General features: G+C 40.3%; 2 protein-coding genes and 1 long non-coding RNA gene across 3 annotated transcripts; 1 reads left to right on the plus strand and 2 right to left on the minus strand.

Annotated features, from left to right (window-relative positions):
- Positions 1-22981: 22981 nt before the first annotated feature.
- LOC109031768 (uncharacterized) lies at positions 22982-59759 on the minus strand. Its single transcript, XM_019043509.2, has 2 exons — positions 59540-59759; positions 22982-26958 (listed from the first exon to the last, which is right to left on the minus strand). Exon 2 carries the CDS (start codon positions 26953-26955, stop codon positions 26518-26520), a length of 438 nt encoding a protein of 145 aa, XP_018899054.2. The 5' UTR covers positions 26956-26958; positions 59540-59759; the 3' UTR covers positions 22982-26517.
- LOC140224399 (uncharacterized) lies at positions 27869-31388 on the minus strand. Its single transcript, XR_011899665.1, has 2 exons — positions 29212-31388; positions 27869-29055 (listed from the first exon to the last, which is right to left on the minus strand). It is a non-coding gene; the product is annotated as an uncharacterized lncRNA (long non-coding RNA).
- LOC109031767 (uncharacterized) lies at positions 36491-54529 on the plus strand. The gene is made up of 3 exons (XM_019043507.2): positions 36491-38084; positions 51829-52193; positions 53312-54529. The coding sequence occupies exons 1-3, from the start codon at positions 38045-38047 to the stop codon at positions 54317-54319; spliced, it is 1413 nt and encodes a 470-aa protein (XP_018899052.2). The 5' UTR covers positions 36491-38044; the 3' UTR covers positions 54320-54529.
- Positions 59760-60948: the final 1189 nt, after the last annotated feature.

Genomic DNA, 60948 nt, shown 5'->3' on the forward strand with positions numbered 1-60948 from the left:
ACGGTTAGGTAAGTAGAGTCTCGTGTCATTGAAACTTGGCCACCCTTACGAAAAATTGAATCCAGGAACTTCTGGTACAACGACCAACTGTACTAAAAATACGTGAAAAAATTCCTAAAAAATCAGGGATACTCCTGATTTGCACAATGTCGTTAATGGTTGGTAGGTAATTTAAAAGACATCGTGAAACTTGAAGGAACAAAGCTAAACATTTTGGAGTGCAATTCTGTGCCGGAGTCTATACATAGCGCCCAAAAACCCCGAGTGATATGAATGCGGAGCGGAATCCATTCTTCTTACGGAGTGACTTACACTATTACGGAGCGGAATCTACTTTTTTGGCGGGGTGTTACACGTTTTTATGGAAGTGCTAATTTCACTTCGCATTCATATCACTCGCGGTTTTTTAGCGCAATATAAACTCCAGCATCGAATTTCACTCCTCGATTTTCATAACAGTGGAAGAAGTGGCAAAAACTTATCGTTGAACTGTTGCGCAGCGATCGCATTGCTAAAGTTAAGGGGTCTGCGAGGGGACGAGAGGGAGGGCGGGTGCGTTGGCTGATATCCTTTGAAGAGTCAGCTTTTACGAACGGCCAAACGAAGAAAGCAGACTGTTGAGCTCATCTGAACGTCCATTAAATACATACCCACTTCTCAGCCAAATATTTATTTTTCCGTATTCCTTGTAAATACAAAACAGGAGAGTTTTCGGTGAGCGCAATCCCAACTCCGTTTGTTAATCCAAATATTGAAAAACTTTGTTTTGACAAGCCTCCGCTCGGGAGGCGGTCAACAAGCTCCACCCGTTGCCAAATTTAGGGTAGGAACCCTAATGATTCGCGAAAAAATCAGGTAAAGTGAGTAAGTTGGAAGTCTGGCAGCGACGCGGAGGGCGGCGTTAGATCATGGGTCCTCGGGGTCCCTGTGAACCTGGCTCCTTCCTCCATTCTTGCATGACAATCCTCCAGATTCGAGCTGAGTGAGATTATCCCCAATCACTTGACAAAATCTACGCTCATGCAGCAGCGCTAAAATCTTCATCCAGATTCATACTCAGAGAATGCCACGGTTTAGAATCCAGTTCGGTATCCGAAGTCAGATGAAGCGCCAAAGGTGGAGGAGGTTCACTCAAAATTTTCTTTCTGTAAGTTTGTCTCACTTATTAAGAAAGCGAGTGCTCATAAATAACGTAACGCACTTTTTCGGCATTTTTATATCCCCTTCCCTTCCTTTTGGCGTTTTTGTGACGTAGTCGCCTTTCCTTTAGCACATAAGAACAAAATGGCGTAAGGTTCTTTCCGAAATCTTGAACCCTCTTGAATTCCCTCCCTCCCTTGAGCGTCACGTCATTTATGAATGACCCCTAAGTTTAGGCACTTTTCCATCAAGCAGTTAGTAAGCCAACAACCATAATTTGTCAAGTTATACGATACCTATACGTTTTAAGTCTTCTTTTTTTCTGTAAAAAATGATAATAATAAAAATAAAATATAATAAAAAAATTATAAAATAATAAATAATAAAAAATATAAAAAAATAATAAAGATCTCTTCTTTCCTCTTCGAAGAGTGAACTCATTCCAATTTGATACCCTCTCTCTTCCTTGCTGACGATTTTAAATCGAGATATCAACACTTGAATCGATCGCATTCTTGCTCTTAAGCGCACTTTTTTAATCAGCTTAACGATTGTGTAGACTGATAGAAAGCTGTGAAATGTGACATGGGCACCCTTTTAAGAAGCGAACGGAACTTTTCGTGCTTAACTTTCAAACATCAGATAGGAGGAATGTCCATAAATTACACGAGACACTCCCGACAAAAGATATCGATTGTGAAAGTCGAAAACACGTATCTCGATTGCTGCATTTCAAAATCTCCGCTACCTTTTATTTTTTTGGAGGAAATCTGATGCACATATTTTTTTTTTTTTTTTTGGAATTTTCACAGAATATTCTACCCACGCTATGAAGAGAAATTAATAAAAACTAGGGTGTACACCCCCCGGGCTGCTACGCGGCCCACCTCCTAGAAATGTGTTTACAAAGAGCTGAACAGCCGCTCTGAGAACAATGTTAATACATACTCAATGACAAATGGATGCTAATATTTAGCATGGTGCAATAAAAATCCAAATAAATCGCATGCATAAAGGTAGAAACATAACCCTGATTTCATCCTTTTTTCACGGTGATAAAAATGCGTTCAAAAATCCGATGTTCGATACACATGTTACCCTATCTCTAGTATGCTGGGTGCTCGGAGCTAACAAGCCAAAATCATCTCGAGCGAAAAAAAAGGGGTGAATGAGGAGCCTCAACTACCACCTCATTAAGGTTGATATTGGTTTTTTTACAACTCATCCCTGCGATAGTCACCAACAAAAGCAGGACCAGACAATAAAAAAGGAAAAGGTAAACAGCAATAAAGCGAATACAAAGGGTTGCGCGAGGCAAAAGGACGGAAGAAATTTGGCAAAATAAACTCTTTAAAGAGAAGGCTATGAGTGCGCGTGCGCACCCTTCCATTGCGTCGATGGGAAATTAGGAAGAGTTTACACACTTATAATAGACAATCGGATAGTTTTTTATAGGCTTTGTTGAAAGGGTTCCGGCGGAAAGGGTTTCCGAGGGGGAATCTTCACTTGATGAGTTTATTTTGGGGTCGCGTGAAAAGGATTAGCTTTCCCACTCATTACAGATTGGATTAATAAAAAAAAACTGACTCGCGCTCCTTAGCGACGAGCGACGGGTTCATGAGCAGGTAAGAAAGTATAAAAGGGGTTAGGTGTTATGAGTATGGGTTGAGGTCCAGGGGAAGGGATACTGGCACGCGCCGCATTACCTGCGCTCCCAGTCGAGGAAAAGGGTAACCGCAACCACAACCGCGCCTCCGTACCTCTATTAACTCCCAGTTAGCCTTTTTTATTATACTAATTCATCAGTTTAAATAGGCATCCTCCTTACTAAACCAGATAATCGGCCCCGACACTTAGCATGTAAATATCAGTTAACAGTTTTCACTTCCTCGCATCCCGTTTAGGTACCCTTCAATTTTTCGGGAGTCCTCTTTTATACCCTCATTTTATCGATATTTTCATTCACAAATCATGAGTTTAATGCTTAAAAAGGTTCTTCTAATGTCTATTCTTTGACTTTTCACGCTTTACCCTTACTTTTGATTGCATTCCACAAACCGCAAATCAAAGTTTACCACGGGTTTTGCGGAAATGATGAGATTTAAATCGATGACCACAGTATGCAAAACCACGTATCTTCGTTGCGGTGTCTCACAATTTCCGCTCCTGTTTTATTTTTTCGAAGATTAACGAATCGACTTTACGGCTTGAAATTTGCACAAATATTCTGCTAATAGAGAAGAAAAATTAACCTAGTTTTTCATGAAATCGCATTGGCTAGTTTTCCATAGAAAAAATAAAGTATGACAGGATATCTGCAGCGTCGCAAAAAAAGGTGCATATCGCCAAATGTCACTAAAAGATTAATAAAACTCTTTAAAAAGAATCCTGCGTGAAATTGTGATCACTTTCGTCTGACTGCGAGATTGTCAGAATCTCACGAACGGAAATGAACATTATAAATATTCATATTTTGAAGGTTACCGGATTAAGTGGACGATTTTCGTTCTTCGGTTGGGCATCAGGCATCACACGAAACATTTTAAGGAGTGGGAAATTACTTCGGGAAAAAACCCTCGAAAATAAACCATTTTGTTTCCCCGATTTTCTTTTCATACAACCCATTGGATTCTGTGCTCAGTTTTTCAACCCTCTCCGAAAGAGTAGAAACTTTGGTGGAAAGCTGCCTGCACACCCCGGCTCCAGAAGTTTCTCAGAAGAAGAGCGAGGCTTAAGGGAATTGAAAGTTTATCTTTTTGGGCTCCTCGCGCGTAATTAGGGATCGATGGTGAGAAATAAAATGAAAGATTAATGATGGGAAGCAGCCTGCCGGGGTGCAAATGAAGAAAACTCGGCCCTAGCCCGCGACCGAGGAAGCTAGAGAGAGCGAAAGTGCTCGGGAGACAGTCAGTGAGAGTGAGGGGGAGTGCCAGGGAACGGGGGGGTGGTACGGAGAGGGATGGAGACGTGAGAAGGGGAAGAACGAGGGGGATGAGATTCACCGAGGGGTCGCACTTTGATGCCATCGAACTTTACGGCGGGCCAATGCGCGAAAGGGTTGAGGTCTTGACGAGGGAGGGGAAACGAGTTCGAAGGGGGTAGCGCGTCGCACAACTTCTTTTTCACCTGTCCCTACTACGTCGGCCTCTTTTTCAGCTATGGCTCAGTCTCGTGCTTTCGCAAGGCATCATTTACAGTATGGTTCCTCGGCAGTTCCTCCTTTGTTGGGTTTTCATGAACTTGAGGTGAATCCAGGGCTCGTAGAGCTCTGCAAATCGCCACTTTATTCAGGTATAGCCAATTGAACTACACTTGGCAGTTAGGAACTACAATATCCATCTCAATTTAGAAACGACAGATGTAGTTTTTCTATGCAAGTAAGTGTTTTTACAGATGGGCTATAAATTGTACTTCCTAATTGCAAAATGTAGTAATTGTTGATGTTTTTTCGAGTGTCTTGAAACATTGAGCGCGAGAGCAGCGAGCGTTGGATTCATGGCTCAAGAATATTCAATCCAATTTTCAAATGCACTGTCCTAAAAATAAAGACAACGAACGGTGGAATATATGACATCAATCGTTTTTTGGTGAATCAAGTTCTTTACCCCACACTCCTCCTCCCCCTCCTCCTCCCCCTTTTTGGGGGATATTCCTCGTTGATCAAATACTCTCGAAAAATGTGTCCACCTTTGGAAGGTATGATTTTTTGCAAGAGCTCGAACAAATTACGTCATTAGTCATCAAAAAGCGGGATTTTGAATCTATTTCACCTTAACAAGATGTATTGTGATGAAATAAAGGAGATGAAAAAACATTGAAGATGTTTAATTTCAATGGAACATTTTATCCGCCCGAGCAAGGAACACTCATTGATTGGGCACTGGGCACTCGCCTCACTACGCGCTGGTCTCTCATTCAGTCGAGTTCGCCTTCAATAACCGTGATGACAATATGAGCGGCTTGGAAGCACGAATAGTTGCTTCAAGTAGTTTTGTCCAATTTATCCATATACTATCCGATAGCTTTATCCAAATCTCATCGGTAAAATGCGGTCTGAACTATACTGCCAAAAAAGTCGGAGAAGTTGCATGAGAAAGTCATTTGTGTTGTAACCGACGTGTACATAGTCAATATTGCATAAAATGTTTTGGTTTTCGAGTTTTAACCGTTAGACATGACGAAAAAGAATACCTATGATTAGCGTGAATAACTATGAAAATCATGGTAGAGGAGGAGGATAATATTTCACCGAGACCATCATAAACGTGCTCACCAAATGACGGTTATAGTGCACTTACGTTCTATTCTGTCCTCTCAGGAAAAAACGAACGTCCAGTTTGTGATGATGCTCTTTCATTGGACAATTTTTTTTTTGACAAGGGTGATGGTTTTCTTTCTTCTTTTTTTCTTTTTTTTTTGGGATTCGTAAATAAGATGAGGTCTAAGGCACGCGACAGGGTGTAATCTAAATTTTGATACCTTCAAGCGGAAACCGGCGAAAAAATGACCGAGTGTAACGGAACAAAGATGAGGAAAAAAATCGTTCGAAGAACATGGTAAAACTTGAGATGAACCGTTATGCACGAATCATAATATCGGATTATTGTCTCGGCACAAGTCTGCATACAATTAAAATAACAAAGGTCGAAAATGGAAATCTAGAGTACTGATCCTTAACAAGTATGTCCGATAAAGAAAAATACGTGTGTTTTCACCTGGGCATGGCACGTCCCTTGCAATAATGACGTCCTGAGAGGAAGGGGAGGGTAGTTGTTACAAATTTCGGTTGTTAACGATTAGAAAATAGTTCGATCAAAGGACTTCGTTATCCCGCAATGCAATGGTTCAGACCTTTATTCTCTCATTTTTTTGCGCGAAATGAAACTCGACGAAGGGGAAAAATGCATAAAAATCGTATGCAAATCAACGTGCCGAAGGAAGCGCGTGTCTAATTTGCTCATGCATCGCAAATATTCTCTCCCTTTTTTAAAACATGCATTTCTGTATGCACCTCAATTTCGTTCCGAAACTGGTCACTTTCTTAATGCCACCCTTGAAACTATTCCTTGACAGGGCGTGAGTGTGTTTATTCCTTTCAAAAAACGGCCCCTCGCCATGCCCTTGGCATCGCTGTGAGAGGGGTAAAAACACAAAATCGAGCACTTATCCGGCGAGAAAAAAAAGAAAAGGTTTTTTTGAATACGAGAGCAAAATTAGAATAGGATCTGCCGGACACACTCCATTTTATTCAGAGCAGCACCTAACAATAGAGGAGGTCCTGTTTTGGATACGAGGAAGCAGTTTATTTCCAAAATTCTTGAAGTGAGGCGTTCTCGCGTGAACCCAGGGGCCACCGAACTCCAACGACGTTTCTCTCCCCGCGCCCGGGCTATTATTTATTTGCTTATTCATTCAAATTTACATACAGAACAAGAAGACTGAGTATTTACGATGTTGTAGAAAAAAGTAACCTTTGTCTCAGTGTGTTGTAAAGCTCGAAAGAATAAGGTATTGAATGCACCAGAAACTAGTGATCGGAGCTTGACAATGAACATCTACGGACGCTGGGGGGAGACGAAAGAGTTGAGTCGAATCATGAATCATTTCCAAAGCATCGTCAGGATTGGATGAGAGGAATGACCACCACACCACCGACTTCAATAAAAAATGGATCGAATGGGGGCCTCTACCAGGGTCAGAAAGAGAACAATTTTTTTTGCGTCTCAAAAAAAGAAAATCGAAACGATTTGGACCTTGGGAAAGAATTGAAACCCGTCCATACCGCTTAAACTAAAATTACTCAAACCCATCGACTGTCAATAAAAAAAATAAATAAATAAAAAAAAATTAATAAATACATAACTTTTTGAGCAATAATGTAAATTGAAGGCTGGAATGGGCTCAGGCGATGTAATAACATCGTTTCAAAATAGACCGCAAGAAAAGTTGTTTAAATGTGTCAATATAAATTTTCCGGGGTTCAATCCTAGGAGCTTCATTTGATGAGGCGAATCAGTCAAGACAAAAATATTGAGATCAACTTGCATAGGTAACAAGAAAAAATGGTTCCTCGAATTTACTGAGATGGTTTTCAGATAGAACCATAGAACCAAACTAAAGGCACTCAACACCACAGGAATTAAGTCCCATACTGATAAAAAATTACGCTGTAAGAGGTATTATTCCGTCAACTTTCAACTTCCAAGTAATGCAAAAATTGTTTGCTAAAACCGCTTAAAATTTTATCTTGAAGGAGCTATTTTATTAAAATTATCCGGCGGAAGCCTGCCGAAAACCCCTTTACTCTGGGGGGTGTGACTCGACATCAGCAAATCCCCCCCTCCCCCCGCACCGACTCTCTCTTGATCCGCCACTGTACATACAAGGTACACATTTTTGCCCACCGATATTTCTATGACATTTCGAAAAAAAGATGAACGATTCTGGTTTTAATCAACTCGTAAAACCGTGGTTCGTTGAAACATTGCTCAATTTCAAACTGCAATTCAGTGCTCCGATTTTCCGGAACTAGTTCCGAATTTCTGAACTTTTGAGATTTTCTTGAATTTTTCCCGGAACTTTTGAAATTTCCGTACTTTCTGGAACTTTCTCGGAACTTTTGACGGTCATCAGTGTTCGAAACTCACATGCGCCAACGCGCCAAATGCGCCTAAGAAATCGGTCATGGCGACTAAAAAAAGAAGACTCTGCGCCAACGTGGCCCCTAAATTGCCCCTCCCCCCTCCAAAAAAAATTCTAATTTTTCTGTTTCGTGATTTTTCAATATTTCCCCCAAGTTACAGTTACTAGTTCTGCAACTAAAACATCTTGCGTCCAACTTTACACTAAATGCGCCGTAATATATAGGCAAAGAGTCAATTTGGCCCCAAAAATTGAGCTTGATGCACCACATGGCTCCTGAAATCCAAAGGTGAGTTTGGAACACTGACGGTCATGGAGTGGGAGAAATCGGAACAAAAAAAGTTCCGAATCCCGGAACTTTTGAGGGACATGGAATGGGAGCTCTGCGGCAATTGGACCGAGGTCAGGGAAGCAAATTCGTGGGCGTACAAACATCTCGATCCGGATGGTAAAATCAGATATTGGAGGATACACGATCGAATTTGGGAAAAAGGAGCGAGGCGAAGGAGGTGGAGGTGGAGAAAATGAGCGAGCGGACAATGAGGAGGATAAATTCTTGCATGGCCGCGACGATATCCATCTTGTGATCTTGGGTGCTTCCTTTCTCTTCTCGGGATTTGTCAAGTTCAATCCCTAATTCTTCCTCGATAATGGATTCGTGGATCGGCAGCTCGGCACAACGCAACGGTCAGAACAGTTTTCTTGCGTCATCTAAACACAAAAAGAAATAACCCAATACCCTTCAGCCTTCACCTTCCTCATACCCTTCACCTTCCGACTCCAAGAGACGACCCTTTGCCCCCACACAATGAGTCTCAATGCCAAGGGTTCGCGCTCCCAACTTTGCATCTAATTCAGCCTCCGCTTCGAGGCCAATAGATCCATCGTCTAGAATACTCGCTCGTCTATGCTCCCGTGCTAAGGAAAAACGCCGTATGAGCCTTCAGACGTTGCCAAATCTCCCTCGGTATATCACGAATTTGCGGGAAAATTTATGTATATTTTCTTGCGAATTTTTTGGATGGTTTCGCTCATAATTTAATCTGAAGTGCCTGAAAAGTTCAAGGAAAATATTCGTCAAGTTCTTCAAAAATAAATATTTCCTGAGAGGCAATTTGGCAACATTTGGATACTCATACGGCGGTTTTCCGTAACACAGCAGTATGTGTGAGCGAAGGAAGATGTTCGTTGCAAAACTCTGTTAATCGATCGTTTTCCATAGGTTTAAATCAGATCAATCGATATATCGCAACGCACGCCACGCCACTGCCACTCACATTTGATTCATCACTTCCAAAGATAGTTAATGCACTTTTCTAAGTACATACTTACATCAAAACTATTACTCTCGATGAATAAATAATGAATTGATAATAGGGTAAAAAAAAATTAAAAAAATGCCGGAAGTCATCCTTACCTCTATTTCTAAAACAAACTATAAATGAGTCAGATTTGCAACATCTTGAATTGAGTAAAACGTTTCCCTAGTTTCACACTCTTACGTTTCCTGCACCTTCTTTCTTTTTGCGATTTTCTACGAGGAAAGGTTTCGACCCGGAAAGGTAAAAGTAAACCTCTATTCATTTAACTTTGGAGAATTGGCTGTCCTTTTTTTCGCAGCATTAAACGAGTTAATAAAATGCAAGGATAAAAATGAGCCGGAGAAGAAGAGAGAGAAAGAAAAACAATGCGTCCTCCAGGAAATCTGAATTCTGGGGAGGGTATGTCGGATTTCGATTCCTGAATATTCACACAAATTACAATGGCTTCGAAACAGGAAAAAGGGAAAACACGCTGATAATAAAAGGTTCCGAAGGCTGCGCGAATAGAGGCAGAACAAAGAGGGGTAGCGCACGGGGGTGAGGGCAGAAGACGAGGATAAGACTCGCGAAATGGGAAAACATTTTTTATCGCAGGCATCCCGAAAATAATTGAGGGGCTTCGAGGAAAAGGCGCATAAGTGCAGTTTTTGAAAAAAATTGAAATATTTATGTGCTCAACTGAAGCTAGTTTGAAAGTATACTCTGTGAAAATTTCACAAGTAAAATTCAACTTGAAAGCATCAAAAAGTAAGTTTAAACTTCCTTTCCGCCATAAGGCTCCATGCAGTTTCGAAACTTGAAACACATATTTCTCGAAACAGCAAAAACTGCACTTGTGCGCCTTGTCCTCCAGGCTCCTCAATATTATTAAGCATGCGTTTTTCGGCGTGGAGAGCTGGCTATCGAAATCGGATCCAGGAGAAAAGTAAATCGCCGCAGAACCGCGATTTCGTTCGGGGTTAAAGAAAGAGAATAGGAAGAGAAATTGGATCTTTCCCGAAAAATACTCCGAAGGGGTGGCGGGGGTGCGAGTTCATTCCCCTGAAAAAACATGGGTTTAAATCTGAATATAGAATTCGAGATACGGTAAACATCCCTTGCACCCGGATTTTTTTTCCAATTGGACAATGGACCTCATCGCCAATAGCCGACTCGGATTCAAGGCTATCGCGTTTGCCAAGTTTGCAAAATTTTAAGGATTTTTTGTCGATCGGTATTAGAAACTTAGCATTTTTATCTATCACACTGGCAACCATAATCTATTTACAAAACAGTCACAAATTTTAAATGTTCGATATTTCCTCATTTGAAGCTACGGTAGAGAATCGATTATTAAGGTGGTTGCGAACACCTTGTTAATCGATAGCTTTTCAAGGCAGATCAATCGATATACCGCAAAGCACGCCACACCACTGATCCAAAGTCGAGTGAAAGTGATAAAATGAAGTGAAAAATGTGGCTCATTTTATGTTTAAAATGAAACTACCAAGAGAAAATGAGCACGAGAACTGAGCACATCCTTGGTTTCTAGATTTAACAATATTATTGGGGGAGATATGACCATTCTTCTGAAATACGTGCGTTAACGTAGGAAATGCCGCTAATTGACGACACGCGGCGGTACAATTTTTCACTTTTAAATCTATTTTTCTACAATTTCCCACATCAGAAAAAAATGTTCAGTTCAACTCAGCACTCTTAGAAGAGGCCACACAATTTTTTGTGCAAAATTCTATTGACCATTATGTATGATGGGCGAACCAGCGAACTTGAAAAGAACAAAAAAAATGAAGGAACGTCGCAAATCGAGATGCGTGCTCCGTTGCCTCCCCCTCCCCCCTCCGCAGTGCCCATTGGGAAGCGGACATTCTTGGGGAGGCTGGTCAGCTCGGCAATGACCGGGCAGACTCCCCTCTGGAGCCTTTGGTCGCGCCAAGCGCCGAGGGTCTCGAATCATCGAACCACCCCAAGTAGGCTCCCTCCAATTTAGCGCCAACTGGAATTAAAACCAAAACAGAAAAGGAACTTAATTACCCCTTAGCTCCGATATCAGACATCAGGGGCAAAATCGAATCCTTTGATGGACCAAAGACCTAATTTAACCTTTCCTCTGTCAAACGAACCGGTTACGGGTGGAGCCGCACGCAAACGCTCCCCTGCTAACCAAGAACGCCGTGTTAACATTTAAACGCTGCCAAATTTACCCCGATAGAATATTTATTTTGAAAAATAATTACACATTATTTTCCCTCGAAAAATGCAGGTACTTTCGATGAAATCGTTGATAATATTCCGTATAAAATTAGCAGAAAAATATCCATTAGTTTTTTTAAAAATTATTATTATTATCTACGGAAATTTGGCAATGACCAAAGGTTCTTACGGCGTTTTTCCTTCGCACGGCAGAAGGCGCCTTCCTCACGAGCATGATAAATTAGAGGCTGGATAGAGTTAGGGGTACCGCTATTGCTGCAGTCGGACGTTTTTCTCTGCTTTAAACTGCATTTTCGGGAATTGAAAAATTCTGGAGTTGTGCGTGCAGTTCTACAGGACGGTGAGCAAAACATGTTAAAAAAAGGAAGCACGGATATAAGCAGGACTGGACTTGTCATTAAGCTACATAGGCCTAGGGGTGCAACATTTTCTAAATAAGCTCGTAACTTGGTGTGTCAAAGCACCTCCGGTTGTGATCATTTATGAGAAAAAGGATTTGAGCCCGTAAAAACTCAAACTTCAGTTAGTGATTGCGAGCGACCAGAGGAGAGTCCAGGGAATATTTTGGAGATAAACGTCGTGTCAAACAAAACAACGGAGCTATGCAGGGCCGGATTCACCTCCTTGCCGCCCATGGGCCGCCTGTATTTTGCCGCCCGATCTCATTCGTTTTGAAACATCCATAGAAACCATCAGGTGAACGTGCCGGAGGAGGAGGGGTGAATAAGACGCATTTACTCGCGTTCGGCACATTTTTTGTGAAAGCCGTGTCAACACTAGCAAAAGTTCACGGAATTGTGCTCAAAAATTAAGTTTCGGAGACATATCTCTATGTGGACAATGCCTTTCATTTATAAGAAAAGAACGAAAAAATTATGAATAAGAATAAACATGAATGTGGTCTAATGATCTTAATTTCCGCCACCGCGCCAACCGCAATGTTTTTGGCGCATTGCGTGAAGTATCCCTACAGTCTTGCAGGCGCTATGCGTTTCACGCTGACCGCTGCTGACCAAGGGATTGCACTGTTTTTGACGCAATGTGTGAAGTATTCATGTATGCAGTCTTGTAGGCACTGTGAGTTTCACGCCAACCGCTGCTGACCGCACTGCGTTTGACGCAATGCGTGAAGTATTCATGGAGTCTTGTAGGCGCTAATATGTGTTTCATGCTGACCGGTGCGCCGATAGGACTTCTCCTTTCCATCTCAAGTTCTCGCCATCATTGTTCTCTGCGCCGTGCCGCTCCAGGCAAAATTGGGTGTTTGGTTTCTCTCTTAACTAGACTAATGAAACGCGCTGTCTCTTCTATCACCGAAAGACGAACAAATTAGAAATTACTATATTTTAACTCTCAAGATATGAGATATGTTTTCGCCTTTCATCATTTGTGATTTTTATTCTGAATCAGATTTTTTTTTTGATACCTACAATTGAAAAAATTACAAAATTTGCCGCCATGGGCCGCGGCCCATGTGGCCACCCTCTTAATCCGGCCCTGGAGCTATGGCGGTTTGAAGTTTTTCAGTTTTGAAAATAAACGTAGTTTCTAGCGAAAATTTTACTCAAAATTCTATGCAACACGCTCAGGGCACAATATTTTCAGATTATAATGCAACTTTATGCTCTAAAATGGCGCAAAAATGAGCTAAACCGCTCGCAATTCACTCCTCTGGGATACATTACTAGAAGTTTCCCGTCAAAATCTCAAAGTCCGAGTTTTCGATCAAACTTGACAAAAAGTGTTTTCTGTCTAAAATTTAACCCCTATAGATAAAGGTACTTTTGCCTGTGAACGATCACAGTCAGTTGTGTTTTTTGCTTTATTATTTTAAAATACCTAATTATTCCAGAAAGTTCTGGGGTAAAAAACAGAAAAAATTAGGTACTTTTGTTCCATTAATATTTTCAGTGACCTCCCCCACCCACGCTGCACACTGGAGATGGTCAATAGGAGAAGTCGGACAAAATTTGGAAACTTTAAATGCTTATAACTATCCGTTCGTACAAAATGTTGAGGCTCTAAAAGTGGCTCCATTGGTATCCTCATGAAATTTTCTATCAAAAGCACTCCTTGAAATTTAAAGTGTGACGAAATAAACATCAAAATTTGCAGTTTCAGTCAAAAATTTAGTGCCCGACGTCTCTGATTGACTCGATCCACTGTGCGCCACTAAAAAAGAAGTATTCTCTCTAAATTTGATGCTACAGATATGCCATTTTTTGGCCGCAATGTATGAAAGAATCTCATAATGCACTGGGTTCGACGTGGCGGTCGAGAAATGTAGGATACACACGCTGGCTCTAAGCACGAGCGTATAATTTTATGTCTTTATCACGGGCTGCTTAACTTCATCTCCGAAACGTGACCGCACAATGCACCATCAACAACTGATCTTGATCCGCAAATATCTCCAAGTAGATACCTGAATAGGGATGCAACAAATTTAATCTCTTCCTCTTCATCTCTCTCTATTTTCTCTCTTCCGATACTATTCTCCATGACCATGTCCAATCAACGACGGGTCCTCCCTCTCATTGCGAGTTTGCAAACTCGTGCGCCTTATCAGGGATAATCAGGGTTGCTGGTTTAATTCAATTTCAAAATTTTCTGACTCTCTTCAGACCCTCCCTGACAACCGGCACTGAAATTCCCTGATTTTTTCCTGACTTCTTACTACCAAAAAAAAAAAAAAAAAAAAAAAAAAAAAAAAAAAAAAATTGAAAGCAGCGATGCAAATTTTGAAGCACTGCATTGTATGTATGAAGTTGAAACCTGCAAGTAACCCAAATTCAATTATGAACGCGGGAGCGGTGCTAAATTCTAACTTTTGCAATGTTACTGATGCAACTAATGTTCAAATATTTTTCTGTGGGAAGAATGGAGAAAAAGTTACTGAACGTTTCACTGCGATGGTCATTAAAAACACGAAAAATTGAAGTGTTTCCTCCTTCAGGCATCACGCTATAAATTAAAATGCGCGATACAACTATTTAAACTCTTGAGTAGCTCAAATTGCATCCTTCGAGTTGAAGGCGAACTCGTTTTCTCGCAATTCGATATGAGCGCGCGGCGCGAGAGCCGAGCTACATTCTAGCTTTTGCAACGTGTCAATAAGGTTAAATGTACGACCATTGCTTTTTCTGTTAATGTTCGTTATGCTTGAACTATTCCTGCGTTTGGAGTTAACGTTGATTCTGTTCCTGATCGATTAAAGCAACTGAATTTCACAACCTTCCTTCTTCCAGGAGACTACGTTATAAGCAACTCTGCCATGCTGAGGAAAAACGCCGTATGAGCGTTCGAGAGTTGCCAAAATTCCCTCGATAAAATGTTTATTTTTAAGGGAAATTATGAATGTTTTTCCTTGAAATTTTCAGAAGTTTTGTATCAAATTACTAACAAAATTATCTGAGAAATTGGTAGACAAGTATTTGACAATTTTCCTGAAAATTAGTGATTTGCCAGGAGAAATTTGGCAACGCCTGGGGGCTCATACGGCGTTTTTTCTTAGCACGGCAGAACTCACGTTCAAAATTTCGACCAAACTTGTTCACCATGTTTTTCATAATATGTATTTTAAAGACGCAACTCGTTGAGCAATGTATTCATTTCTACCCTGTTGAGTGGTCTGGGAGATGTCCAGTCGAGGATATTAGCACTGAGTGTTTCCTGGTGCGGACTTCCGGGAGTCTGGTTGCCTCGCCCGAGGTTTCGCGGATTTGTTGGCTCAAGTGCTCCCAACCGCGAGAGTAGATTCAACAGGGAAATACAAGGTATGAGCGCATCCGATCTGCAACCCCGAGCTCTACTGCCGTGCTAAGGGAAAAGGCCGTATAAACATTCGAGAGTTGCCGAATTCCCTCGAATAAAACATGTATTTTTGCGGAAAGTTGTATATATTTATCCTTAAAATTTTCAGGTATTCTCCATTGGAGAATTTGCAAGGGTCTGAAATTTGATGAATTTCCTGTTTAAGTGGAATCCTCTGAGTGAACTGAACACGTCGATACCCTTGATTCATAAATTGAGCAATTATTAGAGGAGATATGACAAAATAACCTAATTTGCCAAAATACATGTGTTTAAATGGGAAATGCCGCCAGATGACGACACAAGGCGGCACATTTTCTCACTTTTAAATCAATTTTTCTCCAATTTCCCATGTCAGAAAAAAATTATGAAAAATGTTGCGAACTCAGCTCATTAGGCACTTTCAGATGAAGCAATAAAAAAATTGCGTGCAAATTCTCCATTGTGCGAAAAAAACGGAAAATATGAATAACTTTCCGAGTGAATTTGACTTTTTTTGAAGGAAACCTGGCAACGCCTAAGGGCTTATACGGCGTTTTTCCTTAGGACGGAAGTGTAAGCCTCATCTTCTTTGCGTATGGGGCAGGTCGCAGTCCGCGCGGCGCGGCGCGAGGCGTGGGTGGCGAAAAAATAACGCGCTCAGACTTTGCCTGAGGCGACGGGGATGGGATTCTTTGCCCTCTCTCTTTACCTGAGACCTGAGCCAAGGCACCCTTTTAAGAATGACGCAACGAGTTGCACCCCTGCTCGCACAGTGCACTTCGTCAATGGGTCCTCGCTCTTTGTCATTTTGCTCAAAATATTACTTTTCGATTTTTCCCTCCACTCGAGAGATCCCTCCCCCGTCCACCTAGCACCCGCGAATTCGCTCCTTCAGAAGGGCTAAGAACAGGGAACAATAATATTTTTTTTATTTACAATTCAAATTTTTCGGTGCCGTGAATTTGCCAGCCGCTTTCGCCGCCCTCGCCCCCTCGGGCGAGAAAAGAATCTCTATTAATTTCCTGGTCGCATTTCTCTTGTTGTCGAGATCGGGCATCGATATTTGATAAAAAAGAAAGTGTCAATCCTTTACGATTCAAGATACCTTTCTCCTTACGCTTCTCTGAGAGAGGGGTTGTAGGGGCTCTCGAAGTAAACGCATCTGTTTCAAAGCAACGTGACACTGTAACTCTCGAAGATTCGAAATCAAAATCCTACCTCTTGAGCACGATGCATAGATCGCTTGCAGTACTGAAGCTATAGCGGAAGGTAAGTGTATCAGTCTCCCCTCCCCCCTTTTCTCGTCTGAGAATGCACAAAAAGGAAAAATTCAAGATAAAATGGACCGCGTCAGGTAGAAAGGAACCAAGCTACATCAGCTATTTACCGACTTTAATTGGAGGACTTGGATGACAAGGCGTATAAGTGCAGTTTTTGAAGAAAAAGAGATATTAATGATTTCGGGTAAAACTTAATCCATGCCAGGGGCGGACTGGTAGTCGAAAAGTTTGGAGGAGACCTAAATATGTAAGGGCCCCTCCTGTCGTTCGGGGGCCCCCTCTAAGAAGGTCCGGGGGCCCTCCCCCGTAAATTTTGAAAATTTCACACTTCTTAAACACGTAGGCATTATTGGAGTTGGATTCTACAGTACTTGAACTTCAAAATAACCCATTCTCAGGATTCATCGGGGGTCCCTTCATCACAAATGCTGTTGACGACCTTCAATGTCTCTTAGAGACAAATTTTCAAGGAATTAGGGGCCTTTTAGTGATTGAAAAGAATGAGAAAATCACAACATTACGGGTAAAAACGATGACTCGAAAAAAATTCGCCGCGGGGGCCTCTACGGAACCTCCGCAGCAAATTGTTAGGGGGCGATCGCCTCCCCGCCCCCATGGCCAGTCCGCCCCTGATCCATGCTACATGAAAAATTCGTCCCCAAATTCTAATTTTTAAGCATCAAAAAGCCAGTTTGAACTTTCTTTCCGCCATAAGGAGCCGTGTAATTTCGAAACTAGACAAAACGCATTTCTCGAAATTGCAAAAACTGCACTTATGCGCCTTGTCTTCCAAGCCCCTCAATTAGGCAATTTAATTTTCTACATAAAAACGGTTGAGTAGATTTTTGTGGAAATGTCTTCGAATTCCCAGCATAGTACGAAGGAAATTCCTTTAAATTTTCGAATGAATCCGCACCAACGTGCTCTTGTAAAAAAATCAATTAAAAATATGTGACTTCAGTACGTGTAGATTTTTGAAATTTGAATTACTAAGGAGACGGCATGCCCATGGAGATTTAAAACTGGGATTCCTTGAGTTTTTAAAATTTTCCCTGGCCAATTTCAACAAAAATTCTCTGACATTAAAACAATACCTATGAGGTAAAAAATAATAATATTAAGATTTTTCGATTTGGCTAAGAGAAAATTCGACGGTAAAGGACACGACACAACACAATACGTAATTAGCCCGTGGACGCAATTTTTCCCGGTTTTTCGAATTTTCCTTAGTGCGGCCTCCTTCAGAAGATTCCATGCGCCACTGCACTGAAGAGCGTGAATAGATACATCCGTTACTTGCTTCCTCCATCTGAGAACTCAGTGATGTGGATGCATGCTTCAGATTCATGTGGATTGTGGATTAGAATCCTGGAGTATAAAATCTGCATTAGAATAGTCAATGCACGTACATTTAGGTATGTCAGAACGTTTGGAAAAGAATGACCCTCAACGAACCTAAGGAATTTAACAGCGCTTACTGAGCTTCTTGGTGACCCATAGAAAGCTGTCAAAATTGACAAAAGCACTGTCAAAACATGCGCAGAAAATCAAAGTTCTTGTCATGGGGCAACTTAAAAAATAGAGTAATTTCTCAAGCTTTTGGAGTGGTAGAGAAAACAAAAGCGTGCCAGTTGATTTGAATAATAAAAAAAATCGTAACCTCACAATGTATTGCTTGAAGGGAGGCTAAAAAACCCTGCTTACAAAAAAAAAGTCGAGACTTGAAGAGGTGAGAACAGCGTTGACTGGACACGAGGACAGGCGGGGTGAATTTGGACGGCACGTCATTAGACCTCATTTACCTCTCTATATTCTTGACAAGGGACGTGTGTTCCGGGTGCTGTCCGTCAAAACTTACTCCCCTCAAAAGACCAAATTCAAATTTCGATTGCATCGAAATCCCTTTCTAATTTTTTACCGACGGCCCCCAAAAGACCGATTGGTCGTCCGGCTATCGGTAAACCCGAAATTGAAAAATCTATGCACGCCCTTGCCCTGATGGGACAACTATGCACGGCCCAGATCTAAATCCACGGATTTTGTGCAAGCGGGTATTGAAGCAAAAATCGTGACATAATGCTCCACAAAAAACCCCCACGTGCTCCGCGACCCGAGAAAACGGTCAGCATCGAGGACAGCTGCTAATCAAATTCGTTTGAAGTTGGGCGAAGCTTGTCCACCGAATCAGAGAATCGACGCTTCCCTCGAGGATTTAAGGTTGGAACACGTAAAAAAATCTCTATGTGACCACTACTCTGCCTTGTTGCCGACTGGAAATACCGCGTAGAAAAGACCCCCCCTCCCCCACAGAGTGCGATGGCCTCATTTCCATATCTCATTCAGAAAGAGGTGAAAAGTAAAAAATGGTAGAGACTTTACCTAATCTAACAAGGGTTGGTTGTGGGCTTTTTCGGAATCTTCACAAAATAGAGAATTTAGGATAAAATTTGTGAAAACTATTCCTGCTTCCAATGCTTTCTTGACCATCCATGGAGTCAAGAGCGAATTTGATTTCAAATTCCCGTTTTCAGTTATTCAAATATGGGCTCGAGTGCAGCAGATCTACATTCTGGCATTCGCAACTTATCTCAAAGTCTAAATCAAAATATTTTTCTACCGAGTAAAAGTTACATAGTAAAAGTCCGGTATATAGGTAATATATACCGGACGTTTCACCGCGATGGTCATTTGAAAACACAAAGATGACAATTGACGCCACTCCTCCCTCAGGCATTGCGCTGAACTAAAATACGTGATACAACTATTTCATCTCCTGAGTCGCTCAAATTGCATCCATCGAGTTGAAGGCGAACATGATTTCTTACTCCCGTTTCCGGTTAATTAGACGTGACTACGAGAGCAGTGCTGAATTCTTACTTTTGCAACCTGTCTTAATGTCAATATCAAAAGATTTTCCTGTGGCGAGAATCGAGTAAAGGTTACTAGGTGTTTCGCATCGACAATCATTATAAAAACAAAAATTACAAGAAAAGTCACTCGTATTTTGATCGGACAAGACACTTAACTAAAACGTGTGATACAATTCTTTCAACTCCTAGGTCGCTTACCACCAACTGCAAGTTTATGTATAAAGCTTCGCAGTGCTTTATGTCCATGAGTCATATTTTGACGATTGATTCTAGGCTAACTGCAAACGTCTGAGGCAACAAATCAAGGGTCTTTCCTCCTTAAAGCGGCTATAAAATACGATTTCTCGTGTTGGCAACAATGGAGACCAATGAGGGACGTGAAGTACAAAGCGAATAAGAGCAGTTTTTGAAAAAATTGAGATATTAATGCTTTCAAGTAAAACTCGTCTTAATCTCTTAATACATATTCTGTGGAAAATTCGCTCCCAAATTCCAATTTTTAAACATCAAAAAGTCAGTTTAAACGTTCATTCCGCCATAAGGATCCAAGTAATTTCAAAACCTTAAAAACGTATTTCCCGAAATAGTAAAAACTCCACTTATACACCTTGTCCTCGAGGCCCCTTAATTTCAAAAATTGTTTCCCACCTCCCAAGGTGGAGCCAAAAGGGAGTGAATGCAAAATAGACAATGCCATAAGTTTTAAACCACCGAATTAAGTGTTTTTCTTGGTGCATGGATAGCAACCCTGTTTGAATGGCTCACGAATTGAAGGAAATCCACTCGCGGAAATTTGACTATGGGTTAAGATGGCGGCGGATTCTCCAGGAAGCGGAACTCCTCGACTCGAACGTTTCAAAAAGTGTCAATGGCGAAAGGGCCTAAAAATGTGAATATTAAGCGGTAACGATAGTTGAAGGGGTGGGTGAGGCCCGGTCCCGGGGTCGCGGCGCCGTGGAGGGGCGGGGGGCCCCCTCGGTGAGGCGGTGAGCGGACAAGAGCCGAGCCCGAGCGTGGTGCAGAGTCAATTCAAAACAGCGCGGCATTATGTAAATCCCTCGACTCCTTGCATAACAGCAGCTGCAAAACCGCTGACCTTTTTTTCTCATTTCCCGAGATTCGGCCCCAAAAACGATACTTTTTTTCGATGCCCATTCGGGACTCAAAAGGTTTGCGTCACTCGCTTCAAACGCCACCTAAGGGTTGCAGGAAGAGGGAGAGGCCGGGGTGGGGGGTGGGCCCCCCTTGAAGCTTTGACTCCGACTGGACGCACCACTCGCCTTTTCCTCGAATTCGTGTCCGTGCAACCGGCATCCACAAACTTCCCGCATGGTGCCTCTGTCGACTGCCCACAGCCTGCCCAATGCAACTAATTAACATTTCCGAATCCTCTAAAACCTTTGATCTCCTTTAAAGGGTCTCTCAGTGCAGGACAGGGTCTTTTTGTTGGCAGCGAGCTTTTCGTTTACGTGGAGTGCCGAGTGTTCGCGTACCTTTGTCCATGGTCAACTTGAAAGCGTCTGAATTTTGATTGCTTCCGATCATTCTTCAGGAACTGTCCGGCTAAAAGCGCTAAAAGCGCCCTGACAAAATCCTGCAATAATTAAATGAACAGCTTTCTTCGAAACGTATGTAATCAACTCTGGAGAAAAAATTTATTCAATTGAATTGGTCATTCTCAAAAATACTTTAGCGCCAGAAATGTAAATGCCATGGGCGGATCCAGACACTCCGAAGGGGGGGGGGGAGGCGTAGAAGGGCCGGAAGGGGGCTTCCCCCGGAAGATTTTCAAAATATAAATACATTTAGTGTACAGTTGGAGTGCACTTCATCATGGATAATTAATAGCAAATTTAAGCGTTTTTCCTTTTTTTTTCCTCAGGCGTTCTCTCTTTCTTTTTTTCTTTCTACCTGTTTTCGGGGCAAACGGGCGGGGGCTTACGCTGCCTACGCCCTCCCCTGAATCCGCCAACGGTAAATGCGAAAGAAAAATTAGTAAGGACGATATTACTCGACCCATTTTAAATCTTACATTGAGCAATAATGTGATTGATTGATCAAATACCAAAATATTTCGAAGCTATGAGATTTCGAACGGGTCGATTTCAATTTTTTTTTTTTGTGTACGTGTTTTTCTGGTATATTAATTTTAGCGCTTTAAGTCTTCTTGAGACTGATTGCTTAAACTACAGAAAACAGAAAAAACTGAAGCTGGCCGAAAATTTTCGGGATGTGGAAGATGTTTTTGGGGTATAAAGGCTACTAGAAAATAAACATTCTCTGACCCATCGTATAGTAAGATATGAACATTTTTAAACCTGGCGCTTAGGCAACTTTCGAAACAAATGGAGTCGATGCCTATCTTTTGTACGTAAAATGAATAATAAATAAGTAATAAATAAAATAAAAATTAAATTACTTATGATCCTAAAAACAACTTTTCAGCAATACAGCGGATCCATTTCTCCGACTTGGGCACTTTTCGTTCAGACATTCAAGAATATCCTTGGACTATTATGAATATCTTGACGCAGTCGGCGTTGGCCGGTGGTTAGGCGTTTCTCTACTTGAATATTCGCCTCCTAAGAATATCTTTAGGACATTCGAAAAATTCTGAGAAAACAACTTTCGTAAATAAAATTCCTAAAATAATCTTAGGATATTCTCTCGCGGAGACAACTTGCCCTTGCGGCATCAATTTCAAAAAAGCTTAAAAGAACCACAGTCTTCTCACCGATCGCGATCGAAAAGGCGGCTTCAAAACCAGCCCTTGCGTGGAAACCTTACTTTAAGGAAAAATGCGTTGGAAATTTAAAACAGTCGATACTTCTTTTCCGTTTTTGAGAAAATGAAGGAGTTTCCTTGCATTCTCATGGTTGTCAAGAGAGAATACAAGAAGATTTATAAATTATTATTTGTGCAAAAGAAGGTTTTCCGCGTTTGAGCTGTTTTGCAGTCGCCTCCTCAATTACCAGTTGCTTTTTAAGCACTGCGTAGACCGCCTGCTTCAACGAGAAAATTGACGAGTGTCTTCCTGGCTATTGACATTAAGTTGTTTGAAAACAAGGTGGAGAAATGGTGCTGGGCCCACACCATTTCGCGGGGAAAACAAAGCCAAGAAGCTCCAAAAATTATAATTAGAGTCAAAATTAAATTTTTGAACTCGAATGTTTTTTGTAGTTAATGTTTTTAGAACACTGTACTTTTTTTTTCTTTTTTTCCCCCAGCTGTTTAAAACCCTTTTAATGAAAGGCAATGGCGGAACAGCTACTTTCGTCTGCTGTATTTTAAGTATCTCTTGCTTTTAGCACAATTTGGACTAATTAATATGTTTTATGAAAGAGGTTTTTGGAAAGTTGTAACGAGCAATTGAAAGGAATTTTGTGTTCGGAAACGATTAATTATGGGGAAAAAAATCATTCATTTTTTTCATGGTCAAAGGGTATCTGAAAAAAGAACTGTCGAAATGAGTTACTTGTAAATTTCATTCAATCGAATTTAAAGTTTAAAGGCTGAAAATGAGTAATACATGCATGTAGGCAACGTAAAAAAATGTACGTTGAATTGATGCCTTAAACTGACCAACCAACTGATAAATGAATTTAAAAATGAATAAATAATAATTAGAATGATAAAAAAAAATCCCAGAAGTTACTTCGTTCGGACTTGGTAATTCTTTTAAATGCTTTCCTGATGGTTTGAAAAGAGAAAAATTAAATTTGAAAAAATACGAAAAGTCTTTATTCAATATAATACAATTGAGGTAGCGACGAGAGATCAGTGTTCAAGTAATGTTTGACTGAGATTGGTATCTCTACAAATATTTTAAAGTGATCAAAGTGAGCTTGGTAAAATTCACTTGAACCAACTGATAAGTAGAAGGAAAGACTTGGTTGCAGAGGTCTAATCTTTACTGCAATACAAATTTTGAGGATTTAAGTTAACGTACCTATATTAAATGCAAATGGAGACAAGATGGGACACAGAACAAGGTGTGTTGTGTGTCTCCATAAAATTCAAGATTTAAGTACCTACAATAAATTTGTACATTATTTATCCGATTAACAAAACAGAAAACTTAAAATTGAATGTGGCACACAAAAGATAATCAGCTAGCGCCTTCTGTGGCGCTGAAAAAACAAGTCTTTAACATTTTCCGCCCACTAGATGCGATGAGAAAACTGCATTTATTGCAATAAGGGAAACCGTCTTCTTCGCAGCTTTTCGCTGTCGAGAGGAAAATTCTTGTTGCACCACAGAGCCAACTCATAGCGCCATGCGAACTTCAGTTTTTGCAACACAAGATTCCTTGTCCCAATGATTTATTTTCCTCGTGAAAACCAGAAAAAATCGTAGTAAAAAGACAAGAAGGCTTTTGTTGGCACGAATAACTTTCACTTAGCAGAATATGTTGTTTCCAGGGCAAGGCGAGTTGCTTCATCAGGACAAATAAAAGACTGCTACGGGAACGGGTTCCTTAACTGCCATAAATGGAATTTTTCTCAGCACGGAGATCAAATCCAAAGGATCCACCATTGTTTGTTCATTTAAACGTGTAGTCAATTATTAAAAGTTTATCAGTTTACATGGCAAGTAGGTGGGTTAATGACTATAATAATGAGTGTATTTTTATTTTAGTAATACAAGAATCAATTGAAATCGGTGGTAAGCTCTCTTTCGTGAGGCTAAATTTACTTTCCTATTGCAATTACTGTTGAGCTACTGGCGTGACCCTACTTCGCTATCTGTAGAATTTAGTGGCAAGTTTTTCTCGCCTATTTTTAATGTACTATTGAGCAAGCATGTGTTTCTTTTAAAGCTCCAAAAATATCAGTAAAAAAGAACGTGGAGTTCATTTGTGAACCTGTTATTTCCTATCTAAAGATTAAACATTTTGAAAGTCTCGAGGATTCCTTTTATAGTAAGCATGCGCACGTTTTGTCGACACTACGTAATTCACGCACTTGAAGTGCAAAAGTTTGATCAAAATTGTCAGGAAAACTCTTGCTTCTCAAATTTCAACCTGGTCGAAGTCTAAGACGGGGAAAAAATAGAAAAAAAAAAAAAAAATTCTGTAGATACATATAATGCATCACTATTAAAGAGATTTATGTACGAAAAAAAAAAAAAAAAAAAAAAAAAAAAAATAGCTCAATTTTAACTTAAAAGTATCGAATGAATATTCTAATGGTGATACAAACACCATTAAGAAAATTATTATGACTTGTCTTTTTTAGACGACCTCTTCCGGTCAACATTGTGCACCTTTCACACTTAGGGTCACATTCATGATAATAGCTTCTTTCTTTAGGAGGCCCCATTATTGGCTTACATTGTTAATGGGGGCAGTTTAAGGAAGCCCTTGAAATATTATTATGAAAAATACAATTTTGTCAACTTTGAGTAAAAATCAGCGGTATAACTTCGACAATGAATCCTTGCGAGAGCTAATTATAATTTACCACTGCAAAAAGGACAAAATACGGAAGGTAAAGTGCTTTAAGATTGACAGACTTTAAGGTAGGTACGAACCTACCTTAAAAAAATGTACAAAACTTACGGTCTATTTTTTTCGCATTTTGTATTTTTATAGCGGCAGATTATTGTAATCCCTTTCAGGAATCCATTCCCAAAAATATACATCTGAATCTTACTCATGGCTTGCAGAAATTATTTTTTTCATGATGCTATGTTAAAGACCGTGAACTTCCCATAATCGCAAGATAAACCATATGAATCAGTTGTTTTCAAAAGGGAACAAGTCCATTTCTGCATGAGCCTTGGCTTCCATAAAAGGATATGCTAACTGAGACTCATCGAGGAATGGGCCTGTTCCCTTTTGAAAACAACTGATTCTGGGCCTCCTCAGGAAAGATGAACCGAGCTGTTTAAGAAACGACTGTGAATATGACCCTAAACGTTTCATGCAAACAAATAATCTAAATTATAATAAAACATAAAACAAAAATCTAACCAAAAACTACAGATCTATGACTTTATGAACAAGTTAGGAAACTGACTAACTTTTAAAAAACGCTTTTGAAGAAAAGAAAGATGCGAAATTCCGATAGCTCAAAACCTGCTTAGCGTTTTAATTTAATTAGAAAGGTCCACAAACTGTACGACTAAAGCCAACTTGGGCGAAAAGTCGGATGATTTGGCGTGTCTTGAAAAAATAATGTATATCAGACCACAAAGAGAATAGAGATCAGCATGATTATCAAGTGTCTTTCAATAAATAACTCCCAGAAATATTCGGTGCCCATCTTGACGCTATAGGCAGCACTGATCAGTTATCACGCGCATATGATGAGGTTACTTGGGTCTGATGATTATCAAATATCGATGAGTAAATGAGGACCTTCCTATTAATTAATATATCCACCAACGACGGTCAAAAATACATGTATAGTTCAATAGCTAAAAAGCCTCAGTCATTAGATTAAAGATACATTTTAACTTGAGCAAAAAGACCGTATCTACATATGACTTAAGTCGCCTCTGACATAACTCAGAAAAACCACAAGGAATGTGTCTCTGGTAACCACAGTAGGACCTTGAAACTGATCTGAATATCTTTATTAGCGGAACTTGCATTTGGGCGTATTTATGCTAAAAAGAAATATGTAAAACTGGAATAAATCTAAAGGAAATGCGAAGTTGTATCGTACGCACTTACTCCCTTTTGATGTGATTCAATTGTGCATAGTTCTTTTTAGCAAAAATATAACCATTTAAGTTAAGCTCACCAAATTATTTTACTCGGGCGCTTAAACACTCATCGTGTTACGCATCAGACATCAACGCAAATTAAGATTATTATTAAAAAAAAAAAAAAAAAAAAAAAAAAAAAAAAAAAAAAAAACCGTATACATTTAGTGGAAAAATTATTATAAACATGCTTTAAAACATGAAGAGTGCGTCTCAGTGGAGTTTAAGAATTTCTTAATACTTGATCTTTCAAAATAAATAAATTAAAGCCAAAAAAAATTTTTTTTAAAATCAAAGATAAGTTTTTCCTTTCATTAAAAATACGTTCTTTAACCTTTTTTCTCAGTGTGTCTACCTTAAAAATAAGGAGAAACGACCGGAATTAACCATCTTGTGAGGAAAACACGGTAAAGTCTACCTTAAAGAATAAAGAAAAACGGCTAAAATAAACCATCTTGTAAGGGAAATACGGTAAACTAAAATAAAATAAGTATCAGTGAGTTGAGAAAAACCGGGAGGATGAGAAAGTATCACAGATGAGAGTCAGCGAGATAGCTCCATGAGGTTGTGATCTTTGAGGCAATTGGGACAACTTTCAAGATCCATGAGCCAGAGAACTTGCGGATGCTGCGGACACGCTCGTCTTATGCGAACGTTGGGCGTGAAAGTTTGGCAATTGTTACAGTAAATCCCGTTGGGTTTCCGGTTGCAGAAACACGGCAAGCCCGACTCTTTCTTCTCTACTTCTAAGCGACTCTTCTCTACTTCCAGGCGACTCTTCTTCTCGGGTATCGGTGAATTGTTAAAGCCCGACTTTTTCTTCTCTACTTCTAAGCGACTCATCTCTACTTCTAAGCGACTCCTCTCTACTTCTAAGTGACTCCTCTCTACTTCCAGGCGACTCTTCTTCTCGGGTATCGGTGAATTGTTATTCGAGTCATTGCTCGTGTCCATAAAGTTGTGCCTCCCGCGACCAGCCATTATCTGAAACAAAACAACAATAAAAATAAGGAATATGGTAGTAAAAATTGCATTATAAGAAAACGTAACCAATATGTTGTGTTGATATGGGGCCGTCCATAAATTACGTAACGCTTTAAGTGGGGGGAGGGGGAGGGTATTTGCCAGCGGTACCGCGGCGTTCCAGGGCGGTGAGGGGTACAGAGCGAAGCGTTATAGGTAACGAGTTTAAGTGATTTTTTTTTCGAGTTACTTTACAAGTTTTTGTCACTCGTCTTCGGAAGTTTTAAAGAATCTCGAAAATATTCTTTATGCGAGAAACGCACACTGACTTCACCGCGGTGTTAAAAAAAAAACCCTCGAATCACACCGCAATCTTCAAAGAAACACGCGATTCTAACACCACTGCAAGCTGGCTTTCCTTATTTTCACAGCCTTCCCACTTATCACGCGATCATGATCGGGAAGACTCGGCATTCCTGTCTACTCACACGGGAGTGATCGAACAACGATAGGTATCGATGAACATGACCACTAGATCAGTATACTTGATGCAAAGGGAGTGTGGTGGGGTTGAAATCCATTCCCTCGATTAAGGCAATTCGTCCCGGATTCTGGAGATTGGACTATAAGTATAAAATCTGGGTAGATTTTTACTTTTAGCCCAAAAAGCGACGATAGCCCCTCGACTTGAGCTTATAAGTTCATGCTCAACTAAAAAACCGTGGAAATTATTTAATTTTAAAATGTATCGACGGTACCCAGAATGCATTGCAAAAGCTGAAGATCTACCCTTGACTGGACCGCGTTTAGCAGAAAGGAACCAAGACACATCCGCTATTGCCAAATGTAACTGAGCAATTTAGTTTTTTACGAGAGAACGTTCGTACGGATTCCTTTCAAAATCGTGAGAAATTCGCTTCGTAGTTTGCAGAATATTTTCTGAAATTTGCACAAAACTCCGGACAACCCTTTTCATGTAAAAAATTAAAGTTCCCAATTAAATGTGGCAATAGCTGATGTGGCTTGGCTCCTTTCTGCTTAACGCGGTCCATTTTACCGCATTGTTACATATAGCTCCGACAACACTTTTTGGTGTTTTTCCTTATTAATTGATTTATGCATCCTATTTTGCAGAAATTTTATCCGAAATGTCATGGATGGCCAAGATTCCTTGGAGAATTTTAAGGAATTTGCTTCACTACATGCAGAAAATTCACCGAAATTTCCACAAAAACTGCACTACCGTTTTCATGTAAAAAATCAAATTGCCACATTGAATTTGGCAAAAGCTGATAAATCAAATTGCCGAATTGAATTTGGCAAAAGCTGATGTGGGTTGGTTCCTTTCTGCTTAACGCGGTGCGACTCATTGCGTGAAAAAGAAAGCGGTGCGAAAAGGAGCGGCGGGGCGGGCGGGGAGCGGGTGAAAATGAGGACATGTTGGAGGTGGAAGAGAGCTCGGGCTCGGGAAACGAGGCCCCATTTGTAAAAGGTATAATAAGAGATTAAGTTGAAATCATTTAACGGGAGCGGAGGGAGCCAGCCCGCGGGCCGCGCGCCGCCGCCGCTATCCCGCTATGAGCCGCGGTGGCACGAGCTGCGCGAGAGACCCGATAAGTAGTCCTCGGGCGCGAGCCCCCCGGCCCACGGCCCCGGCCCGGCAGGTGGGAATCCACCGCGCTCGCTAGCGGCACGCACCCAAAAAAACTCGCCACTTCGCCCCGGGCGCCGCACCGTGGATCCAGTCAATACCACAGCTCCAAACCAAATCTCCCAAATTGAAACGCTTAAAACACCGACCATACAACATTTTCAGCTTTTAAAAGAGCTTCCATTGGTTTCCTTGTTAAATTTTCTTCTCAGAGCACCTCTTGAAATTTAAAATATGACGAAATACACGTCAAAATTTGCAGATTTAGTCGGAAAAACATGTCCAACCTCTCTAATTGACTCGATCCACTGTGAAACTTTTATAACTCCATGCAAAATTTGGAGGTTTTAAAAGTGGGTCCATCGGTTTCCTTGTAAAGTTTTCTTCTCAAAGCACCACTTGAAATTTAAAATATGACGGAATACGCATCAAAATTTGCAGTTTAAATAAAAAAAAGCAAGTCCGACCTCTCTAATTGACTCGATCCACTGTGAAACGTTATAACTCAATGTATGCAAAATTTTGAGCTTTAAAAGTGGGTCTATGGTTTCCTCGTAAATTTTCTTCGAGAGCATCCCTTGAAATTTCAAATATGTGATGTGCTTAGAAAAAGCATGTCCGACCTCTCTAATTGACTCGATCCACTGTGAAACGCTTATAACTTAATGTATGCAAAATTTTGAGCTTTTAAAAGTGGGTCTATTGGTTTCCTCGTAAACTTTTCTTCTGAGAGCATCCCTTGAAATTTAAAATATGAAGATGTCCGCATGAAAATTTGGAGTTTAGGTGAAAAAAAGTCATGTCCGACTTCTCGTATTGACTGGATCCCCGGTGCGGCGGGGCGCGGAGCCGGTGGCGTGAGCTCCGTTAGACGCACGCTCCCCGTTTTGGCCCGTTTTCGGGTAAAAAAACAAGGTTTCGCCGAAAAAAACCCGTGCGGCTCGTCCTCGTCTTCACCCCATTGGGAGCGAGCCGAGCGCGAGATGTGCCCACGGGTCCCGCGCCGCCCGTACAATACAAACACCGGGGTCTCGAAGCCTTTATTGAGAGCTTTAATCAAAGATTACTTGCCCGCTTCATGAAAATATAAACACGCGCTATCGCATCGCATCGCATCGGAGAAATGATGCGGAAAAAGATAGTAACCCAACGAAACCCCTCGAACCCTTGCCCAGGTTCATTAGTGCTGTCACTCCGATAGTCGAGTTAACTGGGCTACGTTTGGACCGAGTTCATCAAAAAGTAACCAACCCACATCGAGTTGAAACCAGAGACAAGAGACCCTCCACAAGTATCTTGGCCATGGTGAAAGCTTTTACTTTCGGGACTTGAGCATTCTACTGCTGACTTACCTACATGGTTCATGTTCAACAACGTGTTGGCAGTTTCGTTTTGCAAACAAACCGAAATTTAGGGAACTTGTTCGGCTCATGACGCCACCCGAAGCTCATCATCCACCATGTAGGTAGGTCAACAGCCGAAATTAGAGTGATGACTGTTGATCCCTTGTAATTGTCCATAAGGAATAAATTGTGAATCCCCAAATGTAAAAGCTTCCACCTGTCGCCAAGAGGCCAATGGAGGGGTCTCATGTCTCTGGTTGAAACTGAGAAAAAGAGGTTAGAAGTTGTATTCCTGCATATGGCTCAATGTAGAAAATAAACTTCAACCCCTCTGAACGTAAAATGATTCATTTTTTAGACTTTCAGATTTTGGCAGGAGAAAATAAACGGCTAGCGGAACTCAGAAACATTCCGGACTCAATTCTTCGGAAAATTTGCGTTCGTTCCATTCTGATAAACTCGGTCCATTTGAGGTGCAGTGAGTTCTCCGTTTTCCCATTTTTCCAACCGACCTTTCTATTTTAGCAACTCTCTGGTTTCCAGAAATTTTCAAAATCATGATTTTTTATCTGTCCTCCGTGCAAAAATCGCAAATTACGCGAAAAACACGCGATTCAACGCTTTTGCGAGCTCCTGGCTTCTAAAGAAACTGCATTTTTATGATTATTGCATGCAGCCATTAACAGGTGAAAGTCCCTAGATGAGCCCGCTCTGTTCAGATTTATGAAATATGACCCAGGTTTCTGTATATTACGTGATGACGTTGAAAATTCTTCCATTTCAACATTGTACATTTTCATCCCTTGTTACATCTCATTCCAAAGATCCACTGGGCTGAGTGTTATGATGTTTGCGGCTATTGATAGGGATGGTCCCTGAATGAGCCCATCCTATGTACATTATTCCATGTGGAGGTGGGGGGGGGGGGGGGGGCTCCAAAGCTGCCTCAGAGGCGCGTTCTCTGGGGGTTGGGTCGCGTAGCGGCCAGGGGGCGTGACCCTATAGTAAGCATATGAAGTCAGACACGAACCAGAAAAAAAGCAACAGAGACATTCGGAGAAAAATTATTCTGCCTCTGCGATGAGAGATGACAAAGCTGAAGTGTCCTGCTCCTCTGACGTCAAGAAAAACTCTCGTAATAAAAAATCTATTAATACCATACTTAGAAAAAATGCTTCTTCAAGGTGACTCGTCATATACTGAGAATCTAAATATCTATTGAGATCTGAAGAGTGAGCGTCCGCCCTTCATCTCTCCTCCCTTAACTGAAAAACTTTCAAATGAAATAAGTTATCAGCATAAAGAGGACAAAAACAACTGTGCAGATAATTTCCAAGAAAGAGCGAGTGGTCCTACTTTTGGAATGACCCTCGAAAGAAGATAAGATGAAAAAATACTTCGCTTAAGAAAGGGAACATTTCGAACACTAACACACACGAGCAAACACCCTTCAGTGGCGTGGCCATGGACCAAGAGAATAAATAAGGACTCCCAACTCCCTATTGAAACCTGTGTTAAAAACCGTTACCGCGCGCTTGCAGCGAACCTGGCAGAGGGTGCGGTGAACTAACGCCACAATGGTCCACGATCGCACCTCTATAGTATGTTATTCCATGCAATGTTCTTTGTTTATCTATGATTTATTTATTTGTTTAGATACTTTAATACATTTTACTTTCGCAAACTAATGAAATAGTATAGATACATACCTTCTGCAGAGGTCAATGCGAAAGACTTTGATTTGAAGTATCAAAACACGAGCAAAGATGATTCAGTCAACTTCTGACGCAGAATCAAAGAGACTTGCTAATAATCAAATTAAAGGTAATGCTTGAAGTCAAGTATCTTTGATTTTGTGACACTCAGTTGATTTTTATCAGTACAACACTATTTCTCACTAAAAAGATTTCACTTAACAGAGAAGCGCCTTTGGCTAAAAGTACAATCCTGATTCCTGCTGCACACTACACACACACACACACACACACACACACACACACTTCCTTTGGCTTTCTCAACAGCAGTTGCTGCTGAGTAAAACGGTTAGAAAAAACACTTCACATTATTACTAGTTTATGTACCCGAAGACTGACGAAGATTGAAATAAAAAGGGGGAACTTTTCACGCTAATAAACTCTTCAAAACTGCAGGGCGACCACGAGGATACGAGGATCTAGAAACTTCTATGAGCACCAAGGTAGATTTACACAGGTATGGACAGAACTTAACAACTGGCCTCTGATTGGCTCTCCAGCGGCCCCTTAACGTCAGCCATTTTGATTGTTTTGATTATTTTGATTTATTATGTTCGGTTTATCGTTTGTCAAAATTTTGTGGGATTTTTTGCACAATTTTGATAATGCTATATGAATTTTAACGTTTAAACGCACAAACGTTTGAATGTTAATTTGATTGTAATTTAATTAAAAAACGGGCCCCTTAACCTACGTCACGTAGTCATGTGACACGTACTGAGGCTCATGGGAAATTTTCAACTTTTCCATACCTGTGTAAATCTACCTTGTATGAGCACTGAGTGATAAGCCTAAATAGGTGGTGCATGGAAATATAAACAGGAGGACCCAATCGTCGGTTTAGTTCACTACACCCTCTGCCAGGGAGCGCTGATGTCAGCGCTAACCGGAGTTGGGGGTCCTTATTTATTCTCTTGGTCCATGGCGTGGCGTGCATTGCGATATATCGATTGACCTGTCATTTAAACCTCTGGCGAAGGATCGATAAACAGGGTATTTGCAGCGAACACCTCAATAATCGATTCTAAACCATAGCATCGAATCGGGAAATATCGGTATATATCACAATGCGCGCCACGCCACTGACACCCTTACACACTCAACATTGCGTCACGATGAGCTATTAAAATATGCGTCTAATTTCAGTTCTAGGAAACTTCACTTGGACCTGAAGACCTTTGCTGAATTTAGTATCTTAAGATCTACTTATCCAGTCTATATATGGACGATACTGCCACACAGAATTAAATCCTACCTACATACTCGGTAATTTTAGAGGAACATATACGTGTCTAAGCAATCAAGAAAGCACAATCGTCCTATCGAAATCCTAATCCTAAGGCCCTCTCCATCTCTCATCATAGGTTTAGAGATGATGGACCAAACCGAGAGACATTAACTGGACGTATTTCTATCAAACGGAACTATGTGCATTATGACGTGAGCCCTGGTATGTATGTATTCTTACGGGTCTCAGGGCTCATGTCGTAATGCACATAGTTCCGTTTGATAGAAATTCGTCCAATTAGCTTGACTGCCTGGTGGCGAGGGATCAATTAGATTATAGAAAGATGCCAATTATTAATGACAACAACCGCACTGAAAGTAAAAACAGTTTGCTTAGCTGGGCATAATGATTATGTAATGCAGAAGATCGATCAAAATCGAATTAGTGACTCTATCTTTGGGGCTGTTCAGGACACAATCTGTAGCGAGCAATGTGTAAAAACTTTGCAGCGATGCATGTGCACTTTTTGGTTGCTAAGCAATTCCTTCATTTTCTTTCCTTGAAAGTAGCAAAACTGTTACATACTTAATGTAAGGGACAGAAAAGGCACCCGATCGCGAACGTATAAAAATGAAGTTTCTTATTCTATTAAAAAAAAAAAAAAAAAAAAAAAAAAAAAAAAAAAAAAAAAAAAAAAACACAAAACAATAGGAATGAAGGAATTACTTAGCATCGAAAAATTGTGCACATGTCCTATTGCACATTTTTTTAGATAGTAGTGTGATACAGTGCTGAAGACCTTTGCAATCAACATGTAACCATCCGGGGTCTCCCTGAGCAAAAAAATATAAAAACAAATTTCATGGTAATTGATTGAAAAAAATCAAGCTACAAGTCAAAAATAAATGAATGAATTAATTAATAAATTAATTTAATTTCATAATTAATTAATACATCAATGAATTAATTAATTTTTAATCAATTACCACTATGCTTCTTAGCCGGTCAAATTTGGCTTTAAAATGTAAAACAAACCTTGGATTCAAAATTGAATGACTTTTTCATAACTTCTCAGGGTTTTTAAATATGAAATTTCCTAACTTTCATGCATTTAAGGTGTATTTTCTGGCATGATTTTTCATAAAAATGCCTTATTCAACAGATTTGGTGACGAGGTCTCTTACAATTGAAAGAATTCACATTATGCGTACTTAAAGGCAAGGGTTTTTTGCGTCCATAGCGTGTGCAGTTAAAAATGATTTATTTTTCCTGCTGACCGAAAAAATTTCGAGGTTTCACACTGAAATTTTTTAATTTTTCCCTGACTTTTCATGATTCAGGGTTGCCAGATACTTCCTATTTCAAAATTTCCTGACGTTTTGGAAAATTTCCTGAACCAGTGGCACTGTTATCCCCTGACTTTCCCCTCACTTCTTCCGAAGAAAAAAGAGAAAAAAAATTTAAAAAAAGCATTAAAAAAAAGCGATGCAAGCTTTGAACCACTGCCATTGTAGGAATGAAGTTAAAACTTGCAAATAACCCGAATACAAAGAAAAGAAAAGAAAGAAAAAAAAAGACCCGAGCGGGAGAGCGGTGCAGAATTCTAACTTTTGCAACTTATCTCAATTTTACTATCAATTTTGTTTTCTAAGGGGAAAATCGGGTAAAAGTCGGATGTTTTTTGGAGATCTTCATTTCAAACACGAAGATTACAATGGGTCAGTTGCGCTGGTCACAGAATCGTGTTTTGGTGCTTAATTCTTGCAGATTAGCTAAAAATAGTAAGATCTGTCTAAACAGCAACTTTCAACGCTCAATACTGCGACCAAGATACCGCCTTTGAAAAGTCGGGTTTTTGACGTCATCGCCGCAATAGTGACACCCTTGGTTTCTTCCACCTTGATTTCATCAGTCGGTGTGACGCACATTTGTTCTGGTTATTCAAACTCAGATGAAAGCAAGGTGGAGGACACTAAGTGTGTCACTCCCGCGGTGGATGACGTCAAAAATCCGACTTTTCAAACGGCGATATCTCGGTTTACATTGAACGTAGAAAGTTGCTGTTTGGACGGATCTTACTATTTTTGGCTAATCTACAGGAATCAAGTACCAAAACATGATCCTGTGGCCAGCGCAATTTGGCCCATTTTCCGAACATCACGCTAGGCCAAAATGCGTGATGCAGCTATTTCAACTACAAAGCTGCTCAAATTGTATCTATTGAGTTGAGGGCTAACTTGATTTCTCCTTCCTGTTTTTAATTATTCAGGTAGGAGCGCAAGGGCGGGATATATTCTAATTTTCGCAACTTTCCTCAATGTCAATATCAAAATATTTTTCTGCGGGGAGAATTGGGTAAAGTTTAGGTACTGGAAATTTCGCTGCGATGGTCATTAAAAACAAAAATATGACAATTGAAGTTACTCGACTGTCGGACATCGCGCTGGATCAAAATTCGCGATACAACTATTTTAACTCCTGAGTCGCTCGAATTGCAACCTCAGGGTTGCAAGTTAAATCAAATTTTTAAATTTTCCGATTTTTTGGAAACATCTGGCGCTCAAATTTCCTGAAATTTTGAGGGTCCATAGTGAAATTTCCCAATTTTTCCCTGACTTTTCATGGTTGGACAAAGTTCTCTGACTTTTACACGTGCTCAATTACGCTTCAAGAACTTGTCACCGCAAGTCAAGGATCTGTTTGAGAAAAGGCCATAAATTAGGCCCTGGAGATGAGAAGTAGGTGGAATGGAACAAGTCGCTGAGAAGGGAGATGTAGCGCCCGTGACCCGAGGCGTTAATGATCCATTCGATATTTCCCCGTTTGAAGCTGTAGTCAAAAATCGATTATCGAAGTGTTCGTTACGAACACCCTGTTAATCGATCCTTTTCCATAGACTTAAATGACAGATCAATCTATACATCACGAAGCACGCCAAGCCACTGCAAGGCACTTGCATCATGTTCGAGCAAACTGCCGTCATCGGCGAAAAGAGCCGTAAGTGCGAGAATGAAGTTTTGAAAAAATGGGCTCAATGACGTCTCGGCGAGGAACATTATTGAAAGCTTTCGTTCTTTGTCAAATGACCACCTATCATCCGTAAGACTCTCGGGAATTGTTTGGATGATTGAAAATTCAAGAAATTCATTTCAACAATAACATAAGGGTACTCATTTTCACGTTACGCTAGTGTCAGGCAAGATAGCCATAAGTGCTATCTTCTGCATGCTTTTGTAGTTGCGTTTTGGACAGACAATAAATACATTTTCAGGTTAGAAACCGGCAGAAAAGGACGCCATTTTACTTAAAAGTACTGCTCTCAATGGTTCTCTGTCGGAACGGGTGTTTTGTTTAAAAAAATTCATTTTTTTCGTACTTACGGCTTTCTCACATTTCCCTTTTTACACAAGAAGGTATAAGACAGTGGATCAGTTGCGCTAATAACGGAATTGTGTTTTGATGCTTGATTCTCGTAGATTAGCTAAAAATAATAAGATCCGCCCAAACAGCAATTTTCTGCGTTCAATGTAAACCGAGATATCGCCCTTTGAAAAGTCAGGTTTTTGACGTCATCCATCGCGGTAGTGCATGACATAATATGTATGTATTACCGCGGTGAATGACGTCATAAATCGAGTTTCTCAAGGCGCGATATCTTGGTTTTAATATTCGATGTAGGAAGTTGCTGTTACTTCCATTATTTTTAGCTAATCTGCGAGAATCAAGCATTAAAACACAATTCTGTGGGCAGCGCAACTGACCCGTTGTAATCTTCGTGTTTAGAATAACGATCTCGAAGAAACGTCCTGCAACTTTTATCTAATTTTTCCCGCAGAAAACGATACGAATAGTAAAATTGAGATAATAGTTGCAAAAGTTAGAATTTTGCACCGCTCTTGCGCTCCTGTCTGTATTCGGGTCATTTGCAAGTTTCAACTTCGTGCATACAATTGCAGTGCTTCAAAGTTTGCATCGCTTTTTTTAAATGAACCTTTTTCTTTTCCTTCGGAGGAAGTGAAGGAAAAGTCAGGGGATAACAGCGCCACTGGTCAGGGAATTTTTCCAAAACGTTATGGAATTTTGAAATAGGAAGTATCTGGGCAACCCTGAATCATGAAAAGTCAGGGATAGATTGTGCAGTCAATTGTACTCTGCCGTGCTAAGGAAGAAGGCCGTATGAACATTCGAGAGTTGCCGAATTTCCCTTGACAAAATATGTATTTTTGACAACATGCACGCATATTTCTCCTTGAAATTTTCAAATATTTTAGATTAAATTACGTACAAAATTGTCTGAAAATTTTGGAAAATAATATTCGCGATTTTCTCAGTATCCCGTTATTATCGGAGGAAACTTGGCAACGTTTGAAGGCTCATACGGCGTTTTTCCTTAGCACGGCAGTGCTGTTTAAGCTGTTTTAGTGAATTAATATGAAAGCGATTAACGAATTTTGAAAGAAACTGGATTTGGAAAATTGAAGTGAGACGGCTCCCTCGGCTGTGACGGGGGCTCTGACCGGGGCGCCGCGCCGCCCGCACCCGGCGAGGATATCCACACTCGGCCAATTTGGGTAGGTTTGCTGGCGCACCGCTCCGGCGGGCGCGACCGATGAGGAACGGGGTCGGGGTTGAGATTGTGAATGAGGGGTGGATTCTGCACGGGACAGGGAGGATCGCGCTAGGCGCCCCCTGTGAGCCAGAGCGAGAACCACCCGGCGTGCGAGGGAGACGGAGAGATGGGGCAGTTTCTTCCCAATTTCTCCTTTTCCCCAACCTGGTAGCCTCGTGGTAGTGGTTCCTTCCAAGTGTTAGTCGCTTGTCAACTCCCTTGCAAGAACGTCCGCATCCGCGCAATCAACACATGACCCGAACATTTCCGCATCTTTTTTTATTTTCTTTTTCTTTCCAAGTCTCTCGTTTCTTGCCACGCTTCGCACACATAGTCGAGGATTCGCGTTAAACAATAGTGCGATCGTCTCCGCGCCTTGATTTTCGCTTCCTAAATGTTGTCTTCGTCCACTTCGCGCTTTCGGTTTGTTTACGTTTTTATGTTTGTGTGATATCGCGATGGTGATAAGCAATTGGTTAGGATTCATTACGTTTTATTAACTCTGTTATTACACGAGGATGGATGATGGCTCTAAGTTTTCTTCATGATAGCGCTTCCAAAGGTAAATCAACGTTGTTTACTTCCTAGCCTTACATTTAGATTCTTCCTAATCTTTTTTCACCAAGTACCTCTAGTCGCTAAATTGTCTGCCGAATAATTCGCCAATTTATTCGGGGGGGGGGGGGATGCGCCACACTTTTTTGAAATTTTTTTCCCCTGGAAAATTCTTATAAATAATAACTAATCGAAAGGACAAACATTCCACAGATAAGTAAGATGACATAATGTTAGTGGGAACAATCTAGACTTAACTGAAATATGATTCAGGCTTCTTGAAAATAAAAATTCAACTGCCTTTCTGGGACTAGTGGGATCTTTAAGAATACTTCAAGTATCGGCTGAAAATTTGTTTTCCTCGTGGAGAGATGAACACGAATTGTTGCATACCCTTCCAGGCTCGCCAATTTTCCGGCAAGGTGCTTTCGGACAGACCTGACAGGAAAAATTATTGCCCCGTAATGTGCTTGCGCACCGATAGAGCATTCTACAAAAGAGTCATGGTGGATTTCTTACTATATTTGTTCAACCTACATTTATTTTATCTGGGAGAAATAAGAAACGTTCAACGAAAAATTTGAAATAGTCGCATAGATTTTACGATGTTAATAGGCTGAGATATTTATCCCTTACATCAAGGTAGCGCATGTTTAACTCGGCGAAGATAAGTGGGTAGAAAGAACATGGCTTTTTAAAAGTCTAATATATCGACGGTGAAACTACCAAACCACGTATTTCGTTTGCGGTGTTTAAAAATCTACGCTCACATTTTATTTTTTTGAAGTAGACCAAATCAATATCATTCCTTGAAATTTTCACAAAATTTTCTCCGCACCAAGAGGAAAAATCACAAAAATTTTCAAGACTGGACGTTAAGTAGTTTTTCATTTAAAAAATAAAGTATGACAGGAAGTTTGCGACGTCGCAAACCGAGATACGTGGTTTGGTAGTTTCACCGTCGATATATGGATTACATGTTGCAAAAAGGAACCAAAATCATGCTATTGCTGCTAGGATTGTGCAACTTACATTTTTTGCGGGAAAATTACTGAAATCATGCAAGAAATTAATTATACAAAGGTAATTTTCGTCTTAAATTTTAAGTTTACTCGGTGTAAAGATAAAATTCGTTTAGACGATCAGTCTATATTTGCAAGGTAAAAAAAGTTGCACAATCTTAGCAACATTGGAATGCTCTTGGTTCCTCTTCGCAAAATGCAATCCATCTATCATACATTCCTTATATCTAGAACCGTGTTGTGTATATTGATATCGTCGTTCCATTTTTAGGGTCGGTTATGATTAGACATTATCAAAGAACATAATTTTGGAAAATACGAAGATCTGTCTTTACCTCATTTTCGTGGTGTATCGTAACTTCGCACTAATTTTCTCCAGCTCTTTCTCATTTTCATGAAAAAGATGGAATGTAAAAAGAAGAGCCATGAATCTGTGCGATGCGCAGTGACGTCACAATAATTGCTCACTGGCGACCAACTCATACAGCTACTCTGCCGTGCTAAGGAAGAACGCCGTATGAGCCATCAGGCGTTGCCACGTTTCCTTCGATAAATACCGAATATGTAGGGAAAATTTTGAATAGTTTTTTCCCAAGATTTTCTAACAGATTTGTGCGCATTTTAATTTAAAATATCTGAAAATTTCAAAGAAAAATGTGCATACATGTCGTAAAAAATACATGTTTTTTCAAGGGAAATTTGGCAACTCTCGAATGTTCATACGGCGTCCTTCCTTAGCACGGCGGTACTGGTGACAGTGAAGTGGTTTTCTGGACTAGATGGAGCTTGATCACGATAAACAGGGTGATCCAAAAGTCCCACACCACCACTATAACCCTTCGGGTTCTTGCCCTTTTTTAGAATCTTGAAATTTTGGGGACCCGAAAGTAGAATCCATTGACTGAGGGGCACTCACAAAATTTCAAGTCTATCTAAATGTGTTCAAAGGTTACAAGGATGGTGACAGGTGTGGCTGGTGCGCGAATTTTGGATTATCTTGTACACATGGGGACGCACCAAAATAAACCTCCCCCCCCCCCCCCCCCTTACAACCGACAATGGAAAAAGCACTGAAGTGCTAACGAAGCTGATTCAACCAGGACCCGCCTAACTGCGTTTCAAAGTGGCTAATTTTCTCTCAAATTTTACTTTTTCGATAGAAAACTGAACGAAATAACGTCTTGAAACCTCCTATGTGCATTTCACTTAGAGGCTATAGGCAGTGTACTCACTAAATTTAAAGTTACAATCAGACTTTGTTTCGAAATTGAGAACTGCTGTTTCTGACTCATCTAGGAAAGCACATAACGAAGTTACTAAATTAATGCATTCGTTGATTTTGGAATAAACCAGGGATTTGTTAGTTCTTTATTACAAAATGAGTCCAATTTTGACTGGTTTCCTGTTGAAAAAAATAAAATATATGAAGGAATTAGACAATCATTGATGTAATTAGGCTGCTTAAATTCGTCTAATTGGGCTGGGCATTTGCTGCATGTGCGTATTCTCCAGAAACTGCATGATTTGAGATTTACGCAGTGAATCTGGAATGCTACTTTTCAATGACATAGGTGACATCAAGGGAAATTGGCAGAGTTTAGCGAGAAAAAATCAAGTGCCAGGCTTATTTGAGTAACGAAATGACTGTCATTGATTTCGCTGAACAAATGGACGCTGGTATAAACGCGATAGAGGGCTTGAATTTTTCCTTCTAAACCAGGTCCGATTACCGTGGTCCTCTAAATATTACTAATTATTGTGGTACGTAGATAAGAACTATCAACTGTTCAAATTATCGATGCAAAAATCATTCATTATAGTATGAAAACAATGACTGATTAGTATTGCCGCCAAGAATAATTGAATCAGTGAGAACGAAAACACACCAACTCGAAAAAATGAAAATAATCGAGACACACACAAAACTATACGGAAAGTGTAGAAGTTAGTTTAAGAAAAATATTTTTGGTGTCGAAAGAGGAGTACTTGAGGAAACTATAAAGGTCCGAGTCTGAACAGATGCCATAACTTCAATGATCTTCACTTAAAATTGATCGTCTTTAATGAAAATTGAGCATTTTTGAGTTACCGAGTAGGTGTGTTTTCGTTCTCACTGATTCAATTGATGATGAACCACAATGAGCTGACAAGAGGTGATTGTAACCAATAATTTTTGCCGGTATATAGCTTGCAACGCAGTAAGGCTTTAACTTCCCCAAATTTCTGACAAATTTTTATCCGTGGAGATATTTTGGCGATTGGTTTTATTTAGGTGTCATCGAACGAGAGGAACTTGTTCACCAAATATATTTTAAAAAGACATTTGCTTACAGAAAAGTCAGCCAAACAATTCTTTGAAGGGCACAGAAAAAGATGATGAGCCGATATTTTAATTATTCCTATCAAAAAGTATATTTATTTAAGATGGATTTTTAGAAAATACGAGTAAAGTACGCGCATTGGCCCGAGAGCAATTTTTTGCCTGAGATTCAATCTTCACCGAAAAAGAATTTATTAAATCGACGCGATGCAACGTCATTTCCCGAACGTAAGAACGTAACTTCATTTCAACGTTGCGAAATTTCCACTGCCGAAACTTGTGGTTTTAAGACGAAATTATTAAGCTTTGCTAACTAAAAATTTCACTCATTTTTATTCTGACTCCACCCAAAAATTAGTAAAATTTTAGACCGAAATCGCACAGCCATATCCTTGTTAAAAATTGAATGGTTTGATTCAACTGTAGACAACCTTTTAGATATAGTTCCGTTCTCTCGTTTAGGGAAAGACAAATCAGAAGCATAAAAATGAAAGAAATCAAAACAATGCACGGATATAACATAAGTAAACTCATACTGCCCCGAGAAAGCTCCTCCTGATCTGGCTACATTTTAAAATAGGAGAAAGCTATGTTTCGCGGAAAACGTATGCCCAAAAATATTTATCTAACAGAATGAGTTTCGCGTATACTTTTTAAAAGGACTAGTATAAACTAAAGGTAATAAAGGCATAAAGTCTTCATTGCGACCGATGAGATTGAATTGAATCAAAGTCTCTAGGCTGGCTAAGAAATGACTTTGATTGAAGGTTGTAAAGTATAATTGAATGTTGTTCCTGGAATAATCAGTAGAGTGAGGTACCACAACGGTTCAAATACGTAAAAACTAACTCATGTTAACCGTAAACCTCTAATTCAAAATTCGAAGACGTTAAGAACTGGGTAATTTGCAAATATCTTGACACGCATCACATGCAAACAAGCGTCAGAATTTCAAAACTAAATGGTCCTTTCACTTAGGGTAAAATTCAGTTTTTTACGTGTAGGTACAATAGATAAAATTTTCTTACTGCTAGTGAAAGCGCTCTAGACCTGTGTGACTTGAAAGTCTTAGGAGGGCAAAAATACTCGTGCTAAAAATTATCATTGCAACAGTAGGGCTAAATGTTACGCTGAACGATGATTACGAAGCTTATAAGTCGAAGGCACGCGTCTTTACAACGATCCAAGGCAAGGAAACGTGATACCACTATTCGTGCTCTTGAGAATGCGGGAAGCATAAGGCGCGAAATGAAGGCGAATGAACGGCGCAGCGCGCGGCGTCTCAAACCAAAATCTTTGCCTTGTAAAAATCGTTCGGAACTTGCAGTCCGCTCGAATGACAAATTAAACTAATCGCCTCCATAATTTCATTTCTTCATTTGCATTCTATAAAAACGGTTTCAATGGATTTAACTTTCATTAGATACTTATTATTTGATCTCTTTGGCGCACAGTTGATCGAGTCAATAGGAGAGGTCTGACAAAATTTGGAAACTTTAAACGCTTATAACTCCGTTTATACAAGACTTTGAGGTTCTAAAAGTGGTACATTGGTTTCCTCATGAAATTTTCCTCTCTAGGCACCCCGTGAAATTTAAAATGTGTCGATGTAAAACATCAAAATTTCCAGTTATATATGTAGTTAAAAATTTCATGTTCGACCTCTCTGATTAACTCGATCCACTGTGTGGCGTGCATGACCGAAACCTACAAAAGCCATTACAACTTCTCGGTTTCTTGCGTTTTATTCCGCTTTTGCGGATAACGAATTTACAACTACTAAAAAAATGTCTGATATCCAACTGCTCAAGAATCTTCCAACTGATAATGTTAGTTTCATAAAAATCCTAAAAAACCATGTGTTCAGCGACTGGAGGATTGTCTATCAATCTTCTTTTGACGTTGCTGGTAAAACATTAAAGGTTACTACGGCTAAACGTTGTCACGTTTGTAAATTGTATCATCTGATGAGTTAATTAATTTACTTATATAAACTTAAAACCCATGAGTTGCGTTTCTCATTAAATTCTCAAGTGATTTTGAAGAGATAAAAACAGTATTAGCATTTGCATAACTCTGAGCTTGACTTAAGAATGTTTTCAAACTTTTGAATCATTATGATTGAAGTTTTGATTTTCTCCAAGATGAACTTTTTTAAAAACAAGCAAAGTATGAATGTGTCAATACAGAGGCACAAATTAACTAATTCCTTAATTATTTTAATTTAAGTAGGTACAATCTTTTCTCAGATCAAAACTAGAAAAAATAATTTCCTTCTTTACCGATGGAAATTCGTCTTTTCGTTTCAGATTCCTCACGGTGTACAATACCGGCTACAGAGCTATTCTATAGCTGTTGTAACAATTTAGATACATCTAGACTCTTTCTAATTCTAAAACGGAAAAACGATAGCTCTTTCTTATCGATGATACATCATGAAACAAATTTAATGAAACTTGTTGAATACAACGCGTGAGGAATAGAGTCTTCAAAAAAGTGTCTTATACCAATTGGAACAAAGGACTACTATTTCTAGCTTATCCATAAAAGCGCATACTCGTATCTGCGTAGGAAAACGTATGGCACGCATGTTGTTTCTATAATGAGCCAGAAATGGTAGTTACTTATTCCAAAAAGCGATCTAATTTAATGCTTGGCATTGGGATCTGTTAATTTCGTCCCCGCGTACTTTTCCTTGACAATGAGAAAAATCATATCTCCAATCTTTCTAATTCTTTACCCTTTTAAAACGGACAGTTATTACATGCCAAAATTAGAATTTTTAATACGACTGATTCGAGTATGAAACATTATGTCGTCGTCGTGTCTCGCAATTGAGTTTTTCAGTCTTAGATCCACTCCAAGGTGGGAGCTGAACGGAACTGAAAGGAGATCACAATGGACGTATTTATGCTGAATGGAACTGTGTGCAAGTGGAAAGATGAGGTGTGCTCGTTAGTTGAGGGCCATAAGAATGAAAGGGACTTTAAAAGCGCCAGTGACGTCAGCGGCAACGGCCGAGACCGGGCAGGACAGGGAGATCGGTGGCAGAACTCCTTAACTCCATGAGTCCTGTCCACAGGGCTCTTATCACATGCCCACTGCTCACGAGTTACCGCTCAGTTCCTTTTAATTTAATGTAAAATCCCGCTTTCCCATTTTCTCCAAAGGAACTATAGCCACTTTAACATTGTTTCTTATGCAGCTTGCACGAGCACACCCTATCTATCCACTTGCACACAGTTCCTTTTAGCATAAATACGTCCTATTGATGATCGAGTAAGTATTTTCATGTAAGGAACATGTAGCAATGAATTAGGAAAATTAGGGGCAAGATGGGAAGGAGGGCCCGCAAAATGAAAGGCGAGTGACTCGCCAATGAGGCTCAATGATCAACAATTGGGAGGTGCAATAAATTAGGGGAAAGCAATAACAAGAGGAGCTCGGAAAAAACATAAACGGGTTGGGCAGAAAGGGGTTTAACCAGCCGCAAACATGATGAGAGGAGATTAATACACGTATTAGAGCTAGTTCTATGTCACGGCAGGGTGGTCGAGGGTTGACAGGGGCCGACTCAGCTCACGAAGCGGAAAAAATGATAAATACCTGGTCGAAATTATCATTTTAAAATAAGACGACAGAGGTCACGCAATGACTAAAAGGCCCTTCCGTTTGTCATATTACATCCTCGATCATTATAAGTTAATGGCTCCGTTTCACCGCCAACCCCCCCCCCCCCACCCTCTCTACACGGCACACATTTAAATTTTCCTCCTCGTATACAGGGTGTACTAGAGCCATGTACGGGAGAGTATTGCCATCTTAATACTTTTACTACAGAAAAAGTGCGCCGCTCTCTGGTCGGCTCTGGTCCCAAAAGTTGGACCAATATAAACGAACCCCAGCCCCTCCGCTCCTAGCTTGGCTCTATGTAAACAAACGAGATGATGAAAAAGTTCTACAAAGTTCTGGACGTGATTTTGGGTGTGATAGAAATTCTTTTATATCCAACTTCTGAATTGAGTTCGGATCGAACTTGATGAATATTTTTGCCGAAAATTAAGCTTTGAGTGTGATTATCATTCATTTCTCAGCCGATAATACGTGTTCCACTGAGTCGAGTTTGTTTACATCGGTCCAACTTTGGAGCTCCATGATAGCCTAAAACTGATGAACCAATCAGAGAGCGGCGCAGAGATGGCAATATACTCTCCCGTATATAGGTACTCTAGATGCACCAGAGTTGCATAGAGAAAAAAAAGGAGGTGTTAGCATTTCGGGCATCTTGGAATATTTTGATGACTTGATGACGTAGGTGGGTACAGCTAGGTACAGGGACGTCCCCTTTACACTGTACCCACCTACGTCATCAAGTCATCAAAATATTCCAAGATGCCCGAAATGCAAACACCTCCTTTTTTTCTCTATGCCAGAGTTGGACGCTCGGACCCCAGAGCGTGTTCTATGGGTAAAAACAAGGTAGTGTCCTCCATGAAGTTTTTATCCCAGAGGTCCCCCAGTTGAAGCTACGAATCTCCAAAATATTGAAGAAAATTATCGTTTTTTTCCTGGATTTGGGCGAACGGTATGAACCAAAACTCATGGATACGGCACATCTGTATTATTTTCAGCGCTAGGTCAGCGCATGGCCTTTAAAAAATCGAAATTTTAAGTTACAGAGAAACAAAGGGTCTCCGATTTGTCGAAGTAAAAAACTTGGTCTTCGGGGAATTCAAGATGGTATATTCAGGGCACGCATTGCATTAAGCAAAAAATTATCTTAAAAGACGTTCTAAAAGTATCTTTCTCCATGGGTTTGATCCTTGATAAATTCAAGAAAATGATCGCAAACCCAATTTATTTATTGTGAATTATCAAAAATCCACTTTGGACCCTCTTCAATTTCGATGTTTTTGTGGTCACTGAGGAATTGAGCGCTGAAAATTATGATGGGCAGCCACTTGACTGTACGCGAGTTTTTGGCCGTTATTGTCAAAATTATTGAGCGAGGATTATGATTTTCTCGAAAATTTTAGGGGCTGCGGCTCCAACTGAAGGCACTGTTTGAAAACTTGACAGCAGAAAAAATTCTTATTCTGACCTATAGAACACGCTCGTTCAGGCTGGCCGTTTAGCTCGGAGACACCCTGTATAGCTGCAAGTGTGTCTTCCCATACACTTTATAACGTTACTGCTTTCTAGACACAAGCTTTTGCCTAGAGACGCACCAACTGAAATCATATAATGACTAAACGTTAGGTGCACGTCAGCGATGGCATGGCCTTTGAAAGAACTTCGCCGAGTAGAAGTAAATATTTCATGCATCCAAACGAAGGACTCCAATTCGAAAGCTCAAAACTTTTCTTCCAATATTATTTGAACAAAAGGGTCATAACAGGAAGGAGCTCAGGACAATCTGTCATTCGATTTACTGTCATCATAGCTTCAAATTCAAAAAACTTAGAGCTTTCAAAATATACTGGCAATTCGAATGTTGGAGAGGTTACGTTGACTTACCACGTCATTATCTCATTACGTCCTGTTTTACGCTTGTGTCCATGGTCTCCTGATAGACAAGAGAACCAATTATTTTTGGCAAAAACGCTAGTTATACTCGTTGGTTGCTTGAAGAATTCTATTAGCATTACTATGCAGTTTGTTCTTTTCGGAGAACTAATTTCACCACACGAAAATATAAAAGGAACCAACTACTTGTGGACTTGGTTCCTTTTTCTTAATTGATTTGACTCCTTTTTAATTCCGGACAGGGAAACCAGATTAAAACAAAAAAGTTTAAACTGATTTTGTCGACATATTAGACTTTTTGTTCATACTTAATCGAATAAAGAAAACTTCAAAAGTTCATTGAAATTAAAATTCCAAAACACAAACTTTCTATCATGAGAAATAAAACAGAAATCCTAAAACAAGCAAGCCCCTTGTTTTCTACAAAACTTGATACCTCTCTGCTAAACTGGATGAATCGTTCAGAGGTTGATACATCAAGTCGACCGAATTACCGCATCTATCGATCCATCGATATTGTATTCCACCTGAACTATTCAAAGAATAATTAGGTATTTAAGTTGAAGAAACGCCTCCTTTTGCCGTAATCAGAGGGATTTCTGTCGTGCTGAGGAAAAAACGCCATTTTAAGATTAGGACGTTGCCGCGATTAAAGTAGAGTCTCGATTATCCGCGCCTCGGTTATCCGCGGTCTGTGGAGCGGACTTTTTTTACTTTTTCGAGAGAGAAAATTTTGCCGGAGACATTCGGGGTCATTCCTCTCATCTTTGGAAAAACCATCTTTCCATTTGTACGCGCACGTGCAGGCCTCAATTGTTACCTGAGAGTTAACTGATAATTTGTGTAACAGGTAACGTTTATTGATTCTTAGTTAATAATTATATTCTTTTCTAATGCATGGTACGTGTCTTTGCTGATTCCTTTAAAATGCAGTCTTTCCGATGAATTTTTCCGGTCGTCTTGCGTAGATTCGGATTAGCCGCGATTTTCGATTATCCGCGGTATGTCCGGTCCCAATTATCGCGGATAATCGAGACTCTAATGTACTGTAAAATTTTCAGATCCTTTAGCTTAAACTGCAAACCTAATGGAATACTCTACAATATAAAATTATAAGAGTAAGGCGTAACGAATAACGTCAAAGGCGCGCGAGGCGCTTTGGGGGAGTGTGGGCGTACTCTGTAAACTTGGGGATATATATTGACAAATTATTCGAAAAAAGCGTATTTTATCGTATGAAATTAGGCAACGCCAGGAGTCCGATACGACGTTCTTGCTCAACACTGGACAGCAGAGCTCCCAGCAGCGTCAGACAGAAAGGGCGAAGGAGGCGAAAGGTTGAGTGGCCAGTGACAAGTTGTGGAGCCCGGGCTTCCTGTTCATATCATACTCCTGCGACCACCTCGAAAGATGACGTCATCCTCTGGGGGAAGGGGGGAGGGGGGAATGGGGGATACGAAATGGATGGCCGCTGGGTTTTGTTTCAGAATCCACACCCCATCGAGAGTGCCCCCAGTGCCGAATCCTCCTCTCATTATCCGTTGCAATTTCTCCGCATTATTGCGTTCGTGGCCCCCATCGGCTCTCCTCCCTCCCCCTCATTCTCCACCTACTCGTTCCTGTCTGGGTTCCTCCTGCCAACCCCATGACGCCATCATACCGTCCGCGTCCGCGTCCGCACCCGCACCCTAGAGTCCCTTCATACTGAGAGTCAAGACAACACCCCCTCATGGAGTGACAAACGGGAAAAAAGATTACACAAACTGAACGTTTTTCGGAATCTTTGATCGGCCCAATCTTAAATTCCTTTCTCCGTTCCTTCTCTCATTCCGTTTGTTCCTTGCCGAACCCGTAATTCCCTGGTCCATTCCAGATTATAATCTTTGTAATCGGTGAAAATGTAATCTTTATTCCCGTTTGTGACACTGTGAAGGCCTAAAATACGGGAACCAATCAGAAATGGATTCCCATTGTCTTGACTCTCAGTATAAAGGGACTCTACCGCACCCTATGTACTGTCCGCGACTGGCCTAGTCCGACCCCTTCAGCAGATCACCCGAGTTCGCGGTTACTAGAGTCCCTTTATACTGATTGTGAGCGTAAAGACAATGCGAATCCATTTTGGACCGCGTTAAACAGAAAGGAACCAAGCCACATCAGCTATTGCCAAATTTAACAGGGGATTTCAATTTTTTACGAGAGAACGTTTGTGCGGATTCCTTTGAAAATTTTAAGAAATTTACTTTGTATTATGGAGAAAATCCATAGAAATTTGCACAAAAATCCGTACAACTGTTTTCATGTAAAAAATTAAATTGCCCGGTTAAATTTGGCAATAGCTGATGTGGCTTGGTTCCTTTCTGTTTAACGCGGTCCAATTGGTTCCCATATTTCGGCGTCTCCCGCACGAAGGGACGTAACTACAATCCAAGGTTGCCAAATTGACTCCAACGATTAATTTATTTTACAAAAATGTAAGTGTGCAATTTTTATCCAAATTTTTCTGATTTTTGCGTGAAATCGGAAGAAAAATCAATGAAATTTTCAGTTAGAAATGCCCAAGATGTTTCTGGTTAAAATGCAATTTACGAAGGGAAATTTGGCAACATTGAAATTTAGTTACGTTTTTTCGCGAGGCAAACAACGATTTTAGGCCTTCGCAGTGTGCCTTCACAAACGGGAATAAAGATTACATTTTCACCAATTGCAAAGATTTTAAACTGGAGTGGACCGGGGGATCAAATGGAATGAGAGAGGGAACGGAGATAGGATTACGGAATGGGTTGATCAAAGATTACAGAAAACCTCCGATTGGTGTAATCTTTATTCCCGTTTGTGACATCCAGAAGCAGCGTTGTCTCAACTCTCTCTATAAAGGGACTCTAGTGGTTACGATCCGGATTCTTCGTTTCGGCTTTCAGAGTCCTTCAACTCCTCACCTGCAGCTTTTAGCCGTGCAAAGTTGTTTATTTAAACAAATTTTCAGAAAGTTTTTATTTAAACAAATTTTCAGAAAGTTTTAATGACAGTATTGTACTCTGTAGTATACCTGGAATCGTAAAAGTAATGCGTGACGCATGACGCCTCGAGCCCTCGGGGGGTTGGACTGCAAAGCGGTCAGGGGGCCCTCGTTGTCCAATACCTCAGAATATAGGGCGTGTGAATAAAAAAAATTCCCAACCCTCTATAAAAACTGAAGACTGATGGATTTCTTAATGCAGTGATGGGAGTCTTCTAACTAAATACATTACTCTCGAATGAAGAAAAATAATAAAATATCTGTTTTGTATACGTTATCTCTTGACAGCCTACAACCATAGGAACAATATACATCTATTATGTTTAATACTTATTTCTTGTCTAATTTCCTGTTTCCTTATCAGATTATTTCACCTAATATTTTATGAGTAACTGGTACTTCTTTTGCAGAGGATTTTTCTACGATATTTTCGTTTTCTCTGAATTATAATGTTTTCTTTCAACAGAGATAGCTTGTTTGCGTTTAAAAATTCAAAGAGAAGAGAATTTAAAGAACCACTGATTTATAAATTTTATAAACCACAGTCGCGCAGTCTTCATTTTTCATACATACAATTTAAAGTGAGTAAGCTGTATGCAATATTTTTTCGTGTGAAAACATTCAGAATCAGCGTGAGGGACGACTGAGATTGACAAACTTAGCTACTTAAACAGTTCCGTTGAATCTGTTAAGTAGATATCGATTTCAGTACTGAGAATAAATACGTTCATCGGAAAAAAAGAGGTAGAGAATTGAAAGTCCTATTTTCTTAAAAAGGTGAAAGGCGCGGAGGTTACAGTCTAGAAAATATTTATACAATAAATTAAATCTTTCCGTGATTTTCACTAATTAAAGTCACCGAGACACAGGTTCTGGTCGTGTGGAAGTAACGCTTGAGGTATTCAATCGGCCTTGAAGGCGCTTCACGCGCCGTGTGCGTCAAAAGGCCCGGTTATACGCCAAGTCTTGATCTAGCTGAGCTAGAGATTGTCTTTGCGTGGCTGTCAGAGTCGTCTTTTAGAAATATGTATTTAGTATGTAGAGTTAAATTTTTGCGTACTAGGCTCAGAATAAAGCATTACCTTGTAGTCGAGAACAAAGTTGTCGAATAAACATAATTATAAGAACGAAAAGAATTTAGCAAAGAGAATCTTGTGAAATTTTTCACAGTAAGAAAATGAAATAAGGGTGGTTTACAGCTCCTCTAAGGAAAGTTTTCTTCTTGTTGAAAATTTGGAAACCGCAAAAAGTTTTTAGAGTATGAAAATTTGACTAAAATTTTGTTTCTACATTGAGCCTTATGGAGAAATTAATGGAACTTAAGCAAAATGGATCTCCATTTTGCTTCCTTTCAAGCTTATGTCACTAGATCCCCTTTTTCGACGAGCTACCCAATTATGGTTAAAGTGAGCTTGGCAAAATCTGTTTCTATCTTTCTTTTTTCCTCATATAGTAAATTTTTACAGGGGAATAACATCGTAAGAAATATAGTTAAATACACGCGCTTTGGGCTGAAAGACTATTTTTAAAAACTACTATGTTTCTGTCGAACCGAGCGAGAGGATATACTTAAGAAAAGTCCCCTCACTGTAGAAAGGTCGATTCGAATTGCTCCCTTGTCACAAAAGGAAAAAAAAAAGACGATTCCACGGTACAAATGTTCTAAAGGTCATGTGGGATAAAATAAAGTGAAAATATGGTTGTTTTAATCAGAATTGTATCAGATATATTGACCTCCAATAACCGAACAACATGCGTTGAACACGTCGAGTTGTACTTTATAGCGATTTTTTTCAAGTGTATATTACGTATGCCTAAAATATTCTATGCGCTAATGAAATGTTTTCCCGTTGTTATGTTTCAGCACTATCTGGGGTGGAGTTGGCGCAGCGGGAAAAATACGCGGGCATAATGCGCGAGTCATTACAAGAGGTGCTCGCCAAGGATTCAGGGAAACTTCGAAACCAAAACAACAACATAAATAATCCGAGCGTGTTGCAGAACTTCCCGGCGCTCCTAGGCTCGCCCTTGTTCCCTTCGAGCCTCATGAGCCCCCTCCTAATCAACCCTTCTAGTCCAAATGTATTCGGCAATCAACTGTTCGGATACACTCCACCACACTCAACGAAGAAGCGCTCCCACAAGAGCCAACCTGTAGTTTCGTCAACCAATCAAATCAAAGAACACAATAACAACAATCATACGTCCAAAGGAAAACTTAAAGATGAGGTGAGTGACAAAAAAGCAAATGAGGGGCTTGGAGGAAAAGGCGCATAAGTGCACTTTTTGCTATTTCGAGAAATGCCTGTTTAAAGTTTCGAAATTACATGGATCCTAGTATGACGGAAAGAAAGTTCAAACTGATTTTTTGATGCTTAAAAATTGGACTTTGGAATTTTTCACAAAATATCCATTCGGACTAGTTTTACTTGAAATCATTAATATGTCTCGATCTTTTCAAAAACTGCATTCGCGCGCCTTGCCCTCCAAGCCTGTAATATAAGACTGACACTATAACATCTTGATTCATACTGGAACACAGGCGGACCCAAAGTGCCCCCCTCCCCCTTCACCCGAAAGCAAAGGAGAGAGATAGCGGGAAGAAAGAAAAAAGGGGGAGAATAAATGACGTTTGTATTTGGTACTTATTCATGTAGAAATTGACTCAAATTGCATGTGAGAGCTTTCAAAATTCAGTCATTTTCGGGGAGAAGCGGAATGAACCTATGCATGATAAAATTTGACTTCCTCAAAAATAATTTTTTTTGTCATGATAATCATATTTTGAAAAGGCAAGGGGAAAAAAACCACAAGATCTCCTTTCCGTGTCGCATAACAAAAAATTATCATCATAATAATGAAAATTATTAGAGAGGTATAATGAAATGTTATTATGGGTTCGTGTCATTCTATTCTCCAGTGACAGAGACAATCGATCAAATGCGCTGGTCAAAGAATTGTATTTTAATGGTTCCAGCTCGTAGATTAGCAAAAAATAATAAGTAACTGGCTGAAAGACGACAAGTTTTAAAATGACCAGAAAGGGTTGACAGTCTGAAGATCAATGATATATTTGGATTGCATTTTGCAATAAAGAATCACTATTTCTGGCTTTCCCATAAAAGCACCTTCCTGCAGAGGGAAACCTATGGCATATATGTTGTTTCTGAAATGAGCCAGAAATAGTGGTCTCTTAACGCAAGATGTGGTCCATTTGATGATTGGTAGATGTGTGAAAATATTCCGGTGGCCAAAAATTCCCTGACTTGGCAAGTTTTGAAGACGGGCGGGAACCCTGATCTAATGGTAAATACGGGTATGCTAAAAGAACTCGTTGTATGTTTCAGATGGGCGAGGAGATAGGATCGGGTCCACTGTCGCCGCCAACATCGGGCTCGTCGCCGCAGTCGAACGGCTCCAACGGCTCGGCCGAGGTCGGGAGCTCGGTGGAGGTCGGGAGCTCGGTGGGCCGCCCCTCGAGCAGCCTCGACTCCCGGGACAAAGTCTTCACCTGCGGCATCTGCAAGCGCTCCTTCGGCTACAAGCACGTCCTCCAGAACCACGAGCGGACCCACACCGGGGAAAAGCCGTTCGAGTGCCCGCAGTGCCAGAAGCGCTTCACCCGGGACCACCACCTCAAGACGCACATGCGGCTCCACACGGGCGAAAAGCCGTACCGCTGCGACCACTGCGACCGCAACTTCGTGCAGGTGGCCAACCTCCGGCGGCACCTCCGGGTCCACACCGGCGAGCGCCCCTACGCCTGCGAGCTCTGCGCCTCCCGCTTCTCCGACTCGAACCAGCTCAAAGCCCACATGCTCATCCACAAAGGCGAGAAGCCCTTCGAGTGCGAGCTCTGCCGCGGCAAGTTCAGGCGGCGCCACCACCTCATGCACCACAAGTGCCCGCACAACCCGAGCCGCTTCCTCCTCGGCAAGGACCCTGAGGAGATGCTCTCCGACCTGGAGAAGGACGAGGAGGAGCTCGAGGAGGAGCGGCTCATCTTCAACAACAACTCCGTCTCGCAGAAGAAGATCCGGGAGCGCAAGTCCAGGGACATCCGGAGGGTCATCAGGTTCCCGGCGTCGCCCTCGTCGCCCGTCCCGCCGAGACTCCTTCTCCCGTCGCTGGTGCTGCCGCTCCCTCTTCCTCTGCCCGAGCAGACCGAGCCCGAGGACCTCTCCGTCCGTCGCCCGAGGACTCTGCCGCAGAACACCAACTCCAACTCCAGTATAGGCGACTCCCCGAGATCCGCCACGCCCCCTAGCGACGAGGACATGGAACACGACGCTAGGTTAGAGTACTTGCATCCCAAGTTCCGTAGGCATTTCCTCACCACCAGTCAAGCCTCCTAGTCTTCTCTCCTTTAGTTCTTCCACAATACTCTCAATGCATTCCCGGACAAAGGCCGAAATTAAGCATTATCCTCTATGTTTTCTCGTGAAAATAATAGCTCACGCTTTCTGCAACGAATATTACCGAAAATAACTCCTAACCAGAGACAAAGACAGACCCTCCACTGGCCTCTTGGCGGCGGGAGGAAACTTTTTTTTTTTGGGGGGGGGGGGGGGGGGGGGCTCAGAACTTCCTTACAGACGATAATTGTAAGGCAGCGACAGTCACCATCCTTTATTCGCTGTTGACTTACATACTGGATGGATGATGAACCTCGGGTGACGCAATAAGCCAAACAAGTGTGCCAAACTTCGGTATGTTTGAGAAACGAAATACCCGGCACGTTGTTCACCATCCACCTGGTAGGTAAGTCAACAGTTGAAGGTTGGAGTCCCGAAAGTAAAAGCTTCCCCATTGCCAAGATACCAATGGAGGATAATGCATAAGGTCCAACTTCCCGCTCATATAGAGAGCAATAATCTTCTTTAGTTGAATTACAATAAGCGTTATCGTGACAGCCTTTCTGGCAGGAAAATATACCAACCTTAATATCATCGCTTCGGCTCAGCTATTGCACGTTATTTACACTTTGAGTGACATTGAGAGGCCTGCCAAATCTTTCGTAGTGCGCAATATGATTTAAGCAGACTCTTGCTTTTCTTGTGAGCGGACAATTCCATTTTTAGTGACCAGTCCTAAATAAATCGTGTTCTAGATACGTAAAATTTCGATAAGACCACATAAATCATGATGCTTAAATTCGCACCCTGTCTGGTTATCATAATTCTTTTTATCAGGGATTCGGGCCAATATGAATATTTTTATTTATTTTTATCGATACCTCATAACATTTATATTTGTATCTGTGAATCATATTCAATCAATTGGTCGTGTGAGCTCTCTCTCGACTCTCATCGAGTACTTCCACGGGTCGAATGAGCGTCTCACGATCCTTGGCTCCTCACAACGAAATGTATACTTCGATTTTTACTTTTTTTTATAAACACAGTGCCATACCATTCCTTAGTCTAAGAAGTTTGCTGTGTCTCAGCTACTATATCGACTAATAGACATATCTTAGCCAAGACCGTGGCCGCCATTGTAATTGGGGAACGGGGCGATTTTTCATTTAAATTGGAGCCCCTAGAATTACAGACGACGGGGCGAAAATTTCCCGCGGAGCACTGCCCCCTATCGCGCCCTCCGAAGGCAACGGCCCTGATTTTAGCATAGCTAAGAATGAAAAGTACAGTTTGGCAACGTTGCATTACAAGACTGATTTATTTTACTGTTTCTAAGAAAAAGTTATTGTTGTTTATTATTATTATTTTTACTTCCTTCACCTACTCGACATGACAAAGAAATCAACTGTTTTCTTTTCTCTCATTGATATATTAAAATTCAAGATCAGTGACGGCCACGTAGGCACACGTTAGCGGGGTGTCATACTGAACTAGATCTTTCTTCGATTTTTGCGCTTCTCGTATGCTGCCGTGCTTAGGAAAAACGCCGTATGAACTTTCGTAGATTGCCAGATTTCTCGGGATAAAAGATTTATTTTTGGGGAAATTTACGAACATCCTCCAGTGATATTTTCAGATACATTAGATTAAATTGCACTTAAAATCCTTTGAAACATTGGAAGACAAGTATTCCCAAGTTTCTCTGAAAATTCGTATTTTATCGGGGGAAATTTGGCAACGCCTGAGGGCTCATACGGCGTTTTTCTTTAGTACGGCAGTGCGGTCTTGTCCTCCATTCCTAAATGTGATACATTGTAATCTATGACTGGTCTCGTATTTATCAAAATAACTGACGCTCGACCTGCAGGATTTAGGTTCATGCCTCTTCAGACGGCAAAGTTTCGCCGTCCAAGGCGAGGCTCTGCAACCAACAACACGCTTGAAAAGTTGCCTGACATCCAGGCGTTCCGCTACGGCGATATTGAAACGATCCGCTTGCTATCTGAATCGATAAACTATGTACGAAACCCAGGCGACGAAACAAGAAATATACGCTTATGCTATGGCAGTCGTGTTTTTCTAGTTTAACCATCGAAATATTTTTAAAGTCCGATTCCGTTCGTTCAAGTCACTTTACGTGGCGTGACTATCCGTCACTGCCGTGCTGAAAAAACAAGACCGATGTATCCGCAACGAAAATTTAAAAACTCTAAAAGCTACGAATATTTGGTGACGGAGTTATTGTGGTCGGCTGTGACCACCTCCATGAGGAGGTAAAATTAAACTCAAGTTGAAACTCAGGGATAGGTAATTAATAATAAAATTTTAAGTTAGAAAATAATTACAACTCAGACTTCAAAAAAAAATCACACAATCGAATCTTTTTCCAACATCTCTACCACTTATCGTGCTTTAATTTTTTACTTTTCAAGGGCAGCATTTTCAATTGTTTTCATGGAGTGATTACAGTGGTGGAGCTTTTTAATCATTGTATTTCTCCATTTATTTAATTATTATTTTCTTTTCAACTACAATCTCAGGTTGTAATGTAGAATCTTACGTAGCTTTCTTTCAAGTAACATTTTTTGCTCAGTTTCTAAGATAATATATATAATAATTTTGTCAGCTGCAAGTGTAAAACATGAAATACTTCGGATGCATTGTTTCATTACAGGCGTATACTAATAAAGCTACACTGACTATATTTTATGTTTTTTCGTACATAAATATTTGAAATACTTATTTGTTAAAATCTTTGTCGTTAGAACAGGGTAAACAAATGTAACAGGTCTTTATAGAATTTTTTGAGTGATTATTTAACTGTATTTGAGAGACAGATGTTAAGTTCACTCCTCCCTATTTCGAATTCCATTCCTCATCATTTTTCTTATTCTAAAGCTTCTTTTTGTGTTGTATTATCAGGAGGAAAATACGCTATTATTCCATTCCTCTTTTCCTTCAACTGTGATTATTATTAGAAAAAAAATTTGGGCAGTACCTATGGCTTAAAATCGATCAAATTATCTGATTACCTACTAAACATCTGATACAACTACTTAATTTAAAATTAAAAACAATTCTCGAACAAATTTAAATAGTACCTGAATTTTATTTTGTTTAAAATTTTCATTTGTTTTTTAAACAATGATTCAATTTGAAACTTACTAACAGTCCTGTACAGCATGTTTTGTGTATTTCAATCTCAAAGTCAAGTAAGAAAACTACTTAGTAATTTGTTTTATCTCATCTCATGAGAAGTCATTTGCATTTTCCAAGAACTACCTTAAAATAAAAATTTCCGATCGGTTATCATGAACATACCTTAAATGATAAGATAAATGATCATGCCGGATCATTATGTTACCAGATTCAAAATTTGATTTGAATCAATTTTATTTGATAACACAAGGCGCTCATATTCCAACTGTTAACGAAAAAATCCTCACGATTTTTAGAATAATTGAGCTTTCCTGTTTTAGACTTTACAGTAATGAGGCTAAAACCTTAGTGTCATGTGCCACTATCAATGGAAAATGATATTATTTATGATTTAAAATAATTATGAATCTAAGTACCAATGAACAACGAAATAATGTCTATCCCACTTTTTTTTAAATTTTTTAAGAATATTGATGTGTCTGAAAAATTTGTTGTGTTGTACCTAGTTTTGTACATTCAAGTTCATTTTTTTCTTCCTTTCTATGATACTGCTTTGAACAAAAAATTCTTTCTCCTGTAAGTATGTACAAATGTTGATGAAATACTTTTTTATGTTTATTTTTTGTAAGTAACTTGTCATTTTATATTGAATAACCTTTGATGATACTGTTGTTTTGAATAAAATATTATATTTTAAAAATCTAATTTACAATTTCCATGATACCTACTAAAGAAAAAAATAAAATCAACTTTAATTTTTTATCTAAGTAAGTGTAGACATGAATGAAAAAGCATGAGAGAGGGGAAGCATTCCCCAAAATTTGGAAGTATATGAAACAGCTAGGTATTTCAATTTCTCTCTAAAAAAAAACTCACAAACCCCATCCATAAAATAACTGAAGTCTATCACTACAAAAATTCTTAGACCCTCATTCATGTTTCACTTTATAGGGAGTGTAAGATTCCCTGTAAAATAAAGGCATATAGATATTGAATTCTCAACAAGATTTGTCTTTTCAACCGTCCACAGTTTGGTACCGGCATATGAAGGCAAACGATGAAAAAATATGTTTGTGCTCGTAAGGTTTTTTACTTATCGATAGGTACTTTAAATATCTAACACCCTTACATAGATAAGTTTGACATATTTCTGGATGAATGTCTTAGTCCAGACCTGATTTTACCAAAAGCTCAGCCAACATTCTGAAAAATTGATATTGATGTAGAGACATCTAGGATCCCCTACAAAGAGCAATCGCCGGTCCTGAGGGAAATGCTTAGATGTCGAGTGGCAATGAAGTCAGGGGGTAAAAAACTTTAGTTTCTGACTGCCTAACAAGTGCGAGTCTGCACCAGATAATCATGGGTTAAAAGAGGTTTGTATAGGCAAACAACTGCTGAACAATTAGCTTTAGACCAAGAGAGATCTATTGATACATATATCCTTCGCGAGTAATGATGGAGGGTTTCACCTCCCTCATCCTCATTAAATAAAAAACTATCTGTTCCTTTACATCACTTCCGAGTTAGGAGAGGATATGAGCCTGCATAGTGTCAAAGCAATTTATAGTTTCAGATTGTCTGATTTTCAGAACAGGACTCTTTCGTAATCAATGTGTACAGCATAACCTAAGTACAGCACCTCCCGTTTGGAAAATCACAGAATGTGAACTATGTAGTGAAGGTCAACATTGACTTCAGAGAAATGATTTAGTAAGTTCCTGTCAGACCACCAGCTAATATCCTACTTAGAGGTCGGATTCCAAAATAATTGCAAGAGGATCATGACCTAAACAATGCCCTGTAGTCCTTGCCTGCATACATTCAGTTACCTCTTGCTTCATCGAGATCGAGGTACATAGATAAGTGATGATATTGAAAATGAAAGATATGGGTAGCGAACGGAAATACGAGCCCACTAAACTTGCACACAAAAAGCGTTTACGGAACAACGTGCTGGAGAGAGTTATCAAAATCAAGCACGCTCATTACATACCGAGAGATTGAGAGTTTTCCGTGGCATGAAGTAGAAAACGAGAATCAAGTGGGTACACATACCTTATCAATCCACTTCCTTCTGATGACAAAATTATCCGTGAGAGTTCGGGAAACGGAAAGGACTCGCGCGTAAATTCTCGTCGATGAAAGGAAAATCAAAGACAACTTCACGGACTGACAAGACAAGAGAACAAGAGTTCACGGGCCTTTTGGTAAACAAACATGTGCTCACTCAAACAAGGACGAAGCGGCGAGTTATTATCAGTGCATACCAGCATACCAATACCATAGAGTATAGACGGGAAACCTTCCTTACTCTCTGGTACGTACTACCCGTAGTTCGTAGTTTAGCCGTCAGTAATTTGTAGGTGGCGCAACCTGCCAATCCATTCCGAAGTTTCGAAGCGTTTGAAAAAAAGAACCCAGCTAGGAAATTTTTACCCCCTATCCCCTATCAGTGAAGCTATCAGTTCCTCATCCTCATGCTATGTGTGCTACTTAGTAGGACAAAACCCATGAGCTTAAGTAATTAAATATCCACATTAATGCGTAGAAAGCAACAGAGGGTTGTTAATCCGGTATCCTCGTTGATTTTTTCATTTAATTTCAATATCAAAGTAGAGACAGTAACATGGACGAAACTGTAAGGAGGGAGGAGGGTACATGGGGGGGGGGGGGGTGCCCTCTTAGGGAATGCGAGGGACTCCGCTAAGCAAGTGCGTAACAATTTTTCTATTCTTGAAATTGTGATTACATCGATTTTTCGGTGCACCAACTCAAAATTGCACCTGAGACGACTCTAAATTATCTCGAGGAGGCCACCCGCATACTCTCACCCGCAGCTAAGGTAGGAAACCCCGACTGGGGGAGCCCCACAGACCCCCTCAGCGCCCCACAGAACTCCTTTCCATCAAACAATCCCCTCCCCCCTCTCACTTAAAAAGTTCCTAACGCCATTCATGGACACCCATTGTGGATTTCGGACCACTTATTGCAAATAGGCACTACAATTAATTTCTAGTTCGATTTAGAAACAATTTATGTATCATTATTTTCCCTGCTCACATAGGTGTTTTACGGCTGAGCCAGAAATTGTAGTTCCTAATTGCAAAATGTGTCCGTATTATACAGGAAGTCCCGCGATTCAATCGCCAGACAGCAAGAGCGTGTTCTCTGAGTAAGAAAAGAAGACTTACCCCTCACAGCCTTTTTCCCCAAGAAAACCCAGCCGGAGCTACCCCTTCCTCTCCCCCTATTCTCAAGAAAATCATAGTTTTTTCTTAATTTCGGCAACGATTATGAAGGAAACTCGCAATAGAAGTTATAAGGTTGAATTCATAGATGACCTCAAAAATATCGAAATACCAAGTTAAAGGGGGGTTTTAGGGTGTCTTTGAAAAAGGAGAAACCAAGCTGTTTACCCTGAAAGTTCCAAAACCCCTTTTGAAGTCCTCTTTCAAATTGAGATC

Source organism: Bemisia tabaci, chromosome 4 (genome assembly GCF_918797505.1).
Source record: "Bemisia tabaci chromosome 4, PGI_BMITA_v3".
In the NCBI taxonomy this organism is placed as follows: Eukaryota; Metazoa; Arthropoda; class Insecta; order Hemiptera; family Aleyrodidae; genus Bemisia; species Bemisia tabaci.

Coding starts and splice junctions, on each gene's coding strand:
- LOC109031767 (XM_019043507.2), top strand. CDS start 38,045: ATGATGGCTCTAAGTTTTCTTCATGATAGCGCTTCCAAAG. Junction 38,085..51,828: donor TCATGATAGCGCTTCCAAAG/GTAAATCAACGT, acceptor GTTATGTTTCAG/CACTATCTGGGGTGGAGTTG. Junction 52,194..53,311: donor AAGGAAAACTTAAAGATGAG/GTGAGTGACAAA, acceptor TGTATGTTTCAG/ATGGGCGAGGAGATAGGATC.
- LOC109031768 (XM_019043509.2), bottom strand. CDS start 26,955: ATGGCTGGTCGCGGGAGGCACAACTTTATGGACACGAGCAATGACTCG.